A 72,089-nucleotide genomic window follows, 5' to 3' on the forward strand; every position below is an offset into this window, starting at 1 on the left:
GCCCTTGGCTACAGGTCTAGCTTTGTGTTTTTGAATGGAACCATCAAGATTCAGCTTTGTTTTGTAGACCCACTTCACTCTTACAATTGGTTTGTTGCATGGTCTATCAACTAACTCCCAAGTAGAATTCTTTTCTATCATCAACATCTCTTATGTCATAGCCTTTTTTTCAAGCTTCATCTTTGACTGCCTCACTGAAATCTTTAGGTTCAATAATGCTCATCTTACATTGAGCATATACATTACTCAAATTCTTCCATTTCTGTGGAGTATGATCATAGGTTTTTGAGATTGAAACTGAAGAACCAAGTGAACCAAATTCCTAAGATGCTTGCAGGTCTCTAGTTGTTTGTGATCTCATAGGAAATTGCATAGACTAAGGTGAGACACTTGATTCTGAATTAAGCTCAAATATCCTTGAGCTTCCATTATCATTCAATGGAATAGAGAATTGCACTACCTCATTAGATTCCCAGTACCATGTTGCTTTCTCATCAAAGATTACACTTCTTGATAGTTCAACCTTTTGAGTTCTCAAGTTGAAAACTCTATACCCTTTTGCACAATTGCCATATCCAACAAATACTCCCTTATCACTAGTTTCCTCCAATTTGTGCCTTTTCTATGAAGGAATGTGAATATAACACAAAGAACCAAATATCTTCAAATGTTTGACACCTGGCTTCCTCCCACTGAATGCCTCAAATGGAGTTATGTTGTTCAAAGCACTTGTTGGACATCGATTTTGCAGGTACACGGCTGTGTTTACAACTTCAACCCAAAATTTCAAGGGAATTTTCTTCTCATACATTATAGTTCTAGCCATTTCAATCACCGTTATGTTCTTTCTCTCTACAACACCGTTTTGTTGTAAAGAGTAGGCAACAGTCAATTGCCTTTCTAACCCTATATCTTCACATAACTTTGAAAACTCTAGGGATATGTATTCTCCACCCCTATCGCTTCTGAGTTTCTTAATTTGGTAGCCACTTTATAGCTTAACCATGGATTTGAACCGTTTGAAAATGTTGAAGACTTGAGACTTGTGCTGCAAGAAAAATACCCAACACATCCTAGTGTGATCATTAATAAATGTGAGAAAAAATATGTTGCCTCCAACAATGGTTATCTGCATTAGACCATAGATATTAGAGTGAATAAGTTCTAGAGGTTGTGATGCCCTCTAAGTTTTTCCCTTGTTAAATGGTTCCCTGTGACCCTTCCCTGTAGCACATTTAGAGCTTCCCTGTAGCACATTTAGAGCAAACATGCTCATAGACTTGTAGTCTAGGTAAACCTGCACCATTTCCTTCTCTTGCAGAAGAATCAAACTGATGTAGTTTAGATGTCCATATCTTCTATGCCACAACCAAGATGACTCTAGCCATGTGAGGATTGACATATTCCCAAATTAAGGGAAAGCATATGTTTCCTTTCATTGGAACACTTGCAATCAAATCTTCCATATATATCAACCGTGTAATCACTAAACACAAGCCAATAACCATGCTCTACCATCTGCCCTACAGTCAACAAATTCTCATCAAATCCAGGTACAATTATAACCTCTTTAATATATCTAGTCACACCCTTCATTTCTATAACCAAGGTACCTTTGCCTATTGACTGCACTAAATCTCGAGTGCCCATTTTAAGTCTACACTTCATATTTTTATCAACATCAATAAGCAATGATTCATGAGAGGTCATATGATTACTACATGCACTGTTTACATACCATATGTTCATATTTTTTCCAATAGTAGCAGAATGACAGGCATAAAACATGGTTGCAGATTCTGTTACCTGATTTGTAACTTTACAAGCTTTCCAGCCTTGTTTGGTTGATCATAGTCCTTGATGAGATGACCAAAACGATTGCATCCATGGCATTTTGGCTTCCCTTTAAACCAACACTCACCATAGTGTAGCTTATCACAATGCTTGCATTTTCCTTTAGCCTAATCAAAATTTCCTCCTTGGTCATACTTGCCACCTTGATTAGCAAGATTCTAAGGTTTAGGGTCCCATTTCTTTCCTTTCGATTTCTATTTCTTCTTTGGTTTAGAGTTACCAAGAGAGGGATTTGACTGAGTCCCCTTTGGATTCACACTCATACTACTGCAAACTCTTTCAGGGGTACTCTCAGCATGCCTATCAAGGCGCTGTGCAAATCCTCTCAATGCAGCAATAACCTCTTGCACCTCAATAGTTTCAATGTCCTTAGTTTGTTCGATCACATAGAAAACATGATCAAATTTTTTGGTTAAGCTTATGAGCAATTTCTGAACCAAACACTCTCTGGGTAAATCTTCCCCATACCTTTTCATTTGATTCACCAGCTCGAGACGACAAGTGAGATACACATACAAGGTTTCATCATCCTTCATCCTCGTATACTTGAAATATCGGCGTATGGATCTCACTAGTTTATCACCATAAAATTCCTGGTGTAAAATATCTCAAGCGCCCTTTGTGGTCTCCTCATTCGAGATTATGGAAAAAATATCCTCTGAAATAGCTTTTTGGATGATACCCATCACCTTAGCATCCTTCATTAGCTTATCACTCATGGAAGCTTTATTCGAATCTGATGAGCCTTCATCTTCAACCTTCTTACCCTTCGATTCTGGAATTTCAAGATCCTTTTCAACTAAATCCTAGATTCCATGTGATTTGAAAATAGTTCTCATTTGGATCTTCTAAAATTCATAGTTGTCACCATTGGATATTGGAGCCCAAAGATCACTACTACTTGACCTAGCCATTTGGGACTTGAATCGATGAACGTAGTTGAAAATTTCACGTTGGATTTCTGAGCACATCACTCACAGATCCAACACCCCAATTCCATATAGAACCTAGGCTCGCGATACCATGTTGAGATTTTAGTAATTTACCATTGATCTGATCACTTGGATTTCGAAGGGAGCAAGAAGAATGAAAGAGAAGAAGCTAGAGAAAGAGTCAGAGAGAATATTTCACAGCTGCACCATTCTAACCATTGCAGAATGATGCTCCACTTTCATATATTCATTCATCCCTTACATCAGTTATCATCACCATTCAAATACATAAGCCATTGTGATTATGACACATGGCAATTACAAGGCATGTGAGCCATTGAAAATGAAAACTGATCTAAGTCCTACACTTGGCATATGAGCTCAAGCTATCTCAACAGAAAACAGTTTCACAAAATGACAAAATAGAAAATCTACTAAGTAAATCATTTACTAACAAGAAATTAGTAAGCAATTTATTTTTCAACAGCCTGTTCGGTTCGTTCCTGACTTTTGGATTGTAGCAAATGGTGATGCAACGTGACCGTGGGCTAGGAAACAAGCCCATCATTTGAGCCTTATTCTGGGTTGTTGCTGCTACAACTGCTAATGTTGTTGGTGGCAGAGGCTGCCTACCCTCTGTGCTTAATCGTGAAGAATAGCGGCATGGGGTTGGGGCCACGTCGTGGTTTTAATTGTCTGGTCCAAATCGAGTCACGTTGAGAGTGCCGTTCGTCATAGTTTCGAAATTCCTAACCAAGCTTTCCTTTCTCTAGGGCAAATGAATCAAGGAATTAAAAAATTCAAAGATTAGGGTATGTTAGAAAAATTCAAAGAGAGAGAAATTCGAAGAGAATTGCAAGAACTTCTTTGAGATTTGAATCAATTTCTCAATGAAGCACCCATTTGTGGTAGCAAAATTTCGTCATCATAGATTTGATGAAATTGTACCTACAAAAAAAAAATAAACACATTTGGTTATAGCCAAAGCCACGCGCCCAATAAAAAGGGAGTTTAAGCCAATAAACCTATGATGCCTAAGTTTCTCTGAAAAAAGAGAGAAATTTAGGATTGAGTTGTATAGAGTTCACTTTAACTTACTTGAGAAATGTGTAGAATAAGGTATTTATATGGAGCGTGGTAGTATCGAGGATCTAAAGGGAGGGAGAATTCGGCTAAACCACACAATGGGTAGCCTAATTTGGTATTTAATTCGCCATTCACGAGATTCGAACCTAAGATCTCTTTCTTTTAATTGAAAAGAAATACCACTAGACCGTAGTACTCAATGACAATCCTTGTTGATATTATTAAAGTTAATTAATAATATCCTAAAAATTATCTTGAAGAATCTGCTTCCTTGAGGAAAAGAATATGTCTTTAATTGGGAAATCTTAAAGGTGGGATTTAGATATTAATTCTACCATTAATTTCATTGCCTTATCTCCTTTTCATGGGCAGAGGAGCTTAGAGAAATTGTTATTAGCAACTCAGGTCATCTTGGTGGTTGAACTGCACGTGGGACGAATGTAAGCCTTGCCAATTAATGAAGGCATTTTCGTTAATTGGAAAAAAAATCCACGTGCCAGATCTAGGATTTTTTTGTTTTTTTATAATTATTTTTGGCTTCACAAAATCCTACCGCTAATAAGATGTGAGTTAGAACAATATCAGTGGTATAGAAGGTGTACAATGTTGAATGTTGAGCCGAAGTAGTTGATCATATCTTAATTTTGTATATAAGATTGTGACCTGAAGTAGTTGATCATATATATATATATATATATATATATATATAACATGTTACATGAGTATAGAGACAAAAGAAAATAATCGACATAAGCTCCCAAAGATTTCAATTTTTGCATTGCTGCCCAAGAATTGTATACGGTATCTCCACACATCACGAGGCCATAATGATGGAGAGAAAGTTCCTATGACACAGCCATATAGGTCCCCTCAGTTCGTAACTTCATGTGCATTATGATGATTCAACGGTTGTCATCCTGCATGCAAAGTGGCTCATAAAATCCTACTAGAAAAGTACACAACCCAAAAAAAATAAAATCCCTACTTAAATAATAGTATTAGTATAACTCTCAAAGTCACTTAGTACTACGGTTTGATGATATTTCTCTTCATTTATAAGTAAGAGGTATTAGGTTCGAATCTCGTAAATGACGAATTCGGTACTAAATTAGGTTACCCATTATGTAGCTTAACTGAACTCCTCCCTCTTAATGTAAAATATATTGTTGCACTTAAAAAAAAAAAAAAGACTTCGTTATTCTTCCTTTTTTTATGTGTGTTGAGATTATCAGTACTATTCATAAAAGATATGATGCAATAGGGACTTGCCATTGTGAAAAATTATTGTTCAGGATAGGGATTCTCAAAAATATCTTTGGAAAATTGTGGCAAAACAACTATGTATAACGCAAGTGATTTTCACACTACATTTTAACCTTATATAATACAACTCTTAATTTTGGCCACTGATTCTCTTTTAATTTATTAATTTAATGTTTGAAACAAAAGAGTGCGAGTAGTGAAAAGAGAGTGTAAAAATTATTGTCCATATAAAAATGTAGGACAACAACATTTACAAGAGACAATTTCCCAATGCTAGTTTAGTCCAAGCAATATTCTAAAGGAAAAAGAGGGTTGAACTAAACGCAGTAAATTGGAGATATTCTAAACACAATGACAATCCACCAAGAATAAAAAATATAAAAATACAAGTTAATTAAACTCTTATCTTTTGTTCTGTTACCATCATCCATGATAGAGTCGTTGCGCAAACATGGTGCCCAGAGAAAAGACACATCGTGCTTAGGAATTTGACACATATGCTGATAAAGACACCACCCTTTCCTCATATCCTTCTAGCTGCTGACAACAAAACCAAAACCTAATTTTCCATATAATCCCAAACCTTTTAATATTTTTCAAGCTCATCACTCTGATTCAACTTAGCTTGCTCATTAAGAGTCTCTCTCTCTCTCTCTCTCTCTCTCTCTCTAAATATATAGATGGGTTTTCACATGGCAGCTGTAGCACTCATCAAACTCAAAGTCGTCACCATTTCCGCCTCTCACAGCAACGCTGTGCTGACTGGGTTGATCTGGCCGTTTGTTCTCAAACTCTCTTTCAGCTTCAGACTTCTTTATCAAACCTACTCCGAATTCAGCCATGCATCGAGGCTCTTCTTTTTCCAGCTCAATCAGATTGCAGTTGCTGGTTTGGATGACGATGCAAATCATCGTCATCGGCAGCCAGTTACTAGGTTGCAACGAGCTCTGAGGCTGCTGAGACACACTGTGACTCAAGAAAGACAGTTACAGGCCTTGGAGTTGGATGAGCAGAGCATGCATGCCCTCGCCATGGTTGCACTTTGAGCTTCATGTGGGTGGGAATCTATGAATTACTATGTGACTGCGTTTTGTTTTCCTTTTCTTTTCTTTTTACTGGGATTCGGTGAATGGTTTTTACTTATATTTTAACTTTTGGTTTGTTACCAAGTTTAATATATGGAAATGTCGATCTAAACTGTTAATTATGATTAAGATGCTTTAAACTGGCTGGTTGAATTTTACTCTCCGGCTCGTGTGACAAGAGTTTCCATTGTATAATTGTGAAAGAGAAATAATTTTTTCACACCTTTTTCTCTTGCAAAACATGTTTAAAGTTGTTCCTTGATTTTTTTACTCGATCAATATATTAAAAATAAAAAAGGGTTGTTCCCGTTTAATGGCATGTTTACTAATTTAGTGCAGATGAATTGAATTGAGGCAAATGATACACACTTTTTCAAGCCTCTCACGTGTTTAATTTTGTATGTTCTTTTGGTTTCACTTATTCAATATGATTTTCAGATATAAAAGGAGTGTGAGAAACTAAAAATAGTGTGAAGAGTCGTGTTTATAAAAATTGGTTGGAGATGCGCCCTTTGTTGAAATAATTAATATAAGAAACCTAATGGAAGTCGGTGAAGTCCTGTATCAAGGGATGTCATGTAGTCCCCCTAAATTAAGGGATCTTGTATAGCCTTTCAAAAGCTTAAATTAAGGAGTTGCACGTGTTGTTCTTTAACTCCTTCCCCCTTTTATATTTACTTGAAACTTGTGTAGATTCTTTCAATCAATACAGAAAAATCCTTTTTGCCATTTTTAATATGGTATCACAGAGCTAAGGAAATCCAAGTAGACCCTAGTTTCTTCTCGTTGCATTTTTTTCTTTTGCTTTTTTTTCTTCTGTGTCGTTGTTCTTTCATGGTTGACGAACAGAGTTCAGATGGAAATAAGTCAGACATTTCCAGTCCTTTTTTCATTCACCATTTTGACCATCCGGCGATGGTTCTCGTCTCCAAGCTTATCAACGGAGACAACTACTCCACTTGGTGTCGTTCTGTGAAGCTTTCTCTGAGTGCTAAGAACAAGCTGGGTTTTGTGAATGGCACACTGAAGGCTCCTGATGAAAGCAAAAAAACAGATGATTTTGCTTCCTGGAAACGATGCAATGACATGATCGTTTCTTGGATCTTGAATTCAATTGACCAGACTATCCATGATAGCATTGTCTACTACACCACACCCCAAGCAAATTGGCAGGATCTTGAAGATCGTTTCAGCCAAGGTAATGCACCTAGAATGTAACAAATTCAACGAGATATAGCTTCTATTTCTAGTAATTAATATAAGAAACCTAATGGAAGTCGGTGAAGCCCTGTATCAAAGGATGTCATGTAGTCCCCATAAATCAAGGGATCTTGTATAGCCTTTCAAAAGCTTAAATTAAGGAGTTGCACGTGCTGTTCTTTAACTCCTTCCCCCTTTTATATTTACTTGTAACTTGTGTAGATTCTTTCAATCAATACAGAAAAATCCTTTTCGCCATTCTTAATATGGTATCATAGAGCTAAGGAAATCCAAGCAGACCCTAGTTCTTCTCGCTGCATTTTTTTCTTCTGCTTTTTTTTCTTCTGCGTCATTGTTCTTTCATGGCTGACGAACAAAGTTCAGATGGAAATAAGTCAGACATTTCCAGTCCTTTTTTCATTCACCATTTCGACCATCCGGCTATGGTTCTCGTCTCCAAGCTTCTCAACGGAGACAACTACTCCACTTGGTGTCGTTTTGTGAAGCTTTCTCTGAGTGCTAAGAACAAGCTGGGTTTTGTGGATGGCACATTGAAGGCTCCTGATGAAAGCAAGAAACCAGATGACTTTGCTTCCTGGAAACGATGCAACAACATGATCGTTTCTCGGATCTTGAATTCAGTTGACCAAACTATCCATGATAGCATTATCTACTACACCACACCCCAAGCAATTTGGCAGGATCTTGAAGATCATTTTAGCCAAGGTAATGCACCTAGAATGTATCAAATTCAACGAGATATAGCTTATATTTCTCAGGACCAATTATCTGTTGTTGGTTATTATACAAAACTGAAGAGTTTGTGGGATGAACTTGCATCCTACAATGATCAAGAGTCTTGCACCTGTGGTACATTAAAGAAGTAAGGTGATCAAATTGAGAGAACCAGATTAATGCAATTCCTCATGGGTCTCAATGAGTCTTATGGTGCTGCTCGTGGCAACATCCTGATGATGAGTCCATTGCCCTCTGTGCATTTAGTGTATTCCATGATTGTCTAGCAAGAAAAACAACACGATGTGAGAGATTCACGTGAAGCTGCAGAGGTATCAGTAATGGCTGTTCGTCAATGACACAAGTCGCAAACTGGCAGCCAAACTAGCAGTAGCTCATCTTTCCGTAAACAACTCCACTGCACTTATTGTGACACCACCCACCATACCATTGATACATGCTACAAACTGCATGGATATCCTCTCGAACATCGTCTTCATTATAGCAACAAAGGTGGTAGGTGTGGGAACAATGGTGGTGGATGCAACAAACGCCATGGAAGTTCTGCCAACAATACCACTAATGGGGTTTCTCTGCAAGAACTGCATTTCGCTGTGCCTGGTCTCTTTAACGTTCAATTGCAGCAGATATTGTCCATTATGAACAACAATGAGATAACATAGAATGCTCCCAAAGCCAATGTCGCCGCCAATGCCACTGAAAACTCATTAGGTTTGTTAAAACCTATGAAGTGCCTTCGTTGATGGATAATCGACAGTGGTGCGACAGACCATATTACATCTTTACCAAATTCACTCACTCATTGTACCAAGAGTGTCACCTTACCACCTGTTCAAATGCCTAGTGGACATGAGGCTCCTATCACACCCATTGTGAATTTATCTTTAAATTCTTCAATTCATTTGCAAGATGTATTATGTGTGCCAACTTTCAAAGTTGACTTAATGTTTGTAAGCAAGGTCACTAGCGCCATGGCTTGTTCAGTAATATTTTCCCTTACTGGTGCATTTTGCAGGATTTGGCTAAGAAGAAAATGATTCGTTTGGGTAAACAGCGTGGATGACTATATTACTTGGTGGTGCTAGTTTCAGAAAGGCCAACATCTTTTGTCAAACCTTCATGCAACCTTGTCACCTCCTCCACTGAATTATGGCATCGACGTTTGGGTCACATATCGCCATCTCGATTAGAGTTTATGGCAAAAAATATGTTGCATATCCCTTTTAAGTTGAATGATGCTTGCGACATATGTCCATTGGCCAAGCAACATCGTCTTCCTTTTGGCATTAGTTCAATTACTACTAAGAAACCTTTTGATCTCATCCATTGTGACATTTGGGGTCCTTATAAGATAAGTTCTTTTTCTAGAGAAAATTATTTTTCAACAGTAGTAGATGATTATTCTAGGTTTACATGGGTCTTCCTCATGCATCATAAAAGTGAAACACAAAGCCTACTCAAAAAGTTTTTTTGCTTTGTGCAAACACAATTCCAAACACAAGTCCGAACAATTTGAACCGTTAATGGTGGGGAGTTCCTTTCTTTATGTCCTTTTTTTAGGGATATTGGGGTTGTTTTTCAACATTTATGCGTCTATACGCCTCAACAAAATGGGGTTGTAGAACGCAAACACCGTGTCATTCTTGAAATGGCACGTGCTTTGTGTTTTCAAGCTCATATTCCATTACGTTTTTTTTTGGGGGGGGGGATTGTGTGTTAACCGCTGTACACCTTATAAACATATTCCCAACCCCTATTCTCCATTACAAAACACCTTATGAACTACTTCATGCTAAACCTCCCACTTTTTCTCATATACGTGTGTTTGGATGTCTTGCCTATGCCACCAATGTACATGTTTCTCATAAGTTTGATGCACGAGCTAGACGTTGTGTATTTCTTGGTTATCCTTTCAGGTAAAAGAAATACAAACTTTATGATTTAACAACAAAACAAATTTTTACGAACCGGGACGTCATTTTCCATGAAAATACCTACCCCTTTCAAACTTTGCCATCTTTTCCCACGGTAGAACCTCCAAAAAACCTGCATCCTTACCCTATTGTCAACCCCATTCTCTCTACATCCATCCTTTCTCCATCCACTCTAGAAACGTCTAGTCCACCATGTCTCCATGCAACCACCTCTGACACATCTAGTCCTACCTTTCAGACACTTATTCACCCAATTCACCCAATACAAACACCTCTGACACTTCTCCACACAATCCCATAAATCCTCCTCTTTCCACTGATGACAATATAGCTCCACCAGACTCTACTGGGCGACCCCAACGCCATCGCACTGCCCCTGCTTACCTCGGTGATTATGTATGCTCACAAGTGACACTGCCCACACCCAAACCATCGTCGTTTTCGTCGTCAAGTCTTTGTAAAGGTACACGATATCCATTGAGTAATTTCTAATCTTATCACCGTTACTCACCCAATCATTTTACTTACATTGCTCATGTTACTCATGATGAGGAGCTTAGCACATATACAAGGCCGCTTCTAGCCCTCATTGGCAGGCCGCCATGCATTTTGAATTACAGGCATTGGCAGAGAATCACACTTAGACTCTTACTTCTCTTCCTCCAGGAAAATATCCTATTGGTTGCAGATGGGTTTATAAGATCAAACGGCGTTCTGATGGAACCATTAAGCATTACAAAGCGCGTTTGGTAGCCAAGGGCTACACTCAAATGGAAGGCATTGACTACCATGATACTTTTTCACCTACAGCTAAAATGACTACTGTTCGATGTTTATTAGCTCTTGCTTTTACTCAAAATTGGTCCCTTCACCAACTGGACGTTAATAATGCATTCCTGCATGGCGATCTTCATGAGGAAATCTATATGTCACCCCCTCCTGATCTTCTGCGACAGTGGGAGAGTTTAGTGTGTCGCCTCAACAAGTCATTGTATGGTTTAAAGCAAGCTTCTCGTCAATGGTTTGTTAAGTTCTCCACTGCTATTCAAACTGCACGTTTTGTACAATTTAAAGTTGATTACTCTCTTTTTACTCATTGAAAAGGAAAGCCATTCACGACCCTTTTGATTTATGTGGACGACATCGTCATTAGTAGAAATAATATGGCTGCCATATCCTCTCTTAAAAGACTTCTACACAGTCGCTTTCAAATCAAAGATCTCAAAAACTTGAAATATTTTTTGGGGACTAAAGTGTCACGTTCACACAAAGGTATTTCCTTTTCACAACGGAAATACGCTTTGGAGATTTTGAAAGACGTTGGCCTTTTAGGAGCATGGCCAGTGAACTTCCCAATGGAACAAAATTTGAAGCTTTCAGATAAAAGGGAACTACTTAAAGATACGTCTCAGTATAGAAGAATTGTTGGGCGTTTGATCTACTTGACTATCACCCGTCCTGACATTACTTATTTTGTGCATATGTTGAGCCGTTTTATGCATGAACCACTTAAGCCACATATGGAGGCAGCACTTCGTGTTCTAAGGTATATCAAAGGCACACCGGTTAGGGCCTTTTCTTTTCCTCACATCACAATCTAGCTTTGACAGCTTATTATGACTTGGACTGGGTAGGTTGCCTAATCACCCCGAAGGTCTACCACAGGTTATTGCATATTCTTGGGATCTTCTTTGATTTCTTGGAGATCAAAAAGACAAAAGACGGTTTCCCTATCTTTAGCCGAAGCTGAATACAGAGCTAGGACAGGTGCTTGTTATGAATTGTCTTGGCTTCAACATCTTCTCAAAGACCTGAGCTTGTCACATCTAGGGGCCGCAACACCGCATTGTGATAACCAAGCAGCTTTACACATAGCTGCTAACCCCGTCTTCCATGAGAGGACTAGACATATAGAGATTGATTGTCACTTCATCAGAGACAAAGTGCAAGATGGTTCCGTTGTTACAAAATATGTCTCCTCCTCACACCAACTAGCCGATGTGTTCACAAAGGCGTTGGGAAAGGATGCATTCTCAACCATGTTACACAAGTTAGGAGTTCTTGACATACACCCTCCAACTTGAGGGGGAGTGTTGAAATTATTAATATAAGAAACCTAATGGAAGTCGGTGAAGCCTTGTATCAAGGGATGTCATGTAGTCCCCCTAAATCAAGGGATATCGTATAGCCTTTCGAAAGCTTAAATTAAGGAGTTGCACGTGCTGTGCTTTAACTCCTTCCCCTTTTTATATTTACTTGTAACTTGTGTAGATTCTTTCAATCAATACAAAAAAATCATTTTCGCCATTCTTAATACCCTTCATGTGAGATATAATATGGTGAGGTCAAATACGGCTACGAGAGTCCTCTGTTGTGAGTCCCTTTCTCTCCGTTGTGAAAGAATCTAGTCGTCATCTGTTTACGCGTGTTATCAATGGGCTGGAAGCAATGAGAGAGATCGATGCTAGTGTTTAGGAAAGCCATCAATGTTATGAATTGAGATTAGCATAATCGCAGTAGGAGTTTATTACTTAGTTAAATAATGAGTTTGTTGCTGGTGTTTAGGAAAGTTGTGTAATTGCCAACTTATAGATTGTTTGGAGTTGTTATATTATTTGGCCAATAGGGCTAGGTTCGGTTCAAAACGATTTGGTTTTTTGCCAAAACTGAAACCGAACCGAAATTTTAGCTCGGTTCAAATTTTTTTCGGTTCGGTTTTTTTCGGTTAGTTTTTTTTTTTCACAGATTTTGTTTTTCTTCAATAGAAAAAAAAAATCCTTAAGAAAGCAAAGCTTGTAGTCATTTTGTAATACATGTTCCAGCGGAGTACAAATAAATTCCAGAGGATTAAATTAAGATCTTAAGGCTCTTTCCCACAACTGTTATTTCCCTTAGATTCATTGCCTTTGCTTCAATAGCTCCGAACATAACAAGCTAACAATTAGCCCCAAAGCTCGCAATCACTAAAGTATTATCAATCTTTTTGAAAGCCTCTGCAAGCACATTCAATGTCTTTAGGAAACGGAAAAAAATGTTTATTAGGAATCCAAATAGCATTACTCATTTTTTATTCAAAATGTTAGTTCTATAACCATATAAAACTTCATTCTACTAGAATAAAGTATGATTCAATAAAAGAAAATAAATATCATAACCCAGATTTTAGAGACAACTACCTAACAATTCAAAGAACAATGTCTTACTGACAAAGACTAAGAAATCGATGTGTCTGACAAAGACTAGGAATTCATTTGTAAAAACATATCAATTCAAATGTGTCTGAGAAATCATACCTCTTCTTTATTCCCCTAGCTATCATAAGTAACGAAGTACCCATCCACCGGTAAGCCTCGAGCCTCCTCTCCGGGTGCCGATCCACTGGCAAGCCTCGAGCTCCTTCTCCTCCAGCTCCACCAATGAGATTAAAGACGAAATTAACTGATGCCTCAAAGTCTCAACAAAGTTATTGTAATCTAATGGAGTAGTAGGAGCTTCAAATCTTACAAAACAAGGGAAAAGAATAAGGATGGAAGGAGAAAAGATGAAAAATAAGGAAGCTGAGAGGAAGAAAGCATATAGGGGGGGGGAGAGAGTGTTTGAGAAGAGATGAAAACTGAAATAGGAGTGACGGCTAGGGTTTGTAAACTTTAGGGGGTGTAGTCAACTTAGGATTTGAAAGGATTTTAATAGATTTTGTTAAGTGATGAATTTCATAGGATTATGAAACTTCTACAAAATCCATATGGATTTTGGAAGATTTGAGAAGATTCATATAATAGATTTATGTGGATTTTGATAGATTTTACAATGTTGAATCTTGACCGTCAAATAAATCAAATGGTGATAAATATATTTAAGTCATAAATCCACTAAATGAATCTGAAATAAATGTTTTCCACGACTCCCTCTTACTCCTCTTCCTTCACAACCCAATTCCAATTCCCCTTCTCTGCCATGAAGAAAAAATTGCATGAAGGGTCTCTAAAGGCTATCTTACAACTAAACGTCTACAGAAAATCAACGAGATTCGCATCCCGCCACCTAGTTGCCGCACGAAATAGTATCCACCTCACAAAAGACAATTTTTGATAATTTGATTCTCTACTCTGCATAAATCATTCTACCACCACCAGCTTAATTAAAATTACGTTTAAGAGAAAAAGAGTTAGAAAAACTAAGAAAATGCAAATCAATTCCATGAAAACAATAATTCGTGGTCGAAACACTTGAGATATGATCAAGCAATTAAGCCAAAAACAGTTTCAACCAACAAAAATCATGCAAAACAGAATCAAAACTGACAACAAAATCCAAAATTCAATCTCTGACAAATAAATGTGACAAATGTTTTCCGCGACTCTCTCTTACTCCTCTTCCTTCACAACCCAATTCCAATTCCCCTTCTCTGCCATGAAGAAAAAATTGCACAAAATTGCAAAAAGAATTGTAGAAAAATTGCAGAGGTGAAATAGAAAAATTGCAAAGATAAAGAAAAAATTGTAGAGATGAAGGAAGAAGATAAAGTGTGAGAGGAAGAGGGAGAGGTTCTTGGATGTGAAATCCTAGCTGTGAGGTAGGATTCTAGTTGGTCTTGGTCATATATATTTCTTATTCTCAAATCTCACAAAATCCACAACTTAATGAAATCCTACAAAATCTTTAATTTTTCAATACACCTAGATTTGGATGAACTTTAAAAATGACTATTAAAATCTTGATTAACTACACCCAGATTTGCATTGATTCTAAAAATTCTTTGGTTGACTACAGTAGGATTTTAAAGTCTTTTAAAATCCTTCCAAATCCGAGTTTGACTACACTCTTAGAAATTTTATAAAGAATTAAAGATTAGAATGCGTATAAATATTTTACTGGTACAAATATATCAACACAAAGCCGACAATCAAGTTGGCTTGAAACGAGTATCCCCAACTTGGAAGGAAGGGGTTCTCGAACCCTTAAGCCACCAGGTTTTAAGCATTTATATATGATTTTCATATTTCGGTTCGGTTTCCGAACCTCAAAAACCAAAATTGAACCAACTAGATTCGGTTTGACAGCTTCGGTTTGGTTTTCGGCCTGGTTTTTTTTCGGTTTTCGGTTTTCGGTTTGGTTTTCAATCCACCCCTATTGGCCAACTATCATTTTATTAAGGGTTATGTTAGGGAGATCGAAATTTTAAACTAAATTTGTAAAAAAAAAAAGGAAGACATGTCACCAATAAGAAAAAACACGTTAATCGACACTTAGTTAATAATTTAATAATTTACAACCACATCATTTGATTTAAAAAATTTAGTCTTTCTAGCATTAGCCTTTTTATTAAAGAATACTTCTCCTTCCCCAAACTTCCACCTCCGTTGCTATCTGTGCTACAGGTTAAGGTCGAAGTGGGTCCTATCAGCTTTGAATTCTGGAAAGGTTTTTGGTTTGAGAGGAGTGCTGGCTCGATCTGCTATAAGCTAATCTAGCTAAAAGCCAATTAAACAAGTAATTAAGAAAACGATTACAACTTTGTGAAGCCATAGTTGCTTGGATGACATTACGTACTTGCTTGGATAACATTACAAGTACTTTGTTGTGTTACATATATAATGCAAATTACGTGTGCTGGGAAAACCCTCAATCTAATTTTATTTCATCACAAGCTCATTGTTCAGACCATATCAATCAAGGCAGAAGCAGCCCTATAGTTAGTCCCGCCAGGGCATGTAAATGTGCTGCTGCTTGGGTCATCCTTAGGGTAGCTATAAGCATCCCCGCTCCGTCTCTTAAAAAACCTAGACATGTCTGCAGGGCCGCAGCTCCTAGAATTGCAACAATGTTGATTGTGGAGCCTAAAATAATATCAAAAATTCTAGGGGACATGTGGATTTTTCTTCCCAAGAAAGACAAGATTGCTCTCAATAAATGGGTATGCTCCTCAGATACTCCTACAAGCAGTTCACACCTCTGAAGGTCGTATCAGCTAAATACGACTACCAACCGCTCACCTACCATTGTCAAGGAAAAGTCAAAGCATTAAAGATAAAGATTAATTACCCAAATCTTATCTTTAATACATTCCCAATTGAAGATTGACTCCATTCAATTAATCCCAATTTAAATCAATTGGGAATAATTACTCCATTATCTCAAGATATTATTTTTTATTTAATATCTTGAGAATATTTCTTCATAAACCTTGGCCAATAGAATGTTGCCATGTGTAGAGTGAAACCTTAATGATGGAAATTGTTTATTAACAGGATCGGAAACGGATGTCGTTGGACTATCGATCACAATATGGTGTGAATGATATGAACAGAGTGAATATAGAATTGAATGTTCTTTCTGACAGAAAGGGATTTACAAATATATAGATATGCAAGTAACCTTTCTGGAGAAGTTGTCAAGAGAAGTTATAACTTCTCAGGTTGGAATATAACTGTTCATATCCTTTAATTAATTAATTAATTATATTATATTACATTATTTTCTTTATTAATTAATTAACTTATTTCACTACAATCATATGTATATTAGTACACCAATGTTATGGTATACCTTCACATATGATTACACATATTGTGAAAACCATGTTATCATAATCATATTCCAACATCTCCCACTTGATTATGATGACATAAATGATTTCCTATTATGATTTGTTTCTCTAGAGTATGACTCGTAAAGAAATTCAATGTAACATCAGATATATGACTTCTTTACTTGGTGCACACCATTCCACTTTATCTGATAACATTTTACTCTTTAGTAAAATGACATCATATCCAAGTAACTAGGAAAAACAATCCATACCCAGTTACAAATTATGACTTAGTCATGCACTATACGCCACAATGTTATATAACTTATTTCTTGAAGCCTATTATGGATTTTACTTTCAAGACGATTTATTATAACCTGGTTACCTTGCTAGTGCCCTCTATCTTTAACTGACCAAGTACTAAAGAACTAGATAGAGTGGCATCTACTTGTCCATGTTTTAGGCGTCCCTAAAACCATATAACGATGTCCGCCGCACGTCTCACACTACAACACATCTAGATGTTTTGCAAACCCATTGTAGTCACATGCTCTATGAATTTTTCCAGAGACAATCCCTTGGTCATCGGATCGGCCACCATCTCTTCGAAGGGTATGTAGTTGACCTCTACCTCTCATTTCTCCACTATATCTTGTACATAGTGATATTTAACATCAATGTATTTTCCTTTGGAACTATTTGCTCCACTCTTTATCAGAAAAATTTATTATCACAAAACACATTGACGTGCTCCTTAGGTATACCTATATTTAAATTATCGATAAATTGTTTAGTTACTGCAGTACTAATCGCTGTGCTACAAGATATATATTCTGCTTCCATGGTGGACTTTGCAACACAACCTTGTTTCTTACTTAACCAAGAAACAGCCGTTCCACCAAACAAGACAATGTTACCACTTGTTGACTTTCTATCATCCAAGTCGCCTGTGAAATCTACATCGCAATAACAAACTAAATACAGATCATTTAATCCGAAACAAAGTTTCATACCTTGGGTGCCCTTTAGATATCTAATAATTCTCTTTACTGCCATATAATGTTGCTTTCCAGGGTTGGATTGATATCTACTTACCAATCCAACTGCATGACATATGTCAGGTCTTGTGCTTGTCATAGCATACATCAAATAGGTGTACTCACTGGCTTGCAATCTTGCATATTAAATCTTTTAAATATTTTATCCAGATAATTTTGTTGATCCAAATAGAGTGTTTTGGCATCTCTATCCCTAGTAATTTTAATTCCTAGAACATAATATGCTTCTCCCATATCTTTCATTTCAAATTTGGATCCCAGATATGACTTAGTCTTTTCAATCATATCTATAGAGTTACCTGCAAGTAAGATGTCATCTACATATAGTGACAACATACAAAAATTATCTTGGCACTTCCAAGAGTAAACACAATGATCCAATGGATTTATTTTGTAACCCATTTCCATAATGGCTTGGTGGAACTTTAAATACCATTGGCTTGATGATTGTTTAAGGCCGTACAACGACTTTCTTAATTTATAGACTTTGTTTTCATGTCCTTTGACATGATATCCTTCGGGTTGAATCATATAGATGTCTTCCTTTAAATCTCCATTCAAGAATGTTGTTCTGACATCTAACTGATGAAGTTCTAAATCCATTCTAGCAACAATTGCCATAAGAATACGAATGGATGTAAACTTCGCAACTGGAGAGTAAGTATCCATAAAATCTATACTGGGTTTCTGAGTATAACCCTTAGCTACAAGTCGAGCCTTAAACTTATCCAGGGTACCATCTGATTTGTACTTCTTACGAAGTACCGACTTACAACCGATGGGCTTTGTTTCATTAGGTAGATCAACCAATTCCCAAACTTGATTTTTCTTTATGGAATCTAATTCTTCATTCATTGCTTGTTGCCATTGTTCAGACTCAAAACTATCCATTGCTTCTTTATAATTCCGTGGGTCTGGATCTCCCACTGAATGATCTACCTCCTCAAGATTGAAAACAAAGTGATCTTTCAATCTTCTAGATGGTTCCCTTTTTCTTTTACTCCCACTGATTTGATCATTTCTCCCACTATTTATATCGTCCATGATAATATCATGATCATCATCCATGTGTATGTCATGATCGACATTGATATGATCACCCATGTTAACGTCTCTCACTTGATCATTGTCAATGTCAGCATCATGAGACAAGTCTAAATCAAGATGGAAATCTTGATCATCCGTAGGAGAATTTTCTTCTTCCAAATATTCCAATTCGTGTATTGGTTTAAACAAATCAGTAGTTTCAATAAAAGTAGCATCTCTACTTTCGATCAATCCTTTCTTAGGATGATAAAACCTATATCCGATACTATTATCAGGATATCCTATGAATTTACATTCCAAAGTCTTTGCTTGTAATTTATTTCTTAATGGCTTTGGAATGAGGACATGCGCTTTACAACCCCAAACTCTTAAGTTTTATAAATCGGGTTTTCGCCCATGCCATAATTCATATGGAGTTAGTGGTTTTGCCTTTGTATGAACTTTATTCAATATATATGCTATAGTAGCCAAAGCTTCACCCAAAAAATGTAGAGGTAAGTCAGCATAAGCCATCATAGATCGCATCATATCCATTAGAGTTCGATTTCTTCTTTCTGCGATACCATTTTGTTGTGGTGTATAAGACATAGTATAATTATGCCTTATACCATTCTCTTTGCAGAAATCATCAAAGGCTTCAAATTCTCCACCTCTACACTATTAAGGGTCTTTATGGATCTTCCCAATTGGTTCTCTACTTCGGCCTTAAACTCTTTAAATTTTTCTAAGGCTTCATTTTTATGCTGCAAGAAGTAGACATATCCATAACGGGAATAATCATCGATGAAAGTCACAAAATATTTCATTCCTCTATGGGTTTTTGTTCTCATAGGTCCACATAAATCTGTATGCACTATCTCAAGTAAATTTGTAGAAATCCAATGCTAAGAAAATGATTGTCTAGTCATTTTTCCTTTAATACATGATTCGCATGTATCAAAATCATGTGCATTTATTTGAGGCAACATTCCATTTTTACTCATGCGTATTATTTTATTTTTATTTATGTGACCTAAACGTAAATGTCATAAATATGACAAGTTTTGAACAGTAGAGACAAAGGCATACTCGGAAGAAATACTTTTATTAATACAAACTGAGTACATATCATCGACTCTTATTCCCCTTACATAAATATAACCCTTTTTCCCAATAGTGACAGCACCATTCATGAACTTTGTCTCAAAACCTTTCTTTTCTAGGACAGAAACAGAGACAAGATTCCTTCTTATATTTGGTGCAAACAGAACATTTTTAAGTACAATGGTAGATTTACTATTGTTGATTTTGTAATCTCCTTCACCCAAAACATCGACATAAGTATTGTTGCCCATGTAGATACGATGTTCGCCTAGTGCTTTCTCCTTGAAATTGATGAAGCAACTTTTGTCCTTACTTACATGACAAGTTGCTCCTGAATCTATCCACCATTGTCCTTGATCTTCAGCAATGAGTGCTTCAGAGACAGTCAAAATTAGTTCTTTCGGATTTTTGTTATTTTTGCGTCGTTTTGGGCACTTATACCTATAATGACCAGTCTCTCCACAATTGTAACATGTACTCTCCTTTCCTTTAAACTTGTTCTGCTTGCGGTGTCCAAACTTTTTAAAGTTCGGGCGCTTGTTACTACTATGTGGCTTGTGCATGTGTTGCTTGTTTTTCTGAGAATCTTCTGCTATGAGGAGGTTGGCTCTGCCTTGTCCAGTTTCCTTTTTCCTATAATTTTTACGAACTTCTTCAATAGCTAACATTGCAGGCAATGTATCCATCATTAATTCAACTTGACCATAAGTCATGGAAGTAACTACATTTTCCCAAGAATTTGGGAGGCTACCAAGAAGAACACTAACTTGCATTTTATCAAAAACTGGATGGCTAGCATTGGCTAAGTCTTTTGCCATTACTTCCATTTTAGTAATATGATCAACCATAGAATCAGTTTTCTCCATTTTTGTCCCATTGTATTTCTCAAGCAATAACTGAATGTATGTTTGAGATTTAGGGCCATACTTATTTTCAAGTACATCCATGATTTCTTTGGCTGAATCATATTCTTCATAGAGAGGTATTAATTTATCTTCCATGTAATTGAGGATTGTGGCCTTAGCCAATTCATTATCTTCCACCCATTTATTATAAACTCGAGACGGCCCAAGGGGTCTCTCGTCCTTGATAGTGTACAAAGTCTTGTCATGGGTTAAAGGATAAGTAATCATTCTCTTCCATATTCGATAATTAACGTTATTCAACCTCTCTATTTTAAAAACTTCGGATTTGGAAGATTTAATTGTCATAGCTCAGAAAATTACAAAACAAACACAATACTTAATACAAACTTAAATACAAATACAAATACTGCTAGTGTACTTTTAATTATTACAAGCCACAAATACTATATGTTCTTAATAAATTAAAGACTAAAGAAAAAACAAAATAAAATAAAATAGAATAGAGACTTATTTATTCTTAGCAGCAGAGACCGCAAACACTCACTGAGGCTTTGTCCAATCAGTGAAAGACGAGTACTTATTCAGGCAATCACGTCGATAGAAGGCCCGTGGATTTCTTACTTGTCTACTTGGCCAGGTGTGATCAATCCTTCCTCTATTTTCGTGCACAAAAGCAGTCTCTTCTCGACTACTGGATTCTCTTTCAATTCTCAATGGTCTTGGCCCCCTTAAATTTCTTGCAGTCGAAATTTCTCTTTGTGCCAAATCAGGATATATAAAACCGTAACAGGTATTATGTTGATCCAAATAATTAAGCACTTTGACTCTAGAATTCCGAAAATTAAACCCTTGCTTCCACTTTTGATCTTTGTCACTATTATTCAAATTATTCCACAAATCAACTCTATGAGTGAAATTATTAGGGTAAACAGGATTAATAAAACCTGAATTTGGTTCGATAGTAACACCCAAACGAGTAGGAAAGGGCTCCAATTGCAGCTGTCCCGAATTTTGCTTAGAGGAGGAGCCCACTTCAAAAATTCTATCTTCTTGAATTTGTGATGGACACCTATCACTTTCAGAACCCAAAAATCTGCTGGCTTTAGTTTGTTCCCCACGTGAAACCTCACCAAAAGCAAAACCTCCTTTAAATGCACTTTGTTGATTGTAACTTTGTGATGGACACCTTGCTTTCCCACATGAAGCTGGACTTTGTGATTGTGACCAACACTTAGCTTTTTTATATGCACTGTCAGAATGCAAAGAACCAAAAGAACACCTATTTTTAATTTGCTCCCCACGTGAAGGCTCAAATACAAATGCTCCTTTTTTATTTTCAAAGCAATGCCCCCTTCTTCTTTATTTTCGAAGCACTTTCTCTGGGAAAAATAGTTTCTTCTTTCTGCTTCGTTCCGCAGCCCCGCGGATAATCTCGAACGACAGAGACTAGTTTTCTTGGAGAATATCGATGTCGTCGATGTTGTATATTACCACGAAAAGCCGAGACCACGGTTGAACGACGAGACCATGGGGGAAGAACACGACCACGCAATTGTCTGCTATTGGTCAGTGAGTTGCTGCGGTGAGTCCAAGGAGGAGGAAGGCGCAAAAAATGTTGGTTTAGTCTCTGATTTGCAGTAATCTGAGAGTAACTTCGAATCAGACTTAAAGGTGCAGGTAAATCCCTTGGGCTTGGTGACCAAAATGTAGGAAATGGATCTGCACTTGTAGTTTCAATTTCTTGCGTAGATTCGGTTTTTGCAGCCAAAATCCCGATTGAAATGGGTTGTTTGAGGGCCTAATGGGACTGTAAAAACTTTCTGAATTCTGATAATTGTTGAATGAATTTGTATGATGAAATCGTTTATTTTCAAAAAGAATTTTGTTCTCTATCGAATGAAACGGTGTAGGGGAATAAAGTTCAAATTGTTGGGTTAATTCAGGCCTAGGTTCAAATGAGTTGTAGGTTGGGATTTCGAACGATTGGGTATTTTTGTGAGTTTTGGATTGTACAAGAAAATACTCCGATGACGATTTCGAACTTTCGATGAAAATCGATTCAATATTCTCCTTGGTCACCAACGTCATCTTCCCTAAATGCTTCTCAAGTTGAAACTTAGAAAGAACGTTGTTGGATTCGTTACTCAGATTTTGTTTGAGACGTCCTCGGATGAAAACTGGGTAAATTGTCTTGATTCATGAAAACCAGGCTCTGATACCGAAATTGAAACAGGATCGGAAACGGATGTCGTTGGACTATCGATCACAATATGGTGTGAAGGATATGAACAGAGTGAATATAGAATTGAATGTTCTTTCTGACAGAAAGAGATTTACAAATATATAGATATGCAAGTAACCTTTCTGGAGAAGTTGTGTTCTTCAGGAGAAATTATAACTTCTCAGTTGGAATATAACTGTTCATATCCTTTAATTAATTAATTAGTTAATTATATTATTTTATTTTCTTTATTAATTAATTAACTTATTTCACTACAATCATATGTATATTAGTACACCAATGTTATGGTATATCTTCACATATGATTACACATATTGTGAAAACCATGTTATCATAATCATATTCCAACACTTAACACCATGGCAGGCCACTCCCATATATATACCCTAATTCTACCAATTTTCGGTAAGCTTTTGCTACCCCCTAAAAGCCTTAAACACTTTATTCTTCTCAGAGAAACTTAGGCATCGGAGATCCATTGGCCTAACCTCCCCCCCCACCTCGTGGGCGCGTGAGACTTAGGTTCTTGATCAAACGTGTTTATTGTTTTGCAGGTGCATTTTCGTCAAAGCTAGAGACGACGAAAATTTGCATTGACAAATTGGTGCTTTCATTGAGAGCTGATTCAAATACTGGAAGAAGCCTCTTGCATTTGGTTTCTTGAATTTCTATTGCGTTGAATTTCTCACACATCGTATCAATTAATTTTTCCTAGAAAAGTTTCTTGATCAATCCTTAGAGAAAGGATATAATGGTAGGAAATTCAAAAATCATGATGAATGGAACCCCATACGTACAAGGATTTAGACCGAAGAGTAGAGACAAGGACATAGCCCCGACGATCCTCAAGGCTCAACGCTACGGCGGGAGGAGCCCCACCACTATAGAGCCAAGCCACCACTGTCTCCTCGACCTAGCAGCCACGGCCCAAATACCATCACAACTGCCCTTGTAGCCTTACAGCCCTCAAAACCCTTGGCAAGAGGCCTAAGTCCACTTATTGGCCCACGGGCAGGCGGCCCAAAGATTAACAGCAGCCATAGGAGGCCCAGGGCAGGAGGCTTAGCCCATTGCAGCAGCAAGCCTAGTTGCACTGCAAGCCCACGGGCAGACGGCCTAGGCCGAACTTGATACCAGTTAAGCCCAGCCCACTACAAGCCGAGCTTAAGCTTGCGAAGAACAAGCCATGGCCTAGCACGTAGCACAGGCCCAACGTCAGTCAACTCACACACGACCCCAACATTCCCCTGCGCACACTCCAACCACCCAGCCCGGTTGGTCCGCCTCGTGACCTGCTTTGGCGACCCGGCCCTTGGCCTACTCTAATCTTAGGCCACCTCCGGCGATCCAGATCCAGACCACCAATCCCACGATCGACCCAGGGTTATTTTCACCCCACTTTTCTACAGGAATGTCTGCTCTAGACTCAAGCTTTGTACATACAATCCATTACACTTCCACCACACATGGAGACACCCATTATCCAGACTCTTCTAATCCAATTGACGAGCACCACATGCCCCAGCGGGTCATCAATTTGACATACACCTTCACGCAACATACCACCTTGGTGAACTAGCTCATTGAGCGAATCAAGACACAGCGGGCCCCAGATGAGGTGTCCTGAAGTAGGATAAGGGTGCAAAAATGTGACTCATTTGAGCGATGTTCCGAAAAAGAGCTGCTCAGCCTGCCACTAACCGTGTGTTCAGGTAGTGTGCACTTTCGTTTAGGCCTTCGGGGAAACATTTTCTGCTTCCTCAGGGCATAGAGAAGCATTCATTCCCAACTTGGTTCACGAGTTAGTGTGCATTTGAGGTTGGGTCAACACTCCGATGACCATTCGAGAAATTCCAGGCGAAGCGTCCACACGAGGTTAGACCCATAAGGAGATCCTCCTACGATGCACTAGAGTAGGAAGCCACATGAAAAACTGAGAAGAGTACAAGAGTAGTCCAGCTCAAGTTCCACTCGCAGCCCTCGCTAAGCGCGACGGCAAGCAGTATATAATGAACCATGTACATCGTGACTGTGATACAGATGAGTAGTACATACCAAAGAACAACATAGACTAGCAGGTTAACACCGGGGGCAGCTGAAGGCACCGTTGCCCTACCCAGCACAAATCCTGGAGGAAGTAAAAACTTGACCATAGGCGAAAACTTGACCCTGGTCGATTCTTATGCTTTGGTAGAAAAACACTCCCTATGTGATAAGGCCAAGGGCTCACAAAAGCTGCCTGAGTAGCCACACAAAGACGCAGAGCCAACTCAGAAGATGGCAAATGATAAACCTCTTAATGACAAAAACAAGCCAAGAAGTAGACGCAGGGATCGATCCTTGGCAAATAGAGGCTCAGTGCCCAAGACGTACACTAAGTTCTCAGTCCTAATCAATTAGATCATTCGCAACCCTAAGGACAAGCTGTGGTTCAAAATGTTGCAACCCATGAAGGGAGACATCTTCAAGATGGATCAGACAAAGTATTGCGCATTCCACAGAGGTCCAAGACACGTAACCAACGACTGCATCTCATGGATGAAGTACCTCGAGAAGCTTGTGAAGGAAGGAAAGTGCGGCCAGTATGTCAATAAGCTAGCTACCCGACCAAGTCGAGAAGTAGACAATGATGCCAAACCCCCCGTTAAGATGATCTAAATCAACGGCATCTTTGCCTAATTCGAGCATCTAGGGGCCACCAACAGTTACAAGAAGAAGAATATTTAGCAAGCGAGATCGGTCTTTCAGGTTCAAACCATAGATGTTGTACCTGGACCAATCATCGGCTTCACCGAGAAGGACGTTGAGGGTGTAGACTTTCCTCACGATGACGCCTTGGTGATTTCTGCTCAACTGGCCCACTCCATCATTGACAGAATTATGGTGAACAACCACAATTCAGTCAATATCCTAAAATTATTGGTCATCTAAAAGATGGGCCTGGAAAACACAATAAAAAACAAAGTAGAGGTCTTGATCGAATTCAATTGACTCACATCTACTGTTATTGGCACAATCACGTTCGACGTAACCAGCCCTTCAATTGTCTCATCGCAGACCTTCATGATTGTTAGCAACCCATCTCCCTATAATGGGATATTGGGTTGACTTTGGCCAATGAAGATTAAAGCTGCGACCTCGATCGAGTATTAGAAGATTTGATATCACATCTTGGGAGAAGCAATCAGATAGATCAAAGGCGACTAGGCCATATCTAGACGATGCACTGTACAAGTTTTTAAGGAGACGAAGAATAAGTCTTTCACCCCAACAATAGCAGCTGAAGTACAAAAATACAATTCTACCTCCACCAAATAGAAATCATGCCAAACTTGTCAGGAAGATAGCGTCAAGGTCGACAATGTCCTAGCATATGAATCAGGATGGAAACTCGAAGAATACGTCGAGCACATCTTCCTTGACCCTAAGTAGTGGTTAGACCATGCCGAATGCACATCTAAAGAAGATTTGAGTGATCCTGGATATGAAGCCCCCCACTACTATAAAAGAGATCTAAGGTCTGACCTGGCGAGCAGCTGCACTCAATCATTTCTTCTCGTGATCCACCGACCAATGCAAGCCCTTTTTCAACGTAATCAAGAGGGCATAGAGAGATAAATGGGATGAGAAGTGTGAGAAAGCAATCCAGGACTTGAAAAAGTACCTAACATCACCTCCCATAATGTCCAAGCAGGAAGTAGCAGATGACCTATGCATCTAAGGCAGTATTTGAAGTATCAATGAACTCTACCTTCATAGAGAGGAGCCGTGGGCTTAACCATCTGTACTCCACAGTTCAAAAACTCTCGTGTGAAAATTAGATACCCAAAAATCAAAACTTTGATTTTAGCACTAGTTGTTGCAACCTGAAAGCTTAAGCCGTAAGTTCAGGCATACACAATTATCGTCATAATGCCATAGCCTGCACAATCCAAAAGCACGACATTAAAGGCGTGAAAATTGATGGACGTTCCAATGAGTACAGCAACTCAGCCCAGAAACGCCCCAAAGGTAGTCGAGCACATCATAGCTGCACCAGCCCCACCTGCAAGAGATTTCTAGCATTTGTACGTCGACGGATCATCCAACTACCAGGGATAGGGAGCAGGCCTAATTCTCACTACCCCAGATGGTTCGATGTTTGAGCAGACGATCACTCTAAGCTTTGAAGTGTCAAACTACGAATCGGAGTATGAAGCCCTACTAGGTATTCGATTGGAGAAAGACCTAGCGATGAAGAAACTCGTGATCTATTCCAATTCCTAGCTAATCACCAACTAAACCTTAGGGGAGTACACGGCAAAGCATCCAAGGATGGCCCGATACCTCGAGAATGTACAAGAGTAGTTAGCGATGTTCCAAGCATACACACTCACTCAAGTTCCACGAGCAGAAAATGCTCATGCAGAAGCACTAGCAGGCCTATGCTCTACCTTAGACCATCAGCTCAAGTGCTCCATCCTGGTCGAGTACTTGGAAAAGTGGAGCATAAATGAGGAACTAGTAGTCGAGGTGGCATAGATTAACACAACTCCGAGTTGGCAGGATCTCGTCATTGACTACATAGTCAGCGGAACGCTCCCCGCAGACAAATTAAAGTCCAAAAAGCTCCAGATAAAGGTAGCACACTATTACATGTCAGACGACATGCTCATTCGTAAATCCTTCTCAAGACCATATTTTCGCTGCTTATCACCTCTCGACGACCAGAAGATTCTAAGCTCAATCTACGAAGACGTCTGTGGAAACCACTCTGAAGGCCGCTCCCTGGCGCAAAAGGCTCTTAAGTCAGCTACTACTGGCCAACCATGCATCAGAACCCCAAGAAGTATGTACAAATATGCGACATCTGCCAGAGCTTCAAGCCTATGCTCGCATTAGCTACCTGCAAACTTAACTCGTAAATGAGCCATTGGCCATTAATACAGTGGGAATTGACCTCGTGGAACTAATGTTGCCTGCCACTATGGGCAAAGGCACGATGATCGTATCAACCGACTATTTCATAAAATGGGTCGAAACTGAACCTATGACGACAACTACCCAGACGGACATAGAGAGCTTCATATGGAAGAACCTCATTTGCCGCTTCGGCATCCCTCACTCCATCATCACAGACAATGGTCTGTAGTTCGTGGGCAATAACTTGGCGAAGTTCTTCGAAAAAGATGGCATCATGCAGCATATATCCATGCCCCAGTATCTATAGGGTAATGGGTAGGCCGAGGCATCTAACAAGACCATTCTCGATTGCTTTAAGAAGTCCCTCTTAGACAAGAAGGGTAATTGGCTAGACAAGCTCCTCGAAATTCTGTGAGCGTATTGCACCACCAAGAGATGAGCAACCGGTGAAACTCTATTCTCCCTAGCATTTGGCTTTGAGGCGATCTTTCTTCCCAACGTCATGGTGCTAAGCATCAACATTGTATTGCCAAGTTTCAAGCATAATGAGAAGAAGATGGCCACAAACTTAGACTTGGAAGAGAAAGAGCGAAAAAGGTTATCACCCACATTGCAGCCTATCAGAAGCAGATCATCTCTAGCTACAACAAGAGGGCGAAGATCCAGTAGTTCCAGCCATGAAACTTAGTCCTCAGAAAAGCATTCATAATTGCTCGTTAGGAAGGCTTAAAAAAGATGGCTCCCATCTGGAAAGGTTCGTACAAAATCAGCCGAGTTAGCGAAAATGGTAGTTACACCATCACCACTATGAGTGATAAAGAGATCGAAAAATAGTGGAATGCCTAAACCTAAGAAAGTACTACGTGTGACCTCCCACCATTCCTTGGACCCTGTTCAAGACAAATAAAGTTCAAAGACTAAAGCAGCTCGATGAACAAGACCTCGCATATTGAGGATTATCAGTTGTTATGTTATTATTGCCTACAAGTAAAGTAAATACATTTCTCTATTTTCAATGAAGATTGAAGGAATTATTCATGAACAAACTTACCACCCCTGCCCTTGTAGACATGGCGTGTTGCTCTCCTATCAGGAGAGGGTAAATTGATCCAAGATATCCATACGTGGATGGGTTTTACGACTACTCAGTTTCCCCTAAATATATCGACTACGTGCGCCACACTGCTCCCATAATTGGCCACAATAGATTTTTTCCTAAAAGACATAGTCGACTGAAGGATTCAATTCTGCGGGAGCCCTGGTCTCTAACCAGAAAAGACACTAAGTGCAGGATCCCTGCCCATGAAAGAATTCGCGTGACTAGATGGTTCATTCTCAACATGCAAGCCTTCATGAATGTAACTCGACTCTAAAGTGTAGCAATACTAGTTAAGCGACCTACGGAATCAATTTACAATTACTGCTAAAGATATTCATATCGAGTTGCGTGAAACTTAGAAGATCTATAGACTAGCATCTCGAAATGATATGGCCTTTGAGGTGCAATTTCACCTACATCTTAAGCCTAAAATACTTTGAGAGCTAGAGACGATGCCTAAAGTGGTCACGCGAGTCGTCTATTTTTGTAAGCGAGAAGCCCGACCGACGACCTAATGGCTGGAAGCCCTAGGTAATCTGTAAGCTGAGATTTACACCTACTATGACTACGTAAACCCATCTGCTTATTTAAAAGTAGTGCCTTCAGCGGATAGTCTAGGGTTTAAGTCTTGCAAGAGCTAAAGCTGAAATGTACGACTATAGCAGCTACGCAGACTCTTCTACTTTCTACGAGAAGAACGTGTCTAGCTGTCAGTTCTATAAGTTAAAAATTTTACAGCATGCCCCGGGAGGGTCACCGCTCGAGCAACCGCTAAAGCTGAAATGTATGACTATAGTAGCTACGTGGACTCTTCTGCTTTTTACAAGAAGCACGTGCTTAACCGCCGGCTCTATAAGTTAAAAATTTTGCAACATGCCCCGGTAGGGTTAAGGGTTGTGCAGCCATTAAAGTCGAAATGTAATACTATAGCAGCTACGTGGACTCTTCTGCTTTCTACGAGACGCACGTGTCCAGTCGCCAACTCTATAAGTTAAAACTTTCGCAACATGCCCCAGGAGGGCTAAGGCTGGTGCAGCTGCTAAATTCGAAATGTACGACTCTAGCAGCTACGTAGACTTCTCTATTTTCTACAAGAAGCACATGTCTGGCCGTCGGCTCTATAAGTTAAAATTTTCGCAGCATGCCCTGGGAAGGCCAAGGCTCGTGCAACTGCTAAAGCCGAAATGTATGTCTATAACAGCTACGTGAACTTCTTTACTTTCTACGAGAAACATGTGTCAGGCCACCGGCTTTATAAGTTAAAAATTTCGCCACATGCCCTGTGAAGGCCAAGGCTTGTGCAGCAGCTAAATCCAAAATGTACAATTATAGCAGCTATGCAGACTCATCTGCTTTATACGAGAAGCACGTGTCCGGCCATCGGCTTTGTAAATTAAAAATTTTGCAATATGCCTTAGGTTCGTGCAACACCTAAAGACGACATTCACGACTATAACAGCTACGTGGACTCGCCGGCTTTTTTCAGATGCTATGAGTTCGGTTGTCGGATCTATAAGTTAGAAATCTTGCATTTTTTTTCCTTATGTAGGTAAAGCTCCTTATGCATCAGAGATGAAATTATATCCTAAGTGACGACATGGGATAGACTGCTTAGCTCACCCAGCCGCCTGCCCTACATTGAAGTTTTGCAAAAGATATGACGAAATAGAAGGACGAAGCAAAGCAAGGAAAGCTGTTTATTAAATATCTGGCAAATTGATAAACCAACTCGAAGGCCATCAAAGTTCAAATAAAGCAAAACAAGAAGGAAAAGAAGAAAATTCCTAAGTCTAAGAAAAAAGACTACTCATCGGCAGCCTGCGCAACCACTGGTTTCTCGACTGCCATGCCTTCAGCAGCCGCACCGCTCTCAGTAGCTAAAGTTTCCATCAGCTCATCCTTAATTGCCCCTGCTTAGACTGCCTGACCCTCAGCTACTTAACCAAAGGCAGCTTCAAACGAGAATTCAAGCAGATCTACTGGAGAAATGGAGAAAATTTTGAAGTCCTTCTCGGAAAACTCATAATTTGACGCCCTGTCCTGAAGATGGTCTACATAGCCAAGCTTGGAGAAATCGGCCTGACAAGAAGTAAATGCCACTTCATGATTGATTTTCTCATTCTTCAGATGCACATTCTCCTCAACAATCCCAATGTGAGCATCTTGCAGCTTACCCAATTCATTTTTCGAGTTCTCGCTAGCAGATAGCGCACCTTGCAAATCCACTTCCTTTGACTTAAGCTTACTGGCAACATCCTTGAGACGAGACACTTCAGAAAGAATGAAGACAAACTCAATCGTCTTTGGTGAAATAAGCAGATCTTAGCTTTGAATTGATACGCTCAAGGTCCTTAACCACCGGTGCAACACGACAAACTTCCTTCTCTGCAACTTCTAACATTGCCTGAGTCACATTAAGCTCAACCTTCAAATGGATGACCTTTTGATGAACAATCTTTATCTGCATAGAAATTGGGGTAAAGACATCAGACCCCTTCAAAACAGTGAGTTCATATTCGAGCTTCTCAATCTTTTCAGCATCCGATCGAAACTGAGCCGTCAGTTCCACTTCGGCCTCCTTATCACACTCGACAGCATCCTGATTGATGCGCAAGACTCATCAGTTAGGAACAAAGTCTTATGTATTGTAACAATCAGGGAGGACCTCCTTGAGTAGGTAGGGCGCTTCATAAAAGAGTCTGAGCAGACGACAACTTTCCCAACGCTATCAATTAGGGGTGGGCAAACGTGTATAGGAACTGCGAGTCAGGAAGTGTAATCAAGGTTCAAGGTGGATACGGACCGGTTCCTAATTTTTAAAAAGAGAAATGAGGTAGGGCTGGGCTGTGAAATTTTAAGTTCGGGCCAGTTCCAAAAGTATAGAAAAACAGATACCCGGACCGGCTCGTTGTAATTGCAATGCACAAACGAGATTGAAGATGAACTTACCATTGAATCTGAACCGTTAGTTTTACCTTAGTACTCTCCTTCTCGAGCTCGACCCTATCACTGAACTCGACTCAATTATTTCTCGAGTCTCGCCATCTAGCCTCATTGTCTCCTCCACCACCCTGACATCATGGCGGCCTTGACGACCAGCACGACAGCCTTGGTGACCACCATGACGACCCAGCAACCTCGATTGTCTTCATCCCACCACTCATCTTCTCAATTTGTCATATCTCTCACAACTTCCGCAGCGCAGTCTTATGGTGCACTCAGTCTCACAATTAAAAACCAAACCCCCATTTTCCTCTCTACTTGTTTTCGGATATCTTGATTTATCATATTTTTTCAATTTTATTACAAATTTTAATGAGATATGTTTTACTCTGTAATCCCTTTTTCCCTTTTTTTTTAATCAAATTTTGTTTTAAAATTAATTGAATTAAACCTGTACTTGTTCGTACGAGATGTGGACAAATATGTGGAATTGTTATGGGGTAAAAAGAATTCAAAGGGTTTTGAGTATTGGTTTTTTTTGTTTCAGATATTTCATAGTATCCTTCGCTTTAAACTGGCACATATGTAATTTAGTGAAGCAAAAAGCTAAGTTCTTGAATGGATTGAACTAATTTGTTTCTTTGATGGATCTAATACTAGTAATTATTAGCAGTGTTCGCCTTCGACACAACTGTGGACCTGATGGTGAATGAGTAAAGGTGAAATTGATAGTAAACATCTGGGTTTTCTGATGCATGTTGTGGGGCTATCTACACAGATGGGACTTTCAAGAATGGTGATGTTGTCATGCAGTGGTTACTCAGCCCAGACCGATGAAGGTTGGTTCTGATTTAGATATCACTTTCTGAATATGTTGAAATTAATCACAGATATGGGTACTAACAGGTTGTATAAGCATGTGTTTGTCTGATTGTGTTTGTCATACGCGTTGATAGACCCAGAAACTTTGTTCTTTCTTCTCAATTTAGTTTACAATCTACTGTTATTTCTCTTATGGATGGGAGCAATTGTGCATTTGTGCTTCTCTAAAAATTAATAACTAATATCCAAGTCATGCATATTGTATGACCAACACGTCTTATTGATTATTTAGTAGAGTAAAACGAATTGGTGTCGAAATTTACTTTTTCTAGTCTTTTTTGTTCTTTCTTTTCTTGGTGTTGTTAGGATATAGGGACGTCATTGTTTTTTTATTGAGACTTGAGAGTTGAGAGTCTGTCTTTGCCATTCCTATTCAAGCGTTGAAGTCTAGTAACTTCTTGTTAATCAATGTCTTTGTATTAGTTTCATGTGTCTAGGGTGGGGAGTGCAAAAGTTTAAAGTGCCAACTGTGCTGCTTCTTTTCGTCCTTTTTTTTGGTAGTTTATTAGTCTTGGTTGATGATGCCTTGGGGCATCAACAGTTATTTCATAGACAAATGTGCAACTTTAATGAAAAAAAAAAGTGCAAGGAAAGACAGAACAAGGTGTCATCTTAATAGTACCACAAGTCTATGTTGATTATAGTGAGATTATGAGAAGGGTGCCCCATTGACTAATTCATTTTAGGTGCTACAATTACTGTTGAAGGTTCTGATTTATAAGAAATTATGGGTTTTTAATGTCTTATGACCTTTCTTCTTATTCTGCTTTTACACCATAAGGTAATATTTATATTCTTACACTTTTTTTGGATGTAATGTTGCTCTATGGAGTTGGATGTTGGACTTTGTAATGTTTAGATGTGTTGCGCAAACTGTAAAATATGTATTTAAATATGTAAATGCAAATGGTAAAACAATAAAATTTGTAAAAATTAAGTGTTTTTTTTTTTCAAAAAAAAAAAAAAAAGGACCCATGTACCCAAACCGAACCGGCCCATTTCAAATGGTCCGGGTTCAGTTTGGTTCCTATTTTAAAATATGTTGTACCTACACCGGACTGACCCATTTCTTTTAAACTTCGGTCCGGTCTGATTCCTTCAAAATTGGACCCGGCCTGTGCCCAGCCCTGCTATCAATAAACTTGGAGCATGCATCAACGTCCTCAAGCAGGACAGCCTTCAGCAGTGCACAAACCTCGGGAAACTCCCCAACCTCAGACTTGGTGGATCTTTCACAACTGCCCGTGCGAGCAAACTTCCTTTTCTCAGCAGGCGAATCAATCGCAAGGAAATGAGGAACAGGCCCAAGTGCCGCCTTAGCAGTAGAATCCACCTTCCTACTTTTCATAGCAGCGAGCCTCTCAAAAGTCGAATTGGACTTAGCTCCCGACGTGCTTTAGCACAAACCTAGACACCTCAGGCACCATCGAACCTTTCTGCTGGGCAATCCTCTCAGCAATGGTTGTGGTTACCTTCGGAGCAACATGTTTCATAGACTTAGACTCAACAGTCTTTTTTCATCCTCTTGGCTTCTTCTTGGCCGAAGGCTCACAAGCAGGTGAGAAAGATCTCTTCTTTCCACCCTCATTGGCAGCAGGCTCTACAGCAGCGATCGGATGAGCAAACTCTTCATCCTTTATCTGCTTGATATATTCCTTATGAAGCAGCCCTCTTTTCTCTAGATGAAGATGACTGAGCAACCAGCACCACTCATGGTACTTAGCAAGAATGCCCAAGGTGATGTGTACTTTCTTCATATCTGTCGAAGTTCTTGGAGTTTAACCAAATTTCAAATCTACACAAAGTAAGAAAGACGATCTATAAACTGAAGTCATGGATCAGCTCAACAAAAATTCAAGCAGGCTGAGAATGAAGCAGTTCACTTACCATTGATAAAGATAGTTGGAACATACAACTCAAGAGAGGAGTCAGACTCCCAATCTCCACTTACCTCCAAGGTATCTCTTACCAACTCATTATCACCTTTGCAAGAAGCATTAAGCAGATTATGGAGAGACCTCAGCTGCCCCACGCCTTCCTTTTGGTACTAGAACTCATTTATGGACAAGCCAATATCAAAGAACCTGCTCAAACCCCACCATTGCACAAACTACATTTGGGGAGCACTCAGCAATTGCGCATGTCATGGGACTAAACACCTCCTGAAAAAGACGCGACATGAGAAAAGTAAATCCCAACACAAGGTAATATGGATGGAATTTGATAGCAATCTTCCTATCAGTGGCACAGCAGCCCTATGGCACTCTTGCCATGTTCTTCACACCACCTCAGCCTTGCCGAGCCAATTTTCCAAGTTCCAAGGCTCCCACAAAATCAAAAAAAGAAAATTCAAAATTTTCTTACCTTGGTGCGGCACGGTGAAGAAGAACAACAACAAGAGACGACTCTTATCAAGGGCAAGAGAATAAGAAAGCTAGAGGAGGGGGAACAAATTTCCTCTGACTTCTCTCTTCCTTGTTGGAATGATGATTGTTCTCCAAAATTTATTTCATCCCTTGCTTAAGGCAGAATTAAATAGATATTGAGGGTAATTGGTTTCTTTTCTTAGAAGAAGTTTATCTCTAAATCAAGGAAGGAGATCAAGATCAAATTTGGAAACAACTCTATAACCTCATGCAGCTTAAGATTTCTACACCTATTGCCCTTTTCCTATGTGCAACCCAGCAGGTGTGGGGGCATTTTTGGAGCCTAAAATAATCCCAAAAATTCTAGAGGTGACACGTGGACTTTTGCCCAAGAAAGACAAGATTGCCCTTAATAAATGGGCATGCTCCTCAGATACTCCCACACTCAGCTCACACCCCTGAAGGTCCTAGCAGCTGAATACGACTGCCCACAATTGACCTGCCCTTGGCAAAGAAAAGTCAAAGCATTAAAGATAATGATTAATTACCCAAATCCTATCTTTAATACATTACCAATTGAAGATTGACTCCATTCAAGTAAGTAATCCCAATTTAAATCAATTAGGAATAATTACTCCATTATTTCAAGATATTATTTCCTATTGAATATTTTGAGAATATTTCTCCATAATCTCAAGATATTATTTCCAATTTAATATCTTGAGAATACTTCTCCATAAACCTTGGCCAATAGGATACCGTCATGTGTAGGGTAAAACCCTAACACCATGTCTGGCCATTCCCCAATATATACCCCAATTGTACCAATTTTGGGTAAGCTTTTGCTACCCCTAAAATCCCTAAACATTTTGCTCTTCTCGGAGAAACTAACTTAGGCATCAAAGATCCATTGGCGTAAACCCCTCCCCCCCCCCCCCCAAAAAAAAAAAAAAAAACCTCGTGGGTGCGTGAGGCTTAGGTCCTTGATCAAAGGTGTTGATTGTTTTGCAGGTGCATTTTCGTCAAAGTTAGAGATGGCGAAAGTTTTCATCCACATTGATCGGTTTTGAACAACAGTACAAGGGGTTGTTGCACCCTCTTGGAGCCCCCCTTAGACGTTGGACTAAAGTCCATACGTACATTAAACCCATCTACAAGAGAGATGCCACAACAATCCAAATTATTATATTGATTAAGGGCATACGCAGCTAGGGTGTTTGGAGGTCAACCATATCCTTGGCATCGGAGAACACCCCCACAATCACTTGTTTGGCATCGGCCACATCCGGCTCTATCAAAGTTGTATCTAGTCCAAGCCCATCTACTAGCCCCTTTGGTGCCGGGACACACATCTAAGACCCAAGTTTGGCCTTGGCTGAGCTAGAGACCAAACAATGTATTGGGACAGTTATTATTATTTTATTTTTTTGTGTTGAATCGAGCTGCATTGGTCGATACAAAGAACAGAGCCGCACTTAGGATGGAGAAAAAACTGAGGAGTCACATTGTGGAAATTGTGGAAGCTAAGCAACACTAGATTTAATATATTGGTTTTTTGGTGTGGCTATGAATTTTAAATCCTGAAGAGGTTCATGAGGTTATAGTTTGTTGTACATGAACTTACACATGGTCACCAAACGACCCCATTTTCTAAGCTTGTTCATTTCCACCTATGGCAATAGGAGGACCAATATTTCTTCTTTCCACTATTTTCCACAAGATAAAATGAGACATACTAAATGGTAAAACTTTGAGGGTTGAATTAAATTGCCAGCCCTGATTTGTGCCAAAGAAAACACAAATGTTGACTGACGAAGAGGGCATTGGGCATTGACCAAAAAAAGGGCAGATAACATTTTTGATGGAAACACTATCCAACTAGTTACAGAACAACGGTATCAACGAGCAGAAGAGAAGTTGTAAGCATCAGACTTGTACCATCTGTCATTGGTTTTTGTGTGTGGAAAATTATGTATTAGTGATGACAATTAAGGTGCTACCTTTCACAACCAAACAAGGATAGATAGTTTCTCTATTCCGTTTTTATTCATTGAAGTAGGTTTTTTCTTTCGATTTAATTAATAGGAACAAGGCATAACTGAAACTTTGTCAAATGACGTGACCAAGTGAGTTTTCTTAAACAACAGTGTGGATTCAACAAAATGATGTCAAAAAGCGTGTTTTCAAAGTTATCAATTGAATACAAAAGTTAAGTTATTAGATTGCACGATAGAGTATACAAATTACTATGGCATAAAGTAGGGGAAGAAAACTATCCATCTTGCCAATGAAAGTGGGCTTCAATTTTAAGTTAATAAATTGTACCACATTGTGTGTGGCTGTGTGCTTCAACCGAATTGGCTATCGTTTTTGGGCCTGAGGTCTGCCATCAGGCTTTAGGCCTGGAATTCACCGAAATAGAGCAAATGACTAGTATACCTTCTTATCTCCAAATCCAACGGCCACCATTGTGTAATTTTGAACTTCGGTATGTTGGGAGTTGTTCGTTCGATGTGTTCGAGGGATTCAGTTTGGGTGAGGAGATCCCGCAGATGGAGAGGGATTAGGATTCTGTTTTGTTTTTATCGCCGGCTTACTTTCTTCGATTTTGTTATGAACTTAGAATTATGATTATCGTAGAGGGTTGTATTCAATTGAGAATTTGAGGGACTTTAATGAATTTATAAATTTATGAATTTTTTTAGAGTTTAATTGATTTGTAGAGATTCCGTATAAAATTTTGATTCAATTCATTCGAATTCTCATGGGAAAAAGTGAGATTTGTAGATTTAAAATACACTATGAAATCTCTCAAATTCCCTCTAAGTCCTCAACTTTCTCAAATTCTTTAAAATCAATTTCTAATTGAATACACCTGAAATGTTATAAATTTCTTTAAAATCCTAATTGAATACACTCGGATTTCTAAGGATTTTAATAAACTATCTTAAAATTTTAATTGAATACACCTTAAATTTTAGAGAATCACTTAAAATCCTGATTAAATATCCTTAGATTCATTAAAAGAATCAAAATCCCAATTGAATACAATCACAAATTAAGAGTCAAGTTAGTTGTAATTGAGGGTTTTACTTGTTATTAGGGGAATTTGTTAGAAGTGACAGCTGGCAGTAGTCACACTTTGTGTATACGAGCACTTGCTCTTTGGTTTGAAAACAGATCAGAATTTACAATAAAGAAATTAAATACAAATATATTTGGAGCTCTGCTCCTTCATCTCTCCTTCCCTCTTCTTCCATAGCTTTCTTGTGCTACTTGCAGGTTGATTAAGGGAATTGAGAATTGGGTCGTATTGGATTTCTACTTCTGAGAAAAGGTAACAAAGTTATTGCTTATTTGGCTTTTAAAATTTTTCCTTTAGATTCTAGTTTTGTTTTACTGTTTAGCGATAGGAAGATTATATTCACACATCCCAAATTATTTCCTTCATATTCTTTTAATTTTTTAATATTTTTTTATTAAGTGTTAGAGGTTTGTAAAAAATATTTAAAAAATTAAAAAAATGTGGGAGAAGTAATTGGGAGTACGAATATAATCTCTCTAGCGATATAGAGAATTAAAGATACACTTTTGCATGCATGTTTCTGCTCATGACTTACACTATTAGAGATACAGTTCAGAGTTTGTATGGTTGTGATTTGAGAATTAAATACTGATAAATACTGACTTACCAATTTGTTTTTGGTTGTTTTAAAAAAGACAGAATCCAAACTTAGAAGAAGTAGGAGGCAATCAAATTACATCCTAGCTTTAGTTGAAGCTCTTTCAGCTTCCAGTCTCTTTAGTTCATCATCTTGCAACTTTCCACTGTTAATTTACCTTTTCGTGCCGTTTTAGGTTGACTTTTGGATAAACAGTTCCTTAATGCAAGCAAATTTAAAAAATAATGCATGCATTACTGTCTAAAACTAACTGCTAAATCGAAGACACAAGGAGGTAATTACAATTACAACTCGGTCTTAGACTCTTAATAAAAATTTATTGTATGAAATTTGTTGAGCACTTGAAATATTACAAGTTAAGACTTTGATTTTTATGATATATGATAACTGTTTTCTATGTTTGTTGTTGACTTGGTCTTAGAATCTTAATAAAGACTTATTGTTGAAATTAAGGGGTTAGACTCTTAATAATGATTTATTGTTTGAGATAACTTTTAAGGGGTTAGGCTCTTACCAACGCAGAAAAGGCTCTTGAGGCAACTTTTACATTTATAGCATTTTAGAACTCGCATAAATACCATAAAACATCTTGAAAGACTACCATTTCAAGTGGATTTTTTCTTTCATGCGAACCAAACTTCTTTTTTCTTAGCTCATTCTACTAAAACTTCAAATTATGTTCAATTTGTTGATTGATTGTTAAGCACTTAAGTTGATCTATTTATTTTCCATGCACCCTTTTCTACCTTTTTCTATCCATGAGTGTTTTTCTGTTGCATGTTGTAGAAGATGAATGCACGAATCCTTAGGTAACCTTCATTTTTTTTCTCTCTGTGATGTAGGATAATAGAGTGGGGAAGCGGAAATTAGATTGTATTAACGGAAGCGTAAACACATAAAACTTAAATTGAAACAACAATAAAGGATAACTGGAATCACTCCAGGCGCCTCTCACCAGTTCTTGGCCTCGCACCAAGAATTGGAATTTGGAATCACTCCAAATTGTTAAGAGTTTTTAGTTAAGTTTAATTAAGTTGTTTTTCATTAAATAATGCTGACTGGCTATGTAGAGACTATGTAGAGACCTAGTCAAGCTCAAGTCCTAGTTTGTAGGAGTCATGGCTGAGCATGTTCACCACGGTTAGGATTGCTTCCGTTGCTTAGGGTTAAAATCTCCATGAAATCAGCATGTGATCGTGGGAGAGTAGTTGTTATTTGTTTTTCAGTATTTTTCCTTTAAAAACTGTAATCTTCCTTCGACAAATTTAATGAGAAGAACAGTTCAATATTTTATGTGAGTTTTTCATACTTAAGAGCATTGCTAGGGTTCTTAAGTTCTGGTAATCAAACCAACATTTGGTATACAAGCCAGCTTTTAGGGGTATGAGAAAGAAACAATGTCGAGTGAGAAGGCAACTGAAAGTTTGATGGTCATTACGACCATTGGAGCATGCTGATGGAAAACTTCCTAAGGTCTAAAGAGTACTTTGACCTTGATGAAACGGGAATTGAAATACCTGAAGGTATCTTGACAACGGCACAACAAAAGAAGGTTGATGAACCAAAGCTGAAAGATTTAAAGGTAAAGAATTACCTATTTCAGGAGATTGATAGATCCATTCTCGAAACCATTCTCGAGAAGGATACCTCCCACCAAATATGGGAGTTAATGAAGAAGAAGCACCAAGGATCCAGAAAGGTGAAGCGAGCATAACTTCAAGCTATAAGAAGAGACTTTGAGACTCTTCAAATGAAGAATGAAGAATCTGTAAATGAGTATATTGGAAAGGCTATGTCAATGGCTAACAAGATGAGAATCCATGGTCACAAGATTGAAGACAATGAAGTCATGGAGAAAATCTTAAGATCAATGGCTCCTAAATTCGACTACGTGGTTTGCTGCATTGAGGAGTCAAATGACGTAAAGGATATGTCAATTGATGAGCTACAAAGCTCCTTGCTAGTCCATGAGCAGAATCTCAACCGTGAAGGCTCCCAAGAACAAGCTTTGAAGGCTTCCACCTTCACTGAATCTTCAAGTTCAAGAGAAGGAAGAGGACGTGGAAGAGGTCGAGAAAATCGAGATGGTGGACGGTTTGGGAATCGAGATGATAGCAAATCATCTTATGTTTCCAAGAAAGATGATGATCGTCAAGGCAAAGGCAAAGAGAAGTTTGACAAATCACATGTTGAATGTTACAGATGTGGTAACTATGGGCACTACAGAAATGAGTGCTACAGCAAGCTTCCTAAGGAGAAGGGAGAGAAGTCAAATTTTATTGAGAAAAAGGAGGAAGAAACACTGCTGATGGCATTTCATATTATGGAGAACTTTGACCAAGAGACTTAGTATGTGGACACTAGTTGTAGCAACCACATGAGCGGCTGTAAAGCATCCTTTGTTAATCTAGATGAAAGCTTTCGTACCACTGTAAGTTTTGGAGACAAGTCAATAGTGAATGTGATGGGAAAAGGAGAGATTCAAATCAGGACCAAAAATGACTTTATTGAGACAATTTCAAATGTCTTCTTCATTCCTGATTTGAAAACAAACCTTCTAAGTGCTGGACGGTTTCAAGATAAAGGGTATATCATCACCATATTTCAAGGAGAATGTGAAATATATGATCCAAAGAGAGGCTTCATAGCTGTGGTGAAGATGTCATTAAACAAGTTGTTCCCGTTGAAGCTTAAGAGTGTAAATACTTGTTTGGTTGCAAAGGAATATGATGAAACATGGTTGTGGCATCACAGGTTTGGGCACTTGCACTTCAATGGACTAAGAACACTTTATCATAAGAAGATGGTGACTGGTTTGCCTAAGATCACAAACCAGACCAAGGTTTGTGAGGAGTGTGTCATAGCAAAGTAGCCAAGAGAAACATTTCCAAGTGGGAAAGCAACAAGGGCTCACTCGGTTTTGGAATTGGTTCACTCGAACCTATGTGGACCAATTAATCCAAGTTCAAACGGAAGGAAGAGGTATTTCATCTCATTTATTGATGATTTCAGTAGAAAAACATAAGTGTATTTCTTGCATGAGAAGTCAGAGGCATTTGATGCATTCAAGAGCTTCAAGGCTCTTGTTGAGAATGAATCTGAGAAGAAAATCAAGTGCTTGTGCATTGACCATGAAGGAGAGTTTTGTGCACTGACCATGGAGGAGAGTTTTGTTCGAAAGCATTTGAAGCTTTGTGTGATGAAAGTGGAATAAAAAGGCAACTCACTGCAACTTACACACCGCAGCAAAATGGGGTCTCAGAGAGGAAAAATAGAACCATACTCAACATGGTTTAAACCCTGCTAGTAAAGAGAAAAGTTCCAAAACAGTTTTAGCCTGAAGTAGTTCTTTGGGTAGTTCATGTTCTTAACAGAAGTCCCACCTTTTCTTTTAAAAATATGACACCCCAAGAGGCTTGGAATGGGAAAAAGCCCTCCGTAGAGCATTTCAAGGTGTTTAGGTGCATAGCATATGCACATATTCCTGATAAGAAAAGGAAGAAACTGGACAACAAAAGTGAAAAGTGTGTGTTTCTTGGTGTAAGTGATGTGTCTAAAGCTTACAGGTTACAAATCCTGAAAATGAGAAGATCATTATCAGTCGAGATGTGGTGTTTGAAGAGAATACAACATGGAGTGTTTGAAGAGAATACAATATGGAGTTGGTCTGCAAATAAGAAAAACAACCAATAGATACAAGTTGATGATGACTTTGATGAAGAAAACACTATGGCTTCAACCCCACCTCAAACTGAAGAAGTACCATAACAAGTTGAAGAAGAGAGATATAATTTAAAGGGTGAAAGTTCAAGAAAAAGGCCAGCTTGGATGATGGACTACGATACATGCTACACAAGCTCATATGATGACAGTGCTCATTTTGCACTGTTTGTAGACACAGATTCGATCACTTTTGAAGAAGCTTCAAAGAAGATGAAGTGGAAAGAGAAGATGGAAAGTGAAATAAGGTCCATTGAAAGGAACAATACATGGGAGCTGACACATTTGCCTAAGGGACACAAGATTATTGGTGTAAAATAGGTTTTCAGAACCAAAGTTAATGAGAAAGGAGAAATAGACAAGCACAAGGTTCGTTTGGTGGCAAAGGGATACAAGCAAAAACATAGCATTCATTACAAGGAAATGTTTACTCCCATGGCTAAACAAGGTTCAATAAGGTTCGTAATCTCGCTTGCAGCTTATGGTTGATTTATCAATTGGACGTAAAGTCAGCGTTCTTGCATGGAGAATTGCATGATGAGGTGTACGTCGATCGACCATAAGGATATGAGAAGAAGGGAGAAGATGGAAAAGTGTATAAACTAAAGAAGTCGCTTTATGGATTGAAATAAGCACCCTGTGCTTGGTACAGTCGAATTGATGATCATTTTGGAAAGCTAGGGTTTCAGAAATGTCCCTATGATCACTCACTATATGTTAAGAATGAAACTGGAGGTAAAATGTTAATTCTTTGCTTATATGTCGATGATTTGATATATACTAGTAACAATGTTAAAATGATGGAAGAATTCAAGAGGTCCATGATGAAGGAGTTCGAGATGACTGATCTCAGCCTCATGAGTTATTTTCTGGGTGTTGAAGTCATTCAAAAGGCTGTTGGGAACTTTATTTGTCAGAAGAAATATGCACAGTAAATCGCTGAGAAGTTTAAAATGGCTTATTGCAAAGAGATTGGAACACCATTAGAGCCTGGACTGAAGTTGTGTAAAGATATCAGTAGAGCAGTAATGGATAGTTCATTCTACAAGCAACTCGTGGGAAGTTTTATGTATTTGACTTTCACACGACCTGATTTAATGTATGGAGTGAGTGTCATCAGTAGGTATATGGAAAGACCAATTGAAATGCATTTGAATGCAGCAAAACGAATTATGAGATATGTAAAGTGAACAATTGATTATGGAGTGTTCTATAATAGTCAAGGAGGTTCAAATTTTGTTGGCTTCACTGACAGTGATTACGCTGGGGATATTGATGATATGAAGAGTACTTCAGGACATGTTTTCATGCTAAAATTTGGAGCAATTACATGGTCCTCAAAGAAGTAGCAAATTGTGACCCTATCCACTACTGAGGCAGAGTTTGTTGCAGCTGCATCATGTGCATGTCAAGGTATTTGGCTGAGAAGGATGCTGGAAGCACTCGATGACAAACAAGAGGGTTCAACAACCATTTTTTGTGATGATATTTCTGCCATAAAGTTATCAAGAAATCCTATAATGCATGGAAGAAGTAAGCATATTGATGTTCGTTTCCATTTTCTACGAAATCTGTGCAATGATGGTGTAGTTGAGCTCGGGTATTACAAGAGTGGAAGTCAATTGGCTGATATACTCACAAAGTCACTCAAGCAGCCTCTGTTAAAGAAACTGAGGAAGCAACTTGGAGTGTTTTCACTCAAACATCTTGAGAATGAGTGGGTTGAAAACCTAGCAGGATATGTGAAGGTTATAGAAGCTGATGAAGATTTCGTGTTGGTATCTAAACCCTAAACTGTTTTCAGTAGAAATCAGTTTAAGGAAGGGTGTTAAGAGTTGTTAGCTAAGTTTAATTAAGTTTTTTTTAATTAAATAATGCTGATTGGCGATATAGAGACCTAGTTAAGCTCAAGTCCTAGTTTGTAGGAGTCGTGGTTAAGCAAGTTCACCACGGTTAAGATTGCTTCTGTTGCTTAGGTTTAAAATCTCCATGAAATCAGCATGTGATCATGGAATAGTAGTTGTTATTTGTTTTTCAATATTTTTCCTTTAAAAACTGTAATCTTCCTTTGATAGATTTAATGAGAAGAACAATTCAATATTTTATGTGAATTTTTCATACTTAAGAGCATTGCTATGGTTCTTAAGTTCTGGTAATCAAACCAACACAAATAAGCTCCTATCACAACCAATTTAACTCAACTTTTATTCATAACTCATTTGTCCACTATGAGGTACAAGGAGGGGATTTTATAGAGCCTAAAATCTAAATAGGAAAATAAACTTATCGTAGGAAAGAAATCCTAATCCAAAATAGAGTAGTAAAATCCTGCTCCACAAGGTTTAATCCAGTCCTAAAGGAAATTGGATAGTCTTCTTTCTCTTTGTATGTCTTCAAGCAATAAACCGCAATAATAGTCCTTTCGTGACCAATGTGTATTTGGTTCCTGGGACAGCTATATAAAGCATGCAAGTAAGTGACTGCCATTGGTTCAAACTCAATGAATCCCCAAAAAATAGAATGTTGTGCCCTTTATATGTCGACAAGAAACTACTTCCATCGAATCTGTATCATCAAAATTAAACACACAGGTCAATATCAAAGTTTTATAACTTGTTAAGTAGAGAGTATTGTTACAAAGATAAGTAAATTGCCTGATTTGTGCAAATGTTCTCTCGCTATTAATCTATGTTGTTACGTCACAAGACTGTTAATCTGGATTGCACATTGAAATCTCGATTGTACCCCTTGTCCATTTTGGAAATTTGGCATAATCTGAATGCATACATTTGATATTCCCTTAAAAATCACATGCTACAATTAATCTGGTGAAAACTTGACAAAATTCAATGAATACATTTTGTCTTAGGAGTCTTCTATTCGAAATGTTTCTTTTTTTTAGTACATCGATATTTTTATACTAGGGCGAGGGGGAGTTCGATTAAGCTACACAATAGACAACCTAATTTGGTATCGAATTCGCCATCCACGAGATTCGAACCTAAGACATCTAACTAATACCATCAGACCCTAGTATTGAGTGGCTAGATTCAAAATGTTTTTGACATCTCATATTTTTAGCATAGCTTTGGTTATTTAACAGAAGTTTCGTTAGATTTGGTCCTCGAATCTGAAAGTCTCTTACTTGCTAATGGATTTACTTTCTTTGGAAATTTCATAAATTCTGATTGTGGCAAGAAGAAGTTGGTTTCTTGGCATTTTGAGGTATATAATTATACACCCTAATTGCATATTCAAAACCCAATTAGTTATTTACATTTTTTTATAAGCAATCATTCCTCCCAATGCCATCGTACCAAGTATCAACACTCTACTGCCAAGCATCGAGCATAACAAAAATGAGATGGCCACAAACTTACATCTGGCAGAGGAAGAATGCGAGAAGATCATCACCCGCATCGCTACCTACCAGTAGCAGCTCATCTCCAGCTACAACAAATGGGCCAAAATCTAGCAGTTGCAGCCCGGAGATCTAGTCCTAAGAAAAGCCTTCATCACTGCTCGTAGAAAAGGCTCCAAAAAAATGGATCTTATCTGGGAAGGTCAACAAAGTAGGCGACAAGGGTAGTTACACCCTCACTACCATGAATGACAAAGAGATCGGAAAGTAGTGGAACACCTACAATATGAGGAAGTACCATTCGTGACCTCTCGTTACATTAAAGACCAAAAACTCAAGCAGCTCGACGGGCACCACCTTGCAAGCCGAAGATTATCTAGTTGTTATACAATTCATACCTTACAGCTATGTTCTCATTCGTTTTGCTTGTTTTTCAATGAGGAATTCAAAAGTTATTCACAACTTGGCTAGGCTGCATGCTTACAACAATTGATCACTCATGCACTTCAAAAAAAGATCGTGCCTTTTTTAGGGACTTATCGTGAAAATTGCACCTATATGGGGACCAACCATGCCCTCCAATGTGAAAGGGTAAACTAATCCCCTTAGAGGATAAACTATAAACTCTGAATATCCAAACACAAATGAGTCAGGCTGCCTTGGTGTAATTAGGTACACAATGGCTTGCACTGGGATTCCTAGAAGTAGTCATTATGGTCTTTTTCAAGGCTTAGCCAAATGAAGGATTTTTGGTCTTTGGCTTAATTCACGAGGAACAGGGCCTCAGCAATGAAAGAGACACATTACGCAGTACGCCCTATAGATGGCTGCCCTGGAATCTTAAAGCTGCTACCGAGTACACTAAGGTAGCCTATAGCTTGCCCTTCGAGCAATAAACCATGCTAAACTTATACAATAGCACATTTTTGTGAAAGGTTAAACAGTTAGCGTGCATATACAAAGCCTTATCCACTACCGACATGCTACGCAGTTGATAAGCTTCATCATTGGTTACATAAAGAGCAGAGAGTTCTCTCAGACCTTTGCCTATGGAATTTCATACAACCGTGTACTTTCAATTTGAAAGGTTAGCGAATTTCATGCCTCATAAATCTTTAGTATGTTGTGATGCTGGCCACATAACTCAAAGATTGAAGAAAGTTGAAGTTAACAGTCAAGTGGCTACACAGACTCGTCTGGTTCTGCAAGTAAGGTATCCTTCTACCGATCTTATGGTAACAACTTTGCAAATGCTCTACACTAAAACCTATGGCTATATAGGCTACGTGGGCCTATTTTCTTATAGAAAAGCATTATGTCTGTCGCTGGTCTAAAGGTCAAAGGTTGGGTATAAACAAAAGAAGCAAAGATGAAAAAAAAAACGAAGGAAACAAGTTTATTAAATTTTCTAGCAAAATTGATAAACAAATAGCGAAGGCAGATGAAGTTCAAGAAAAGAAAAGAAAAAGCAACAAGGAAAACAAGGAAAATCATAAAGGCTATTTAGAAGACTACTCTTCAAGAGCTTGGACATCCCATGACTACTCGGTCGCCACACCTTCAATAGCCTCCACATTATCAATAGCGGCATCATCCATCACTTCACCCCTGGCTACCCTAGCTTGAACACTAACTTCTCTGACCATTTCACCAATGGAAGCTTCGAAAGTAAAGGCAAGAAAGTCTTCTGAAGAAATACAAAAGGTTTCGAAGTATTTCCTAGCAAACTCAAAGTCAGATGGCTTACCAAATACATTATCTACATAACCCAGCTTGTAAAAATTGGTCTGACTCTGAACAAGCGAAGCCTCGAGTCTAACCTTCTCACCCTTCAACTACTTATTCTCCTCGAGCAAACCAACATGGGCGCGCTGCAACTCATCAACTTCATTCTTTAGATTTTCATTAATCTTCAGCGCACCTTGGAGTTCCAACACTTAGGTTTCAAGCCTATCGACGATTTTCTTAAAGTGGATCACTTGGAGTGTAGAGATATTAGACCCCTTCAAAGCGACAAGCTCATACTCCAACTTTTTGATCCTCTCAGCAGAAGAATAGGCCTCAGCTGCCATAGTTGTTGCCATCTCCTTGCCAGCCTTGGTATCCTCTTGGTCAATAAGCATAGACTCAGCTGCTAGAATCATTGTTTTCTGCATCATGGCAAGCAGAGAAGTTTTCCTATATTGGGTCGTATACTTTGCAAAGGAACTTGGGCAAACAACCCCTTTAACACCATCAATAAGCTTGGCACACGCGCCCATGTCTTCTAGCAGATATGGTTTTAAAAGCGCATAGATCTCAGCAGACTCTTTACAAACAGGCTTGGTGGATTTCTCATAACTGCTTACGCGAGTAGTCTCATATTTCTCAGCAAGCGAACCAGTCTCAGCAGCAAGAAGAATAGGCATTGGCGTCATTTTAGCAGTAGAATCCACCTTATCGATCTTCATAGTAGCAAGCCTCTCCAAAGGTGAACTAGACTTAGCTCCAAACTGACGTCTTGGCACAAACTTCGGCATTGTGAGCACGACATAGCCTCTACACTAAGCAATCCTGTCAACAATCGTACTAACTATCTTCAACATGGCAGATGTCACAACCTTAAATCTAGCAACCTCATCTTTCTTTCCCTTGAAAGAAGTCAAGTCAATTACAAGCCTCTTGGCAGCAGACAGACCCTCACGAGCAGCATAGGAAGATTGCTAGAGAATGGGGAACAAATATCCTCTAGCTTTCTCTTTACTGTAGGGTAGAATAAATTGCTCTCTGAAGTTGATTTAATCATTTACTTAAGGTAGACTTAAAATAAACTTTGGAAGTAATTTACTTAACTTTCTTAGAAAAATCTAATTTCCAATTAAAGTGGGAATCTACATCAAAATAAATTGGTCTTTGAAGTTTATTTAATCATCAACTTAAGGTAGACTTAAAATAAACTTTGGAAGTAATTTACTTACCTTTCCTAGAAGGATATAATTTCCAATTAAAGTGGGAATCTACATCAAAATAGGAAACAATCTTATGTTTCCTAAAGCAAGGGAAGATTTCTACACCTGCTGCCCTTTCTTGCAAGCAGCCTAATAGGTGTGGGAGCATTTGTGGAGCAAAAAATAATCAAGAAAATTATGGAGGTGACATGTGAACTTTTGGATAAAAAGGACAAAATTACCCTCGAGGCACACTGGATTCCGGACAATAACGGCTCAATTAAGGAAGAGTCAAAGGTGATCAAAAAGGTATTTATTCAAATCCCTCTCATCACTCATAAAATCCTTATTCAAAAGATAACTACCAAATTTCATATTTAATTTAAGATAATTGCCATGTTAATTGCAAGCCATTATTTCACATATTATGTTGCAATTATTCACCCAATTACACCATATATGGCCGGCCACTATTCTCTAAATAGGGTTGGCCACTCCTCTATAAATATCCCTATTATCCCACTAAAAAAAGTTAAGCCATTTGCTACCCACAAACTCCTAAACACATTCTTTTCAGAATTCTAACTTTGGCATCAAAGATTCTTCGACCTAAGCCCCCCATTCATTGTGGGCGCGTGAGACTTTCGGTCTTAATCTTAGGTGTTATTATTTTGCAGGTGCATTTTCATTAAAGGAGAAGACGGCAGAATTTTGCATCCACAATATTGATCAGTCTTGAACAGGGTGCAAGGGTTGTTGCACCCTGTTGGAGCCCTCAGTTGGTCAGGACATTGCCTGTTACTATTATTTGTGCACCTAATCTCCCTAGTACACGCACGTAAAGTGCATAGGTACATTAAACCCATCAACAAGAGAGATTTCAAAGAAATCCATAACACTAGGTTAGGCATATTCAACTAGGGTGTTTGGTGGTGATCCATAACAAAAGGTGATTGTCAATGTAGCTTTGGCATTGGAGGACACATCGACAATCACCTTTTGACATTTGCCACGTCCTGCTCCATCGAAGCTACATCTCATCCAGCCCCTAATGCTAGCCCTTATGGTATTGACACTCACATTTACGGCTCAGGATTTGCTTGTTGAGTTGGCAGCCACTGCCTGGTACAACAGACGCCCAAACAATGAAGGCACAATTGTTTAAATATGGAATTGAGCTGCATTGGTTGATGCAAAGAAGAGAATGGCACATAGGATGGAGAAAACTAAAAGGCTTTTAAGGAGGCTCATTGTGGGTGCTAAGCGATACCAAAATTTGTAGACTGGTTTTGTGTGGTTGGGTTTTGAATTCTAAGGTGGTTCAGGAAGTTATATAAAGCATATGTAGTACTTATATTCGTCATCAAATGACATTAGTTTATTTATTCAACATTTCCGGCTATATTAGCGAGGGACCAAAGCTTCTAATTTCCATAGTAAAAAAGTGATAGAGACATTTCCAAAAAATGATAAATATCTCCAATTTCTCTCTCTACACAATATCTTTTTTTTTTATGAGCCCAAATAACCATATATTAAATGAGAGAACCCTCTAATACAACCATTCCCAACATAATCAAAACGAAGAGCATCTAAAGCAAAAGGAGGAACATGATGCTTCCACAAATGGCACCCAGTTATTAAAAGACCTTGACGATCAAATGCATCAACAACAAAGTTTGTCTCTCTAAAGATATGGTTCCAAGAGATAATACTAAATTTGGTTGCCATCCATTTAATATCTTCAATGGTATGCTTCAAATTCCACGACATCGAGCACACTTCTTGTACAGCCTAGATGACCAGCTTGGAATCGTCTTCAACACATGCTTTCTAAGGCAAACATTATACCTCTCTTGGACCTTTAGCTTTGACTTTGAAGATAGTGGATCCGTAAAGATTTAAAGCCCCACCTGCAATAAGAATTCCATAATGGACCTTAATAGCAAAGCCAGCCACCATATTGCCCCTACTATGGAACTATCAAAATTTAACTTAACAAAATCTTTATCTGGCGGATGCCATTTAATAATGGTCGATTCATCATAAGAACTCTTCTTAGTAAACTTCTTGTTGTAATTAAAAAATCTTTCATACAAAGGCAGAGCAAAGAATTTAGATCTCCATGTAGTGGGCATAACTCCTCTGAAAACCTTATTATTTATATCATTCTAAATTTGCCAACATAACAATAAAAACAATTTGCGCTCCAGACCTTCCTTATTCACATGATTTAGAGAATCCATCCACTCAACAACAGAAGCAAAGTTAATAACAACATTAGGAGCATCGAAAACCAAGTTCCAAACGAGACAAAAACACTACATTTAACAAATAAATGCATTTGGTTCTCCTCATCCATATTGCAGAAAGGACACACACTTTCATTATTAGACAGAAAACGACTTAGTCTTTTCCTTGTTTGTAGTCTTTATCCAATAAACAACCAAGCAAACATTTTAATTTTGAGAGGGATATTGAGCTTCCACATTTTATTGATCATCTTATGATTAATTGACTGCACCAAAGAGCCATTCTGGATCCAAGTTGCCGATTTAGTGAAACATTTACCGTTTGTGGTAGGACCCCAAATGATCTTATCTTTGGTGTCAAGAATAGGAATTGGAATATTGCAATTTTTTTTCATCATGTCATTTACAGACTACTTGGACTAGTTTCTCCCTGTCCCAACAGTTTAACAATGAAATCAGTCACTCTCAAGTTCCAATCAATATTTCAAGAATCAATATCAGGTAAGAGATGGAAGAGAGGATAAGGAAAAAAACCCAATTGTGGGTCCATAACAATATATCCTGGCCATTACCCACTCTCCAATTAATACCCTTAAAAATGACATCTCTGCTATTCAAAATGCTCTTCAAAGCCAGAGAATAATTTTTTCTAACTTTATTTTCCAAAAAAATCCTCCTCTTGAAGGTACTTACTCTTGACCAACCTTACCCACAAATTATTCTTTTCCATTAGAACTTCCAACCCAACTTAGCTAGACAAGCATTATTAAATTGATTCCAACGCTAAACTCCAAGGCCATCCAATTTCTTGGGAGTGCACACTCTATCCCAAGCAACAGGAAAAATCTTCCTATCCCTACCCTAAAAGAATAACCCCTACACTCCTTATTTAGCTTATTCAAAATTTTATTGGGCATTTAAAGCAAGGCATAACATGGTTAGGAATACATGTAAGATTTGAGTTAATGAGAGTAAGTCTACCTACCTTAGAAAAGGTGTTGACCTTCCAGTCTACTAGCTTCTGCCTCACCCTTTTAACAGCTCATTCCCATTAATTTGATCTTTCCAAAATACAATGTTATGAATACCAAGGTACTTACCGACATTAGTTTTGTGTTGAATTTGTAAAATATTAACAATATTTTTTCTGTTTTGTGAGTTAGTATTATTGGAAAAATATAGGGATGACTTGTAAAGTTAATATTTTGTCCCATCGCTTTAGCAAAAAGGTTCATAATAGAGAGAATATTTCTTGCTCCCTTGGGGGTAGCCTTAGCAAAAAGCAAACAACCGTCTCGGGCCCTAGGGAGATGATAAGTTACCAACGTGGGATTTAGTGCTATTAGCCATCACATTAACATGTGTAATTAAGGTTCCATGCAAATGATGAAAATGTAAGGCAAGAGAGATCTCCTTGCCTAATACCTCTTTTGGGGGAAAAATAATCATGAGCATATCCATGAATTAAAATAAAAAAAAGAGGTAGAGATGATGCATTCCATAATTAAAGAGACCCACTTGTTATAAAAAACAAATCCAAGAATGATGTACCTAATATAATCCCAATTTAGAAAATCATACACTTTCTCCAAATCCAGTTTGACCCCTATAGCTCCAGTCCGTCCTTTCATTTTGTTAAACATTGTAATCATTTCATGAGCGATAAGAATGTTGTCCTGTATAGCCCTACATAGAGCAAAAGCCCCTTGGTTTTGAGAAATGCAAAAATGCAACAATGGTTTTAACCGTTTAATGATGACCTTAGTGATAATTTTATAACTAACATTATACAAACTAATAGGTCTATTATTACAAACCAGCTCCAGGTTATCAATTTTTGGAATTAAGGCTATATTAGTATGATTTATAAGACATATAACGTAGATCATTGGAACTAAGGCTATATTAGTATGATTTATTAGACGTAACGTAGATTCATTTTGGAAATTTTTTTAATTATGCACATAACTAAATCCTTAATTAATTCCCAACACTCTCGGAAGAAACTAGCGTTGAGGCCGTTAGGACCTGGAGCTTTAAGAGCACCAATACCATTAACAGCCTCCCATATTACATCATCGAAAACAGGGCTCATCAGACTAGCATTTTGATCACTGAAAATACAAGGTTGTATAATATCTGCTAGGTCACAGTGCTCATCAGTGGAAGGGGCCGATCGCAGGAGAACCGTTTTTTTAAATCAAGGACAAAAACCTCCTGTAACCCCTCTCCAACAGACCACCAAAAGCCATTCCCGTCTTTAACCTTTGAAATTTCATTCCTTTTCTTTCAAATAGATGCCATGGTTTGAAAGAAGCAAGAGTTTTGTCTCCAAGCTAAAGCCAATTTTCCTTAGCTCTTTGAGCCCAAATAATTTCCTCAGAGATCAAAACATGATTAAACTCCTCCCTTAGGCATTTTGATGTGGTCATATATTCATATATTTCCTTGGGATTTTGTATATTCGAAAGGGTTAAATGCTAAATTTTATTGTTTTATTTTATAGGCATTCAATACCAGAGTTACATGAAAAATAAATGGAAAACGAGCTTTTCAGGTGCTAGAGTAATTCCAGTGGAGCTAGAGTCTAACTAATTGTACCAAGACATGTGCATTACAACAAGAATTTGAGATTGCAATAGTTTTGGATATTAAAGTGACATGGGAATGCTATTCAATGGATTTTAGGAGAACTTAATTTCTATCTTTTATTTATTAAGGACTTAAAGTCCATGTGTTAGTCTTTTAATGGATTTTTCATTGTAATTTAGTAGGTGTTGGTTGGATTTCTAAGCCTTGCCGTGGGTTGTAAGGTTTTCTTATGTTTGATTTATGGGAGTTAGTCGGCCACCAAAACCAAAAATCATCATATATTGGAGGAGAAGTTTGCGGGAAGGAGAAAGAAAGCTCGATTCTTTTTTCTTTTCTAGGGCTACGATGTAGCCTAATCATGAATTCTTAATTGTCTTGTGGCATTGTTATTATTATGTTTCACTTCTTTATTGAGTATCTTTTGCTATTAGTATTGTGCTTGATTTTTATTCGGTACTTGATCACCATCTAAGTTTTAGTTAAACTGAGTTGATGCAAGTTAGAGTAGATGCCATACTTAATTTGGGTTTAGCTTCCTGCAATTGGTACCATAAACACCTATTTGTTGATGCCATGCAATTAGGCTTTATGTGATTTTCCAACGATTTCCATAGAGCTTAATGGGTTCTTACTTGTTTAGATTCATCTAGATGCCATAGAGGGAGGATAGTTTTGATACAACTAGATGTCATGGCCGTTGAATAATTTAGGGAAAATCGATCATCAATATTGGGGAACTGTTTGAGTATACGATATTAAGGGAATTAAGTAAAATTGGTTTTGGTGAATTCGGATGCATAGGTCTTCTTTTCTTATGTTTTCCATTTATTATTACTACATTTTAGTTTTTAGTTTTATTTAATTTCAGCTTATTTCAAAATATCATATATTTTCCGTTAAAGGTTCTTCATTATAATTTGTTCCAATTTCATTAATAAGATTTTTAGAATCAATTCGATCTCTTTGGGATGATATCCATGCTTATTTGCTATATTATCATATGATACGTATACTTGCGAGCACTAAAATTTGAGACTTGACGAAGGTAATTTTAGGCATCTAATTTTCGCCACAAGTTTATGGCGCCGTTGTCGGGGATCAAGTTTGATTCTGTTACTTATTGGATTGTTACATTTTTCTGTTGGTTTAGCTTTAATGTCAATTGTTAGTTTTTTTTTTATAATAATAAATCATTTCCTAAGTCTCTTGTTTAGGTAACCCATTGTTTTGTGTTTTTGCACATAAGTGGAACCACTTTACCTTGTTGCCAATACAAAATTCAAGTTTGGAGGTGGATTGCTATTGTGGATGCAAATTTTCGCCTTCTCCTTCTTTGACAAAATTGCACCTACAAAACAATCAATACCTTTGGTTAAGACTAAGAGCCTCACGCGCCCACGATGAATGGGGGAGCTTTGGTCGAAGAACCTCCGATGCCAAAGTTAGAATTTAGAGAGAAAAGTGTTTGGAGAGTTTTTGGGAGTTTTGCAAGAGTGTGTACCTCCTCTTTTAGAAAAAAAGAGGGTCATATATATAGGGAATGGAGGTGGCCGGCCCTTAGAGGTTTTTTGTGTGAAAATGGGTGATTTAATTGGTGATTAATGGATTAATTAGGAATTAATCCATTAATTAGCCAATTAATCTCCATTTATATGGAATAGTTTGTAGGTTATGAAGTAATTACCTAAGATGAGGATGGATGAGATAATTTGGAATTGGTTACCTTTTTTGGACACTCTTGGCTTGATTAAAGAATGATTGTCCACTGCTCACGCGTAGGACAACCGGTGTGTCTTAGGGGTAACTTTGTCATTTTTACCAAAAATCCACGTGTCACCTTGTGATTAGTTTTGACTCCACAAATGCCCCCATACATGTTGGGCTGCTCGTAGGAAAGGGTAGCAGGTGTAGAGATATTTTTGCTCTAGGAAACTTAGGACTACTTCCTGTTTTGATGTAGATTCCCTCTTTAATATGAAATTAGATCCTTCTAGAAAAGGGAAATAAATTTCTCTCAAAGCCTATTTAAGTCCACCTTAAGTGGGTTATTAAATCAACTTTGGAGAGTGATTTATTCTACCATACAAGAGAGAGAGAGAGAGCTTAGAGGATATTTGTTCTCCCTCCTCTAGCAATCTTCTACATCTTGCCCGTGCAAAGGATCGTCTTTCGTTGCTTTCTTAGCCTTCTCCATGCCCCACTAATGTAATAAAAACTTACTTTCTTCTTGTCTTCTTCTTGGGTGGTGCTGCCACTGGGCAGTCGTCGGGGTGGTGCGGCACATCGGCTGGTAGGGGCCAGGATTTGGCTTGGCATGGGCCAAGAAGGTGATGTGGCAAGGGCCATTGCTTGAGCAGCTCGGCTTGATTGAAGCCAAGGATTAGTTCGGCGTGGGGTGAGGAAGTGGTGTGGAATATGCAATTTTTTGGGCTGCCACGTCTGGGATACCTGTTGAAAATGAGGAAATTGTTTGAGTTTGATTTTTCAACTACCATAGATGGAGCAGTCAAGGATGAAGCTGCCATGATCAAAGTTGCTGAAGATGAAGTGTCGGATGAGCGAACTGTTAAGTGTAAAAGTGGTTGCTGCCCCCTAACCATTTGTTGCTTAGTTGATCTTCAAGCATTCGATCTTTTGAACTATGTGGCCTTCTCGCACTGGAGAGCTGACCCAGATGGGTATTAGGGATTTAATTTACCCTCTCGCATTGGAGAGCAATTAGTTTACCCTTTTGCACTGGAGAGTAATTAGTTTATCAACTCGCACTGGAGAGCAAACCCATATGGGTGTTGAGGAATTGGTTTACCCTCTTGCACTAGAGAGCAATTAGTTTATCCTCTCGCATTGGAGAGCAAACCCATATGGGTGTTGGGGAATTGGTTTACCATCTCGCACTGGAGAGAAATTAGTTTATCCTATCGCACTGGAGAGCAAACCCATATGGGTGTCGGGGAATTGGTGTACCCTCTCGTACTGGAGAGCAATTAGTTTATCCTCTCGTACTGGAGAGCAAACCCATATGGATGTCGGGGAATTGGTTTACCCTCTTGCACTGGAGAGCAATTAGTTTATCCTATCGCACTGGAGAGCAAACCCATATGGGTGTCGGGGAATTGGTTTACCCTCTTGCACTGGAAAGCAATTAGTTTATCCTCTCGCACTGGAGAGCATAAAAGTCGTTGTCGTGAGTGTAGCTGAGGAAAGCTGGACTGCTGGACAATTGAAATAATCCTCAGGCTGCGAGGTCTTGTTTGGCGAACTGCTTGAGACTTCGAACTGCTTGTGGAACCCAAGTAAGGGTGTAAACGCAATGAGCTACTCCCTGAATTATTGCGCCATCATTAGGTGCTTCATTTTGTGCTCTTTTGAGGCTTGGTTGGCACGAGAAATTACGCAATTGCTTGGTCAGAAGCCGTTCTACTTCTTCCTGAATTTTCCTTTATTGGGGTGGCAGAGCTCTCGACTGCCCCCGATCGTGATGTGCTGGTCTAAGCTGTTCTTCCATATGTTCAGCTCGTCTATGTCGCGGTTGCGGTGGGTGTGGTATGTTCCTAGTAGGCGAGCGTGTAACTCACAGGCTGCTAGTTGAACTTGAGCCAGATTGAGCGACTGCTTATTTCTGTCTGCCGTGTTGCCTGATTCGATGTGATGTGAAGGATACTCTTTGCGGGCCTAGCTGCGAATGAATACTTCACTTGGAAGGCTGCTCATGTTGATTATCAGAGTGTGTCCTCAACCGTGAGTGTATGCTCGTCCGTGGGCCTAGTTGAGAGTGCACGCTCCTTCGCGTGCTAAAACGAGAGTATACGCTATCTCGGGGGCCCAATCTGGAGTGTACTCTGCCCAAACGTTCGGTTCGTGGATGGTCGAGTGGCTGCTTGCTGGGATGTTGCTGGAGAGGTTCTTCATCTGCCCTTGTCCTACTTTGGGACACCTCATTTTGGGCACGTTGCATCTTGGTGCACTGCAAGAGCTAGTTCACCAAGGTCGTCTGCTGTGCTAGAGTGCTTGTTAGCTCTATGACTTGTCGAGACAAGTGTTGTTAACCATTTGGATTGGAAAAGCTTGGAATAAATGTGCCTCATTAAGCAGTGGAAGGGTGGTAGACTCTGGGCGCGAGATTTGAGTTGGGAAATGTCAAATCCACGGAGAAATGCGGTGAAAATGCCCTCAACTCGATGGTTGGTCCAGATGGTTGAGATAGTCTTGGGTCGATTTGGGCTGCTTGGAATGTCGCGGAAGCAGGTTGAGCCACAAAAGTAGGTTAGGCCACGATAGCAGGCTAGGCCACAAGAGTGGGCTGCTCGGCATGAGCAGGCTGGGCCATGAGAGTGGGCTGCTTAACGTATGATGCACGCGGGTGCGAGGCTTGGGCTCAGTTTGGCAACGAGTTGGGCGTGGAGTGACATGGCTTGGGCCGTGGCCTTAGTGCCGTGAGCCGCCTTTGATGGCATGGCTCGGGCCGTGGTGGTGACACCATGGACCTCGCCGCGGGTGGTTACCGTGGTGGAAACTCGTGGTGGTGGTGCCGTTCCACCTATTGTCACATTTAGCATCATAGATCGTCGTGGTCCCATCTCTTGAATGTTGAAATTTTTATTTGTTGAATTTTCTAAATTTCTAGCCATTGTACTTCTCTTTTACGTTTTATCAAAGAATTTTTGCAAATAAAAAATTCTAATAATAAAAACGTACGAAAAATCAACAAATGGACAAGAAAATAGAAAACCTTGGATGCGAGAGTCTTCTATGAGTGTGGAACTAAACTCTCAATGAAAGCACAAATTTGTGGATGCAAATTTTCGCCTTCTCCTTCTTTGACAAAATTGCACCTACAAAACAATCAACACCTTTGGTTAAGGCCAAGAGCCTCACGCACCCACGATGAATAGGGGGGGGTCTTTGGCCAAAGAACCTCTGATGCCAAAGTTAGAATTTAGAGAGAAAAGTGTTTGGAAGTTTTTGGGAGTTTTGCAAGAGTGTGGACCTCCTTTTTTAGAAAAAATGGGGTCATATATATAGGGAATGGAGGTGGCCGGCCCTTAGAGGGTTTTTGTGTGAAAATAGGTGATTTAATTGGTGATTAATGGATTAATTAGGAATTAATCCATTAATTAGCCAATAATCTCCATTTATATGCAATAATTTGTAGGTTATGAAGTAATTACCTAAGATGAGGATGGATGAGATAATTTGGAATTGGTTACCTTTTCTAGACACTCTTGGCTTGATTAAAGAATGATTGTCGCGCGTAGGACAACTGGTGTGTCTCAAGGGTAACTTTATCCTTTTTATCAAAAATCCACGTGTCACCTTGTGATTATTTTTGGCTCCACAACTATCTATATCTTCGTTCGCTTGCCCGTCTCCTTTAAACCCGGGAAGTACCAAATATGTGATTTTATTTGGGAGAGTGAATATTTTGTTGTGTTTTACGGAGTCACAAAGAGGAGCAACATCAAACATTTTGAAATTGTGAAATGCTTCCGAATTTTAAACCCAAACTTTTTTTTTTTTTTTTTTTTTGCCTGATTCAATTTGGCATGGCATGTGTTTTCAATCAGTGGAGTCTCAAATTAGTTCTGGTTGAATTTTTTTTTTTCTATCTTCCGTTTATTTTTTTTTATGTTTGTTGCATTTGTCATTTAATTAATTATCTAACTAAAAAAATGAAAATACATAAAAAAAATTTGAAAATCCAAAAACGTTTCTTTAGCCAAGCCAAATTGTGAAAACACATGTAATGATGGTTGTTTTACATGCTGTGAAGAAATGATAATCATATTTGGCTAGAAACCATTTCATAATCAAGATAGGTCATCACAGTTTGAAGTATTCCCTCCAAAACAGAGCCTATACACCTTTTCAACAAAAGTGGGTGTCCAAGTTGCTGGGTTTTGATTATGAGATTGTGTACAAAAAAGATCTGAAAATCAAGGGGCAGATGCTCTTTCAAGAATCCCTTTTTTTTGCTATCCCACCTACTTCCCTATATCATCTAGGAACTTTACTCAATGGAAGGTGAAATTTGTAGTATTTCTTATCCTTACTTCTTTGGTTGGATGAATTTCGCAGACACATTGAAAATGATGAATGGATTGTTGAGAAAACTAAATGCATTCTCAGAATCAGAGTATGTCCCCCTTGCTAATTTGCAATATCAAGTTGATAATGGGTTTTTGAAATATAAAGGAATGATAGTTCTTAGCCCTATTAGTCTTTAGAGAGAGAAAAAAAATCTTCCTTGAGCATCAGAGTACACCTTTTGTAGGTCATACTGAATTTTTAAAAGACTTATATAAGAATTTTTCAGTCTTTTTATTTGCAAGGCGTGAAAAATGATATCAAGAAAATGGTGGCTGCTTGTGGTCCATATCAACAAAATAGGGCTAAGACATCTATATGGATTTTATTGTAGGGTTGCTCCCTTGTAAAGGAAAAACTGTCATATTTGTGGTGGTTGATATGCTTTCGAAATATGCCCATTTTATGCATCTTTCTCACCCTTACACAACATTGGCAGTGGCTCAAACTTTTGCAGACAATGTCTTCAAACTACATGAATGCCCACTTCAATAATAAGTGATAGAGATTTTTTTTTTCTCAGTGCTTTTTGGAAGGAGTTTTTCAAAGTACAAGAATCCAATCTTTGTTATAGTTTCGACTATCATCTTCAGACGGATGGGCAGACTAAAGTTGTAAACAGATGTGTAGAGACTTATTTGAGATATTTATGCAGTTTACAACCAAAACAATGGTTGAATTGCTTTCTTGCGATGAGTAGAGCTATAACATAGCCTATTACTCTACCTCTAAGATATCTCCTGATGAAGCTGTTTATGGGCAATCACCACCACATATTCTAGTTTACGAAGCGAGGACAACTAAAGTTGATTTGGTTGATAAAAGCTTGCAAGACAGAAATCGAGTGTTGTCCCTTTTAAAGTCAAATTGAAGATGCACAATCCAAAATGAATAGGTTGGTGCCTTATCAACAACGATCTTTAGCTTCCCACCCTTTTAATAAATTGCAACCAAGGTATTATGGCCCTTTTGAAATACTTGCGAAGGTTGGTTATGTTGCTTACAGATTGAAATTACCTTCTAATTCAAAGATTCATCCAGTTTTCTATGTATCTTGCCTTAAAAAGCAATTGAGAAATTTGTGGTTCCTACTGTGCCTTTACCAGTAGTTGAAGATGAAGAGTTGGTAGAGGCAACCCCATTGACTGTTTTAGATAAAATAGTGATGAAGCATGGTAGTCCACTAGTGCCAGAATTGTTGGTTCAGTGGAAAGGACATTCTGTTGCATATGCTACTTGGGAAAATCTTCGAGATTTCACTACTCAATATCCAACTTTTACGCCTAGGGGACAAGGCTGATTTCATAGGAGGGGGTAAGTATTATGAAGCCAGATGATATTCCTCTATTGGTCTATCAATATTAGTTTCTTGTATTTTCTTTCATTTGGGTTAATAGTTTGTCGATATTTATAACCTTGGTTAGTTGTTAGTTGAGTTATTGTAAACCATGGTTAGTTGTTTGTTGTCAATCAGTTGAATGAGTCGGTAGAAAAGCTTTATAGCCATCTGTTTGGACCCGATTTTACACCATCAGCTCAAGTGATTAAGGCCATTGAGTGAGTATGGTTCTTGACTGTCGGATAAGGAAGTTAAGATATTTTGTTATTGTTAAGAGATAATATTATGGTTTTTAATCATAATAATTATCTTTATCTCGGTTTTATTGTACAAAATAAGTGGGATTCTCATTATCTTTAATGGGAAGCAGTAACAACAGAGTTCAGATTAACTTGGGTCTGCTAGCTGTAGACGTGTTGATTGATAGGAGATCATCACAAGGTGGTGCGGCAATCCAAAAGATGGTGTGCTCGCCTTAAAAATTAAAGTCTTTGGTAGACTATTTCGGTCGAAGCCCACAACACAAACGACTGATAAAAATTAAAGTCTTTGGTAGACTATTTCGTTCGACAGTTAAAAAGAATATTTGCAGCATGCTCTACACCTGCCCATCCTCAGCCATTCTTCCTTACCAACATATCGGTCATGGGAGTTAGGTTTTCCACAAGAAAGATTGGCCGAATAAAGACTGCAGATTTGATAGTAGCTTTGGAGTCTATACCTTTGAAATATTGATTTGGATGCCTCATGCTTTGGATGGAGTTGACTGTTTAAAGGTTGGTTTTACCAAGATTGGTTTATATATATATATATATATAAGAGTCGGCCATGAGGTGGAGTATATATATAATAAATGAAAAAAACAAATGCCATGCTACCAAGCCGGCCCAATTTTTAAAAGAAAGAAAGTGGGGGATTGGAAGACTATTACAGTGTTTATATATATAGGCAGGCCGAGTCGGCCGAAGTTTGATTATCATGCCAAGACAAGATAAAAATTAAGATTGGACCCAGGTCAACGAGTTGGCCGAGATGCAAATTGGAATCTTGTGCGAGTTCAACTATGGGTTCTTAATAGCATGGTGTGCTTTTCTTTTGCTAGGAAATTTTTGTCTTCTTCGGTGATACCACAAGATTTTGCTGGGCACAGAGACTTAAGTTCCTTAACCATTCGGCTTATGAACCCAAGTTCAATGAAACTGGGGGGCAATGTTTGGACCCGATTTTACACCATCGGCCCAAGCGATTGAGGTCGTTGAGTGAGCATGGTTCTTGACCGTCGGATAAGGAAGTTAAGATATTTTGTTATTGTTAAGAGATAATATTATGGTTTTTAATCATAATAATTATCTTTATCTCGGTTTTCTTGTACAAAATAAGTGGGATTCTCATTATCTTTAATGGGAAACAGTAACAACAGAGTTCATATTAACTTGGGTCTGCTGGCTGTAGACGTGTTGATTGATAGAAGATCAGCACGAGGGATTTTATATCATCTAAAGAAAATAATAGTCATGGATAATGATGGCATAGGAAACCTAGGTAGACTAGGCTTTTTGTTTTGCTTGGTGATGGATATGACATATGGGCTTGAAATGAGAAGGATGCTTTGAATTTTAAAAGTCTCTTTGTGAAAGTCGGGACGCAACGCAAGGAGGCTGGCGAGATTTTTGGCATAATATATTAATGATAATATCGGTTGTTTTGATAATGTTTTTTGGAGTATATCCAGGAAAAGGTTTTATTGGATTGGTGATCACGTAGGCTTAGCTATAAATGCAAAGCTGCAAATAACGAAAAAGCCCCTCCAACTCAACACACAAACTCTCGCTCTACGCGAAACCTCTCAACAACCTCGAGATTTTTATTTTCTTTTTCGCCAACACATCTTCAGTTTGGATAAACAGCATTGCGACAAGGCCGACTGGTTATCTATCCAAGTCTCAATCGAGAAGGATTTTCGAATCCTTATTGGCAAAGGTCTTCTCATTAGCTTTCTCGGTGAAGTAAGGTGTTACCAGGTTACTACATTCGGCATCCTGGGAGCCAAATTTGATATTGAACTTCGCAGAACTAGCAGCCTTATCTGCAGGCTCTAGAACCCAAAGGCCGAGACGTGTTCCTTCCTTGGCCACAGTCGCGAGATTTAGAAGTCAGCAGCGTGCCTAATGCAACATCAACAAATTTTACGCCTCGCTCACAACCGAAGGATGTAGTTAGCTTATTAATTACTCGGCCGAAGCGCCACGTGTGCTTGGTAGTTTTTAGGGTCAACATTTTGGCACGCCCAGTGGGATCAAGTGTTAAAACTATGAAGTTCACATGATATATCAAGATCACAATCAGGATGAGATTCGGCGCCTATTCAAGGAAATTGCCGAGTAACAAAAACTCCTTGACCGGATCGTTAAAGCAAAAGAAGAAAGTCAAAAATCTTTCTCACAAATGATAAAGGTGAAGGTTCATCACAGCTTACAAGATCAATGGTTAAATGAAGATAGAGCTCGATTTTATGAGTGGCTCGATAAAAAAATGCGATTTGGGTTCAAATCAATTCCATTTGAAGAATGGTTGGATCAAAAAGCCGAGGGGTAATTTTTCACTCCAGCCACAATAAAATTTCAACCTCAGGAAATTGCCAAGACGGCCAAAAAAACACCTAGGCCACATGTTGTCTCAGTCGAGACTGAAAGTGTGGTAGGCCTAGAAGAAAAAGTTCAAGTTTATGAGCCAAAAGTCGATTTAGAAAATGATTCGTTAGAGTAGTGCTCTAATGACGAACAAGGCCGAGACTTGGGCCAAGCTGAAAAAACCACGCCAATCGATATGTATATTGGCGATAAAGCCGATATAGAGATATCCCATTCGGCTAAGTTATTTGAGTTTAAAGCTGAAATTGACGAAATTATTATGCCTGGGGGCATAATAATTGTTCAACACATTCGGCGGCCGATGAAAAATATTTCACCAAGTCAAAAGTATTTGGAAGTGATTCTTTATTCGGCCTAGAGCAAAACCAAATTGAGAATTTTGATATAAAAAGATCTCGGCTCGGAATAAAACATCGTTGGCCTCCTCCTCTCTATAGTTTGGCCACTTTCGTTTTCTTCTAAAAAAAAAAAAGCCATGAATAAATTATTCTCTTAACCATTCGGCCTTTTAGGCCGATGCATCAGAAAATAAGGGGGGCAACAAGGTGGTGCAGCAATCCAAAAGATGGCGTGCTTGGCTTAAAAATTAAAGTCTTTGGTAGACTATTTTGGTCGAAGCCCACAACACGAACGACTGATAAAATTAGGTATCCTCGGCAGTTAAAAAGAATATTTGCAACATCTCTACACCTACCCATCCTCAGCCATTCTTCCTTACCAACATTTCGGCCATGGGAGTTTAGTTTTTAAGAGAAGGAAAGTAGGGGATTGGAAGACTATCAAAGTGTTTATATATATAGGCAGGCCTAGCTCGGCCGAGGTTTGATTATCATGCCAAGCCATGATAAAAATTGAGATCGGACTGAGGTCGATGAGTTGGCCAAGATGCAAATTGGCATCTTGTACGTTCAACTATGGGTTCTTAATAGCATGGTGTGCTTTTCTTTTGCTAGGAAATTTTTGTCTTCTTCGGTGATACCACGAGATTTTGCTAGGCACAGAGACTTAATTTCCTTAACCATTCGTCTTACGAGCCGAAGTTCAAGGAAACTAGGGAATAAGGAAGTTAAGATAGTTTGTTATTGTTAAAAGATAATATTATAAGGTTTTTAATCATAATAATTATCTTTATCTCGGTTTTCTTGAACAAAATAAGTGGGATTCTCATTATCTTTAATGGGAAGCAGTAACAACAGAGTTCAGATTAACTTGGGTCTGCTAGCTATAGACATGTTGATTGATAGGAGATCATCACGAGGGATTTGATATCATCTAAAGAAAATAATAGTCATGGATAATGATGGCATAGGAAACCTAGGTAGACTAGGCTTTTTGTTTTGCTTGGTGATGGATGTGAGATATGGGTTTGAAATGATAAGGATGATTTGAATTTTCAAAGTCTCTTTGTGAAAGTCTGGAATCAATGCAAGGAGGCTGGCGAGATTTTTGGCAGAATATATTAAAGATAATATCGGTTGTTTTGATATTTTTTTTGGAGTATATCCGGGAAAAGGCTTTATTGGATTGGTGACAACGTAGGCTTGGCTATAAATACAAAGCTGCAGATAACGGAAAAGCCCCTCCAACTCAACACACAAACTGCCCTGCGCAAACTCTCGCTCTACATGAAACCTCTCAACAACCTTGAGATTTTTATTTTCTTTTTCGCCAACACATCTTCAATTTGGATAAACAGCACTGTGAAGGCAACCGGCAAACATCTTCAGTTTGGATAAACAACATTGTTGCCGTAGAATCAGTCAATCGTGAAGCACCTTCAGTTTGGATAAACAGCACTGCAACGAGGCCGACTGGTTATCTATCCAAGTCTCTGTCGAGAAGGATTTTCGAATCCTTATTGGCAGAGGTCATCTCATCAGCCTTCTTGGCAAAGTGAGGTGTTACCAGGTTACTACATTCGGCACCTCGGGAGCCGAATTTGATATTGAACTTCATAGAACTAGCAACCTTATCTTCAAGCTCTAGAACCCGAAGGCCGAGACGTGTTCCTTCCTCGGCCACAGTCTCGAGATTCAGAAGTCAGTAGCGCGCCAAATGTAATATCAACAAATTTTACTCACCGGCCGAGCTCAGCCGTCGAGTTGGCACGCCCTACACACAACCGAAGGACATAATTAGCTTATTAATTACTCGGCCTGCGCATCACGTAGGCTTGGTATTTTTTAAGGTCAACACCATCATCAATGAAAGTTGTAGTTTTCCTTTTCTTACACGACCCATTAATACGATACATAAACAACATGAAAATAACAGGTTTTGAATCAACATGATAACTAATCGGGTCGTTATCGGGTCACAATATAAGAACTCGTTAATAACGGGTCCTTAACAGGTTTACACGAGAGTGACACGCGAATAACTTGTTTCGACACATTAAGAAAAAGTTATTTTGATTATTTTAATTTTTAGACTACAAAAAAAAAATTACTATAAAATACAATAGCCATAGTGTATACGTACATATTGTATATTAAAATATGTATTATTTGTTGTAGGCCTAATTTACTGAACTATAATAATGACAGAGAGAGAGGGTGCGGCACAATAGAGAGAAAGAGAGAGATGAGTAATTGTGAGATGTATTATCTCACCTAATTGTGCCTTTATTTATTGTATTATCTCACCGAATTTACCCCAATAGGATTACAACTTTAATAAGATAATATATAACCCTAGAGAATCTTCTAAAGATATCCCAAATATACTAGAATTTACATAATAACATTTCTAATCTAATAGGACTATAACACTCCCCCTTGAGTGTGTCAAATAAATAGCACATCAGGTCTTCAACGACGAAGTACGTTCAGTTGATGAAGTCATCGGCACAATGAGCGAATGTGACTCTCAAATCAACGGAAGAATGCATAAAAAGTAAAACTCACAAAACCTCGCTATGGTAAAACCCAAGGTGGGATAAAAATCCATAGACTAAGGAGAAAAGTGAGAAGTTGCATTAAGTAAAAAATATAGTTAGGTAGCAAAAACGCAATGGTATGACTAGCCTAGGATGGGTGCCTCATCAAAACCTAGTTAGGTAGCAAAAACGCAATGGGAAAAATGCTCTTAATCTTAGGGAAAAAATACATTAAGATCAAGTAAGTGTACTTCTGGATACTCCCCATGAGTTTGATAGACCAAATAAGAACTACAAGCATTGCATATGAATAGTTAGGTATACCAATTCCTCGGACAAGCTTCTGGAAGGTTGACATCGGTAGAGACGTCGTGTAAAGGTCAGCATGGTTGTCTAGGATCGGCTTGCATGACTTCAATCTCCTGATGCTTTGTTGATGTGATGTAGATGCAATATGTCTTGGCGTTAACTTTGTTGATGTATCATGCCATGGACTAGTTGATACATGCGGTATAATCTTTATGCATTGTCGCTGGGACTCAACGATTGATGAAAACAACAAGTACTTCAAATATGCTCAACAAGAGCTCTCAACCATATCTCACATGGGGCTTAGTGAAGTAAGGTGAGTCTTGGAACGATTCAAAGATTTTGCAACTAAGGTCATATCGTGGACCACCAAGATATTACGTTGTCTCTAAGGGTAAAGACATAACTATTCGAGGATGTGCCTTATGCGGGTTTGATAAGTAACCAGCGTCAGCATAACAATAAGGCAAGCATCATTTCGAGGATCAAGAGGGTCGGATCCGTTTGGGATGCATTGGTATTAACCCAAATCCGTAGTACTTTTTAAGGGTAACAAAATACGTCTTTAATACCAATTCAATGGCTGCATGTAGGCGCGGTGCTACATCTTTACAAATAGATCAACAACAAAGGAGATGTCCACTCTAATGCAATGAGGTAAGTACAACAAAGCGCAAAGTTGAACTCAAATATGGAACTTCGGATTCCATAACCTCTTCAAGGGTCCTATTTGCATATAAGATCATAGGTATACTTAACACCTTCAGGGTGTAGTTCGACTGGTAGAACAAGTACCGTCAAAACAATGCTTAAACTTCAGGTTAAGGCATAAACGAGTTTTCCCAAGATCCATCATCTCAAATTTGGTCTTCAGCTGGGAGGCAATTTTCTCAAGTTTTTCTAGAGTCTTAGTTAGATGCTTGTCATTGTGGAGCAAAAAATAATCACAAGGCGACACGTGGATATTTTAGCAAGAAAGGACCAAAATACCCCTGAGGTACACCAGGATCTCTACGCGCGAGCAATCAACAATCTTTTTTCAACAAAGTCAAAGATGCTCCAAAAGAGGTAAACAATTCAAAGTCTATCTCATCAAATTCCCTTTTGCAAGGTAACCTCCAAATTATTATGTTAATTGGTTAATTAATGGATTAATTACCCAATTAATCCATTAAATATCAATTAAATCATCCAATTAACCACAAAGAATATCCCATTCAATCCCAAAGCTAGGCAATGGACGGCCACCTCCCTTTGCTCCTTACCTTTCTTATTTTCTCCACTTTATTACCCAAATAAAGTTAGTCATTCAATTTGATAACCCCCCCATTTATTTCTTTCATATTTAATTAGTCAATAAATTGGCTAATTAAACCACAAATTTAACAAAAAATCCACAAGTTGGCCGGCCACTTTCTGTCCTAAGTGGACCGGCCTAGCCCTATAAATAGGCTCCCATTTTCACCAAACACTCATTCCAACACTTTGGCAAAAATCCCAAAATTCTCTAAACACTCTTTCTTTCTAAATTCTAACTTTGGCATCGGAAGTTCTTCGGCCAAAGCCCCCCCCCCCCAATTCATTGTGGGCGCGTGAGGCTCTTGGCCTTAACCTAAGGTGTTAATTGTTTTATAGGTGCAAAATTGTCCAAGATCAAGGAGGAAGAAATTTGCATCCACAAATTGGTGCTTTCATTGAGAGTTGAGATCCATACTCGTAGAAGACTCTCGCATAAAAAGATTTTTCTCTATTTTCTAGTCCATTTGAATATTTTTCATACATTCTTATTATTAGAATTTTTTATTTGCAAAAGTTCTTTCATAAACGTATAAGAAAAAGATAATGGCTAGAAATTTAGAAAATTTCACAAGTGAAAATTCTAATATTCAAGAAATTGGACCATGGCAATCCACGAGGCTAAATGTGATCATAGGAGCGGCACCATCGCTACGAGGCTCCACCATGGCAACCACCGCGGTGGCCACCACGGTCACCACTACCCGTAGCGAGGTCCATGGCACCGCTACCATGGCCCGAGCAGTACCGTCCAAGGCTCATGGCACCAAGGCCACGGCCCAAGCCATGTCGCTCCAAGCCCAACGCGAACTCAATGTGTTACCAAGCTGAGCCCAAGCCTTGCACCCATGTGCATCACACTTCGAGCAGTCTGCTCCCGCTGAGCAGCCCACTCTTGTGGCCCAGCGTGCTTCCGCCGAGCAGCCTGCTCTCATGGCCCAACCCGCTTCTGCCAAGCAGCCCATTCCCGTGGCCCAACCTGCTCCCGTGGCTTTCCAAGCAACCCAAGTTGGGCCAAGACTATTTCAACCATCCGAACCTACCATCGAGCTGGGGGCATTCTCACCATATTTTTTCGTGGATTTGACATTTCCCAACTCAAAACTCGCACCCGGAGTCTACCACCTTTCCATTGCCCAAGGAGGCACATTCCTTCTAAGCTCTTCCAATCCAAGTGGTAAACAACACTTGTCTCGACAAGTCATAGAGTTGACGAGTTACCTTCCACAGAGACAACTTTGGTAAACCAGCTCTTGCAGCGCACCAAGATGCAACGTGCCCTAGACAAGGTCTCCTGAAGTAGGACAAAGGCAGACAAATAACCTCTCCAGTAGCGTCCCGGCAAGCAGTCACTCAAGTAGCCACGAACCGAGTGTTCAGGCAGTGTACACTCCCGATTGGGCCCCCGAGATAACGTATACTCCCGTCTTAGAGCGTGGAGGAGCGTGCACTCTCGACTAGGCCCATAGACGAGCATATATTCACGGTTGGGGTCACACTCCAATAGTCAACATGAGCAGCCTCCTAGGTGAAGTGTTCATTCACGGCTAAGCCTACAATGAGCATCATCCACCCCACATCGGAGTAGGCAGCACGACGGACAAAGAGAAACAGTCACTCAATACGGCTCAAGTTCAACCGACAGCCAATGAAGAACTCGTTAGGAAAGTTTAACCAGCATCTGCAGCATAGACGAGCCAAACACATGGAAGAGCAACCTAGACCAGCAAGTCACTGTTGGAGGCAGCCGAGAGCTTCGCTACCCCAACAAAGACAAATTCAGGAAGAAGTAGAGAGATTCTTGACCAAGCAATTGTGCAATTTCCAAAGCAATAAGGTCACCGACAAGGCACTAGACAGAACATGACCAACATAATTAGGTCACCCTTCACGGACGAGATCGAGCAGGCAGAGCCTTCACGCGAGTTCAGCATGCCACATTTCACATCTTTCAAATAGGATGAAGACCCGGAGAGACACTACCGAAGCGCAATGATCCTCTATTGAAACAACGATGATCTCATGTGCAAGATATTCGCCACCACTCTATAAGGTGAGGCGCAATATTGGTTCTATACCCTGCCACCACAATCCATCCAGAATTTTGACGAACTTTCTTTAGTTTTCACCAAAGAATATTCATCCTATCGCGCGATCAAAAAGAAGTCCGACCATTTGTTCAACGTCAAGAAGAACCCATAGAAGTTGCTTCGCAACTATGTGAGGAGGTTCAAAGTAGAGAAGGCAAGGTTAGTCGGATGCAACGACTCGATAGCTAGAGCAGCCTTCCAAAAAGGACTTCCAACAGACCACCCGCTATTCAGAAAATTGATCATGAAAGAAGATCTAACTCTGGCAGATTCTTTCGCTCTAGCAGAAAAGCATGCACTTTGGGACGAGGCTCGCCAATGCACATTCAAAGACTTAAAGAAGTATCCGACGTCACCTGCCTACTATCCAAACCAAAAGCAACGGAGGACTTATTCGCATGTTTGACTGTATATAGAGCAACAATAAGCTCTACCATCATGCGATAAGAGCTGGGGGCCTGACTACCTATATTCTACATTATATTCTACAGTTCAAAAGCTATCATCGATGTTATTAGAAATTCAAAAGTTAACTTTGGCAATAGTTGTTGTAACCTGAAAGCTCAAGTTTTACCTTCAAATGAACGCAGTCATCATCATGACGCACTATTCCGTCGAATCCAGACACGCAACAATAAAGGCGTAAACCTTGGTGGATGCAAAGTTTTCTGATGAACGCAAAAACTTGGCCCAAAAGACACTCCAAGGGCAGACGAACACTGGAAGGAACACTCAAAAGCAAGTTTTATCCTCGTCGCCCCAGAATATTCTATATAAGAGAAACATGTTGAGCACTACCTCCTGTTGCACGTCACACGGCCCTAGCCGACCCTTGCTCCATTATTCAGCTCTAGAGTGGCCCAATACCAGAAGTTGAGCATCTCTTGCTACATGTAACATGGCCCCAACTCCACGGCTCCCTACCTCGCCTTCACACCTAGCCTTGACAACGCCCATGCAGATGTACTAGCCGGCCTAGGCTCCGCCATCGATCACCAATTCAAAACGTTTTATTCTAGTGGAATATCTTGACAAGCCAAGCATAAAGACAGAGCCAACAGCCTAAGTGTCACAGCATTCTCATCCAAAGGTCCCACACTAGACCACATCTCCGCTGCCTAGTGCCTCCCGATAACTTGAAAGTTGTAAGCTCAATCCACGAATGCGTTTGTGGAAACCACTCCGGAGGTCGATCCTTAACACAAAAAGCTCTTACCACATGCTACTATTGGCCTATCATGCACCAAGATGCTAAGGAGTTAGTACAAAAGTGCAACCGCTACTAATGCTACAAGCTGATACCAGCACTGCCTGCCAGCGAGCTAAACCTGCAGACGAGTCTTTGGCTGTTCATGCATTGGGCAATTGACCTGGTAGGACCTATGTTGCCTATTACTGAGGCAAAGGCATGATAATCATGGCAACCAACTATTTCACCAAATGGGTAGAAGAAGAACCCATGATGATCAAAATTCAAACGGACATAGAGAGCTTCATATGAAGGAACAGCATTTGCTGATTTGGCATCCCTCAGTCCATTGTCACCCACAACAGCTTGCAATTCATAGGCAGAGATCTGGAGAAGTTCTTCCAAGAATATGGCATCAAGCAGCACATGTCCATGCCAATATATCCTCAAAGCAATAAACAAGCCAAAGCATCCAACAAAATGATCTTCGACTGCCTCAAGAAATCCCTCACCAACAAGAAGGGAAAATGGCCAGACGAACTCCCCGGATGTCTATGGGTATATCGCACCACTAAAAGATGAGCAACCGGT

General features: G+C 38.9%; 1 pseudogene; it reads right to left on the bottom strand.

Annotated features, from left to right (window-relative positions):
- Positions 1 to 15,766: 15,766 nt before the first annotated feature.
- Positions 15,767 to 50,091, bottom strand: LOC126618087 (thaumatin-like protein; annotated as a pseudogene).
- Between the last annotated feature and the right edge of the window lie 21,998 nt (positions 50,092 to 72,089).

Source organism: Malus sylvestris, chromosome 4 (genome assembly GCF_916048215.2).
Source record: "Malus sylvestris chromosome 4, drMalSylv7.2, whole genome shotgun sequence".
In the NCBI taxonomy this organism is placed as follows: Eukaryota; Viridiplantae; Streptophyta; class Magnoliopsida; order Rosales; family Rosaceae; genus Malus; species Malus sylvestris.